The 54,259-nt window shown below is 41.7% G+C and overlaps 3 protein-coding genes across 8 annotated transcripts; 2 read left to right on the top strand and 1 right to left on the bottom strand.

Annotated features, from left to right (window-relative positions):
* Window positions 1-695: 695 nt before the first annotated feature.
* On the top strand, window positions 696-11,131 carry cpt1b (carnitine palmitoyltransferase 1B (muscle)). The gene is given in 19 exon segments (NM_001171855.1): window positions 696-837; window positions 1,710-1,869; window positions 2,113-2,252; window positions 2,408-2,579; window positions 2,746-2,847; window positions 3,007-3,144; window positions 3,275-3,352; window positions 3,453-3,560; window positions 5,936-6,020; window positions 6,214-6,409; window positions 6,503-6,688; window positions 7,732-7,837; window positions 8,520-8,636; window positions 8,791-8,955; window positions 9,044-9,178; window positions 9,779-9,931; window positions 10,093-10,206; window positions 10,374-10,466; window positions 10,585-11,131. Coding segments are annotated over 18 exon segments (2,316 nt in total). The 5' UTR covers window positions 696-837; window positions 1,710-1,728; the 3' UTR covers window positions 10,672-11,131.
* Window positions 11,132-13,723: 2,592 nt separating this feature from the next.
* LOC110496527 (selenide, water dikinase 1) lies at window positions 13,724-21,995 on the bottom strand. 3 transcript variants are annotated; one of them, XM_021572486.3, is made up of 10 exons: window positions 21,677-21,995; window positions 17,269-17,397; window positions 16,860-16,956; window positions 16,678-16,781; window positions 16,357-16,464; window positions 15,806-15,960; window positions 15,535-15,625; window positions 15,237-15,336; window positions 14,889-15,101; window positions 13,724-14,769 (listed from the first exon to the last, which is right to left on the bottom strand). In XM_021572486.3, exons 2-10 carry the CDS (start codon window positions 17,362-17,364, stop codon window positions 14,555-14,557), a joined length of 1,179 nt encoding a protein of 392 aa, XP_021428161.1. In that variant the 5' UTR covers window positions 17,365-17,397; window positions 21,677-21,995; the 3' UTR covers window positions 13,724-14,554. The 3 variants fall into 3 exon arrangements, with proteins under 3 accessions (XP_021428161.1, XP_021428167.1, XP_090064375.1); XM_021572492.3 differs by having other exon boundaries at window positions 21,663-21,726; XM_090208249.1 differs by lacking the exon at window positions 21,677-21,995 and adding an exon at window positions 18,143-18,259.
* Window positions 21,996-32,620: 10,625 nt separating this feature from the next.
* Window positions 32,621-46,219, top strand: prpf18 (PRP18 pre-mRNA processing factor 18 homolog (yeast)). Of its 4 annotated transcripts, XM_021572465.3 has the most exons (11): window positions 32,621-32,810; window positions 33,179-33,256; window positions 36,688-36,714; window positions 42,772-42,876; window positions 42,977-43,090; window positions 43,322-43,471; window positions 43,675-43,743; window positions 44,825-44,965; window positions 45,049-45,120; window positions 45,256-45,411; window positions 45,561-46,219. In XM_021572465.3, exons 1-11 carry the CDS (start codon window positions 32,745-32,747, stop codon window positions 45,639-45,641), a joined length of 1,059 nt encoding a protein of 352 aa, XP_021428140.1. In that variant the 5' UTR covers window positions 32,621-32,744; the 3' UTR covers window positions 45,642-46,219. The 4 variants fall into 4 exon arrangements, with proteins under 4 accessions (XP_021428140.1, XP_021428149.1, XP_090064362.1 ...); XM_021572474.3 differs by lacking the exon at window positions 36,688-36,714; XM_090208233.1 differs by lacking the exon at window positions 44,825-44,965 and having other exon boundaries at window positions 32,635-32,810.
* Window positions 46,220-54,259: the final 8,040 nt, after the last annotated feature.

Below are 54,259 nucleotides of genomic sequence, written 5' to 3'. Positions count from 1 at the left end.
TTAAATCTCTATCCAGAGGAGGATGGGCTCCCAATCTCGTTTCCGTCCTTTTAAAGAATTCCTATGGAGTTTGCCTTTCCCACCGTTGCCTTTGTTTACTCTTTTTGGGGGGTTTACTTACTAATAAGCACTTTGTGACAAATTTATTTGTGAAATAGAGGTTGAAGAGCAATTAAACATATTTGAAACACAAAGCCATTGATCTTAACTAATCCCAGGACTCTTGGGTGTCAGACTAAAGCTTAAAGCCTGTCAGACCATGAGAAAAACAGTGAGTGAGATATCCACAAGTGTAGTGACATTAAAAGGGAACATGGTGGGTTATTACATGACATAGCCACTATAGACACACTGCTTACCGAGAGACAGCGAGATGAAACTTGCCTCAAAACATGCCTTATTCATTATTAATTAACCATTTGTCACTGGTTGCCCTGAATAACACTTAATATATATGTAAATAGATTGATGAATCAACATAATGTATTTATAGGTGTACTCTGTAGGGGTTTGAACACTATGTGGTCAGCAGACACGTGAGGTTACAGTCTAGCTCTAGATAGTGTCCAGTTACAAATAGAAAAGTCTGAGGGGGGGGGGGGGGGGGGGGGCATAGGGGAAGTACAGAGAGAGAGAGAGATGGAGGGAGGGAGGGAGAAAGCATAGGGGATAGCATTGCTCTCAGTACCTGAGGAAAGCCACTTCAAGGGCATAGGAATCACACACAGAACACAGAGGTTTAGCCCCGGTCTAGAGGAATTCCACTGAGAGAAACCACAGTCAAGGTCTTCTTCTGTTTCACTTCAGCAAGCTTGAATTGAATCCCTAAGCAAAAAGGTATGGAATTACTGAATGTTTGGTTTTTAGATTGCTATAATGTGTAATTTCTTAGGCTATTGTAGCTGTCCATGACACACTCATGTATGTAATACTGTAGCCTAGTATAGTTAGATACCATATGGATTTGTTGTTGGTGCTGGCTATTGTGCATTTCAGATGTTTGACAAACAAAGCAAGCCAAAAGTTAGTAATTGTGTAGGCTCCTTGTGCCACACAATATTTGTGTGGCACAAAGCCTATTTATTGGAATATTTTTTGATGAATTCACCTTGCAAAATGTTTCATTATGTGGTTTGTGGTGTAGTAGACCTCACATGCTCTTCCTAGTCTGCAGTGTTTATATTTTTAAACCAGTCCTACATCTGAGCGCATGCCAGTAGCCTAGGCTATATCTGGCATTTCAACTTTGCCCCACTTAGCTGCTGGCCCGTCATATGACATGGAAAAAGAAATTCAAGCCCACTTTTCAGTCAACCGGGCCACAACATAAACAGACTTATGACCTCCACATACAGTTAAATCCCTGAAATTACAAGAGGGCCAGATTACCGAACGCGCACGCAGGGCATGTGCCACGGGGCCCCTGAGAAGGCATATGAACACCTCATAAGCAATGGCAAAATGTGTAGAATTCCAGGAAATGAGCTTTAAAACTGCAACAACAACAAAAAAGGAGGTAGCAAATGTGGTAATGCAGCCCTGTTTCTCTCACCAGAAATTGATTAAGGGTTGACTTTGATTCCCACATCCATCCATTAGCCTAAAGTTGTTTTGGTTTGATAATTGTGCAAGAGCAAACATTTTAAAATAAATTCACGTGTGTAAACAATTGAAGTTCAACGTCTCTGTCTATCTATCTCTCTTAACAGGGTCTTCAACGTTACCGGAATGGCGGAGGCACATCAGGCGGTTGGCTTCCAGTTCACCGTCACCCCAGATGGCATCGACCTCCACCTGAGCCGCGAGGTACTCAAACACATCTACCTGTCGGGAGTGACATCATGGATAAAGCGCGCCATAAGATTTAAGGTTTGTTTTCGAATGATTAAGTAGCCCTACAGTCATTACCAAACCTGAACCTGATAGCTAGTTTGGTTTTTGTTGCAGTCCAGCACTAAAAAAACTGATTCAAGTTATTATTATGGCCTTGATTGAATCAGGTGTGTGTAGCCTAGTGCTTGGCTGGGACATAGGCTAGTACATCCAGGAATAGCCTTGTTGGTCTGTTTGTAGGCTAACTATCTAAATTAACATTAAATTATTTGATTTCAGAATGGGATATTGACAGGGGTCTACCCTGCCAGCCCATCCAGTTGGCTGATCGCTGTGATAGCCATCATGAGCACCATGTATGCCAGGATAGACCCATCACTGGGAATGATAGATACCATCAAGAGGACCCTGCCTGTCAGGTCAGTGAGCAAATAACATAATGATGAAGAGGCATTGGGGAAGAGCGATGCATATTTTTTCAGATTAAGTATGTAACTGTGGGTATCTGTTGATAGAATTTTCTGTTAAAGGACAATAAACATCATTTAGATGTGAGGTTCTCTCCTCTCTCCAGTGACTACATGACAGTGCAGACCCAGACAGTGCTGAGTGCCATCCTGTTTGCCACAGGCCTGTGGCTCTCTCTCATCCTCATGCTGAGGTACATTCTCAAGGCCCTTCTCTCCTACCACGCCTGGATCTTTGAGTCCCACGGCAAAATGAGCTTCTGCACCAAACTCTGGCTGGTACGTCTGTCAAATGTCTCTATTTCAATAGAAACATGACCAAAAGAGCAGCTCACTTATAGTTCAGAATCAAGACAATATATTTTCTGAGCTCTTATTGTCATCTATGAGTATTTGATTATTTTAACAATTAACCCAGTCATTGTGTTGTGTTGTTTCTCTTCAGAGTCTGGTCAAGATGTTCTCTGGGCGCAGACCTCTCCTCTACAGCTTCCAGGCCTCCCTACCCAGACTACCTGTGCCTAGCGTGGATGACACCATAACCAGGGTGAGAGAGAGGTGGTTATGTGTCTCATATGCTTAGATTAAATACAATATGAAACTGATCAAATTTTTTCAGGAAAGTGATGGACCAGGACCAGTGTAGAACCATATATGTACACTACATATCAGTATTATATCATATAATCGCTTTGTGACCTTGCAGTACCTGGAGTCAGTGCGCCCCCTACTGGATGATGAGCAGTACAACCAGATGGAGGTGGTGGCCAATGACTTCAAGAGAGATGAGGCACCCAAACTCCAGAAATACCTCATCCTCAAATCCTGGTGGGCTACTAACTACGTACGTATTCTGAAGTGTGATGTCAGGTTACATGAAACGATAATGTGGTAACTTTATTTATTAAGTTGTTTTGGTGAGTGCTCAAAGTGCTCTTTAGAACAAATTATTGTAATAGATTATGTTTTTACAGGTGAGTGATTGGTGGGAGGAGTACATCTACCTGAGAGGCAGGAGTCCCATCATGGTCAACAGTAACTTCTACGCCATGGTAAGACATGTCTATATGGGTACTCATACAGGGAACATGGCATTGCTTGAGATGTATCCAGTAACCTTTACCTAATGATGTATTTGATGATCTGTTTTAGGATCTGCTGTACGTGATTCCCACACACAGACAGGCAGCTCGGGCAGGGAATGTGGTTCACGCTATGCTGCAGTACCGACGCAAACTAGAGAGAGGAGAACATGCACCGGTAACGAGTACCCCTCTCTCTGTCTCTCTCACCCCCTCTTTGTACCCTTGAGAGTATTCAGGTCCCTCCCCCATTTCCCCTTTGGCCCTCAGCCCTCTCTCTACCACTTAAATAACCCAGGTCATCTCCCTCCTTCTCTGTTAACCTAAATCCTCCTCCCACTGCCTTCGACTTGTTTCTGGTCTAGGGCATTTCCATTTCAAATGCCCCATGAGCACTAACATATGAAGTCCATAGGAGCACATCAAATTTGGTGTCAAATGAAAGCTAAGAGTCTATTTTTTGAAAAATTAAGACATATATACATTTTCCCTGCTAAAAATTAGGAATAAGCAAAGGCTTAGATCTTTCGTCAAACTCATGGAAAAGAGGTCCTAGAAAACATCTAGCAGAAAAAGTATTTAAGGTAACAGAAATACATAAAAACACAATAACAAATATCAACACTTATATTTTGTTTTGCGGAAATGATTTGCCTTCTGTAAGTTTAACTCTTAGAACTACCCTTCCCGGATCCGGGAAAATTGTCATCAACTACACTAATTAGCATATGCAACGGTCAAAAAATATTACCAGAACATATTCATATTCATGAAATCACAAGTGAAATATAGTGAAACACAGCTTAGCCTTTTGTTAATCACCCTGTCATCTCAGATTTTGAAATGATGCTTTACAGCCAAAGCAAGACAAGCGTTTGTGTAAGTTTATCGATAGCCTAGCATAGCATTATGTCCAGCTAGCAGCAGGAAGCTTGGTCACGAAAATCAGAAAAGCAATCAAATTAACCGTTTACCTTTGATGATCTTCAGATGTTTTCACTGACGAGACTCCCAGTTAGACAGCAAATGTTCCTTTTGTTCCATAAAGATTATTTTTATACCCAAAATTCCTTTGTTTGTTTGTCACTTTATGTTGAGAAATCCACCGGAAATAGCGTATAATATCGACAGAAACATGGCAAACGTTGGCAAATCCATCCTCAAGGTGTTTTTCAAACATCTATTCGATAATATATCAACCGGGACAATTGGCTTTTCAGTAGGAGTGAGAAGAAGAATGACTACCTCTGTCTTTTACGCAATAATCACTCTGAGAGCCCTCAGCTGGCCACTTAAGCAATGTAGTCGTTTACGCTCATTCTTCAACATAAAGGCCTGAAACTACGTCACAATGCTGTAGACACTTTAGGGAATACGTAGAAAAAGGAATCTGGTTGATATCCCTTTCAGTGGCCAATGGGGGTGCATAGGAAGACAACGGTTTCAAAACATGAGTCACTTCCTGATTGGATTTTTCTTAGGCTTTCACCTGCAATATCAGTTATTTTATACTCACAGACAATATTTTGACAGTTTTGGAAACTTTAGAGTGTTTTCTATCCTAAGCTGTCAATTATATGCATATTCTAGCATCTGGTCCTGAGAAAAAGGCGATTTACTTTGGGAACTTTATTTTTCCAAAAATGAAAATAGTGCCCCCTAGTTTCAAGAGGTTAATTCATATATATTCTATTTCTGTGACCAAATACCCACATATCTTTGAGATAAAAATAAATATATCTCTTATGAGGAGGGAGGATAATGAAAGTTCACAGAGGTAAAAAGTAAAGGTAGACCTACCAAATAGTTATAGTGTTTTTACTGATAACAATTTTGTTGATGATATATTACGTGATTAAAAATTGTCATGAAATGGACCCATTATGTTATGTTACCACCGGCTGTTATTCCACTTCACTAACCAAAATACATGTTTTTCAAAATCAAGTGGTCATATCATAGCTATCACCCAATTCTTTCTGCAAAGATCTTTGAATCATAATTCGGAGTAGATATTTAAGAGTTTTTGTCAGCATATTTTGGTGGGATTCCATTAACAGCTAGTTTTCAGTTTTCCCCTCCCCACTCAGACCACTCCCAGACAGTCCTAGTGAAATTCCTGCTTGAGAAATTGCTCTTTGCTAAAAAGCTTTTTCTGTGCATTTTTGACCTTGCATAGTAGTAAGGTTTGTACATTTTTTTATTTTTTATTTAACTAGTCAAGTCAGTTAAGAACAAATTCTTGTTTACAATGACAGCCTACCGGGGAACAGTGGGTTAACTGCCTTGTTCACAGGCAGAACAACAGATTTTTACCTTGTCAGCTCGGGGATTCGATCCAGCAACCTTTCAATTACTGGCCCAATGCTCTAACCACTAGACTACCCCCCACCTAGTGGTTAGATTAAGGTACTTAATTGTTACCCAGAAATGATTTGTTGTGGTGATAAAAATGGCTGCTTTGGACTTTTAAATGTAGTCCTTGTGCATAGAGTTGTATGGTTTGTTTATCTTTGCAGTCAATGTTTTTTGTTTGGCATACTCTCTCTCTAGTTGAGGGCTCTGGGGGTAGTGCCCATGTGTTCCTATCAGATGGAGAGGATGTTCAACACCACACGTATCCCTGGCATAGAGACAGGTGAGCACACTGCTGCCTTCTGGGGGCATAACACTATCAAACTATCGCTGGGTAGAATCAATATGAACATGAGTTTGTGTCAGACACATCTTCTGACCATCTTAAACAAAAACTTTCATCCAAGAGAAGTGTGCATTCCCCAACCCCTTATAATGTTCTATCTCCTCACCCCCTCTCCTACTCCTTGGTCCAGACTTTGTTCAGCACCTGAGTGACCGGAAGCACCTGGTGGTGTACCATAGGGGACGCTTCTTTAAGGTGTGGCTGTACTACGGGGGGCGTCACCTCTGGCCCTCTGAGCTGGAGACTCAGTTCCAGAGGATCCTTGACGACACCACGGAGCCACAGCCTGGGGAACTCAAACTGGCTGCCCTCACAGCCGGCAACAGGTATACACACATATAGGCACGAAAGCGCAACCACCCCTCCTTCCTCACACACACACATCAGAAATAAAATGTCCACCTCTTATCCTCTCCCAGAGTTCCTTGGGCGCGGTCTCGTCTGAAGTACTTCAGCCAGGGTGTTAACAAAGCCTCTCTGGAGGCCATCGAGACGTCAGCCTTCTTCCTCACCCTTGACGACGAGGCACACGGTTACGACCCTGACAAGCTGAGATCATTGGACCTGTACGCCAAGTCCCTGCTGCACGGGAAGTGTTATGACAGGTGAGACAAATGGGAAGTTCTATGACAAGTGAGACAAATGGGAAGTGTTATGACAGGTGAGACAAATGGGAAGTGTTATGACAGGTGAGACAAATGGGAAGTGTTATGACAGGTGAGACAAATGGGAAGTGTTATGACAGGTGAGACAAATGGGAAGTGTTATGACAGGTGAGACAAATGGGAAGTGTTATGACAGGTGAGACAAATGGGAAGTTCTATGACAGGTGAGACAAATGGGAAGTTCTATGACAGGTGAGACAAATGGGAAGTGTTATGACAGGTGAGACAAATGGGAAGTTCTATGACAGGTGAGACAAATGGGAAGTGTTATGACAGGTGAGACAAATGGGAAGTTCTATGACAGGTGAGACAAATGGGAAGTGTTATGACAGGTGAGACAAATGGGAAGTTCTATGACAGGTGAGACAAATGGGAAGTGTTATGACAGGTGAGACAAATGGGAAGTTCTATGACAGGTGAGACAAATGGGAAGTTCTATGACAGGTGAGACAAATGGGAAGTTCTATGACAGGTGAGACAAATGGGAAGTTCTATGACAGGTGAGACAAATGGGAAGTTCTATGACAGGTGAGACAAATGGGAAGTTCTATGACAGGTGAGACAAATGGGAAGTTCTATGACAGGTGAGACAAATGGGAAGTTCTATGACAGGTGAGACAAATGGGAAGTTCTATGACAGGTGAGACAAATGGGAAGTTCTATGACAGGTGAGACAAATGGGAAGTGTTATGACAGGTGAGACAAATGGGAAGTTCTATGACAGGTGAGACAAATGGGAAGTGTTATGACAGGTGAGACAAATGGGAAGTTCTATGACAGGTGAGACAAATGGGAAGTGTTATGACAGGTGAGACAAATGGGAAGTTCTATGACAGGTGAGACGGGACAGAAAATAAAAAAAGATGCGTTGTAAAGTAGGCCTATTTCAGTGAGGATAGTTTAGTGCTATATTGCTTTTCTGTGCACTGCCTTTATGATGTGTGTTTCAGTGTTTAACCTGATATGCCTTCTCTCTCTCTCAGGTGGTTTGACAAATCCTTTACCCTGATCGCTTATAAGAATGGTAAACTAGGAGTCAATGCAGAACACTCGTGGGCAGACGCTCCCATTGTAGGACACATGTGGGAGGTAATGTTATTGTGGTAAAAGTGGAGAAAAAGGTGAAAAATGTACAATTTATATCTAATTTCCTGCAATTCTACCCATTTTGCATGTGGTGGAGAGACATTTCTGCAGTTTTAAAGCTAATTTCCACAAATTCTACATAATTTGCCATGACTTATTGTAACAGTATAACTTTAGACCGTCCCCTCGCCCATACCCGGCGCGAACCAGGGACCCTCTGCACACATCAACAACAGTCACCCACGAAGCATCATTACCCATCGCTCCACAAAAGCCGCGGCCCCATATTAATATGACATCTGAGTGAGAATGACTAACATAATCTATGTGGGCCCCCAGGAGGTCAGGGCCCCTGGGCACATGCCCGGTCGGTATTCGGCCATGATTACTACAAGATGGCTAGACTAACTACAAATAAAAAAATGCGCATGGCTGTGTCAGCTAATTGCACCTGGTGTTTTCTACTATTCTTACTCTGAACAGTTAGTTGAGACCCTGACTGAGTTCCTTTTTTGGGGGTCGGGGGTCCCCTAGCGACCGCTTATGTCTGGGGGCCCCCTGTTGATGGTGTATTAATGATGTATTACAAACATGTTATTCTAAAACACAATATATGACATGGTGTGATTCATTGGGAAGTGTGTTGTGTGAATCTAATGGTTGCTGTGCTGCTGTCTCTGTGTAGTACGTCCTAGCAACAGACTGCTTCCATCTGGGTTACACAGAGGAGGGACACTGCAAAGGAGACATCAACAAGGGCCTGCCTCCCACCGCCAAACTACAATGGGACATTCCATTGGAGGTATGGCTTCTAATGTGTTTGGGATCAAAAGTTGTAGCTTTAGTAAAGAGGAAAAGCTAGTTTAGTGTTTTCAGTAGACCAGTCAGTAGTTTCTACAGGCTGTCTTGTGTCTTGTCTGAGCCTTTCTGTTCTCTGGTCTCTCCTCATCCCTCAGTGCCAGGAGGTCATTGAGGATTCCTACATGGTTGCCAAGGAGATAGCTGATGACGTGGACTTCCATGGCTGTCTGTTTGATGAGTTTGGGAAAGGCCTGATAAAGAAGAGTAGGACCAGTCCTGATGCCTTCATACAGCTAGCACTGCAGCTGGCTCAATTCAGGGTGTGTGTGTGTGTGTGATGAATAGACAACAGACAAACAATATCATGTCTCGAATAAACTGAATGTATTTGTTGTCTATGTATTGTAGGATAAGGGGGAGTTCTGTCTGACGTATGAGGCCTCGATGACCCGGATGTTCCGTGAGGGTAGGACAGAGACGGTTCGCTCCTGCACCATAGAGTCCACAGCCTTCGTCAGAGCCATGCAAGACAAGAACACTAAGGTGAGGACACACACCTTAAACACACACCTCTCTTACTGTATACCTGAGGCAATATAGAATGCACTAATGACAGCACAGGAGCAGTAACAGTCCCCTTCCACATACATACTATGCATGCTAGATATAGATCATCAGATGTTTGACTATATCTGTGGTTTAACACAGTGTGGGTGCAGCACTGCAGGTGAGTAGCCTTGTCTGTGGGAGTTACTGATAGACAGTGACATGATGTAACTCTGCCAGTGAGGCTCAGGTCATTCTGACTGAGAACTAGGTGACCAGGACCCAAATGTCTGTATCTTGTACCTATCTAGCCAGAGATGGGTGTCCTCTAGAGCAAGCATGACCAACCCTCCTTCTGGAGAGCTACTGGCTATGCACGTTTTGCTTTTGTTCCAGCCCTGCACTAACATACCTGATTTAGCTATTCAAAGTGCTGATAAACAGTTGATTAGTACAATCATGTGTGTCTGAGTAGGGCTGGAGCAAAACCCTGCAAACCCAGTAGCTCTGCAGGTGGAGGACTGGCCACCACTGCACCACTGCTCTGTTGTGTTTTTTAGGTTTTGATTGAATATCATCTGTTGTCTCTATGAGCAGAGTGCCCAGAGGTTGGACCTCTTCCGGAAGGCTGCAGACAAACACCAGAATATGTATCGTCTGGCCATGACAGGCTCTGGTATCGACAGACACCTCTTCTGTCTTTACATCATGTCCAAGTACCTCAACATCGACTCACCATTCCTCAAACAGGTCAGCTCGCTTCTGAGTGTTTGTGTAGTCAACACCATTATATGTCTTAAATTATACTTTGGCAGCCAAGTGATATGATATCAGAGATATACACTTACCCATCTTCTCAATTGACCCCCCCCCCCCCCCATTCCCTTCCCCTTCTCCCCCCCCCTGTGTAGGTGTTGTCAGAGCCCTGGAGGTTGTCCACTAGTCAGACTCCTCAACAGCAGCTCAACATGGTCGACATCAACAAGTTTCCAAGATACGTGGGTGCAGGAGGGGGGTTTGGCCCTGTGAGTCTACCGCACGCACACAACACACACATTAAGAAATTAGCTGGGACCAGATTCTCAAGTCCTACTGCCGTTGTGTCCTCTGTTACTTCTTCTATGTCTGCTTCTTACTTCTATGAAGTAGTCAGTGTTAGGGGTGATTGGTACTGTCTCTCCTGCGCCCCCAGGTGGCTGATGACGGCTATGGCGTCTCTTACATCATTGTAGGAGAGAACCTCATCACATTCCACATCTCCAGCAAGTTCTCCAGCCCTGAGACGGTGAGACCATTGTGTCACACTACATGATGAACCATAGAGTATATAGCACTTACATACTACCTTAATGACAATCTAGCTGGATCTTTATCAGGTCAAACAACTGTCTCTTTCTCTGTAGGACTCGTATCGCTTTGGACAGAACATTCGACAGGCCATGCTGGACATTCGTGCGCTATTCGACCAAAACGACAAGAAAGAGATGTGATGAGTAGACAGACTGAAAGGTCTTTATAGACTTCATACCACATTTTCATGCTCTGTGACATTACATTATTTCCAAAACGGCTAGTCTCTTCTGGGTAACGCCTTTAGAATGGGTCAAGTTATAGATCTTTTGGATATTTACTAAGTTAGCAGGAGGGAATTGTTTTGTAGAAATAAATATTTAATAAAGCATTATGACTATCCCTTCTATAAAATGGCAGTGAATTTTTAGCATAGTATTGAACCAATTTTGGCAAGAGCAATGAAGCACAAAATGCCTTGGTGTAGTGTAGCCTTAAAGAACATTGATTCATATGATATAGTAATGTAGGTTAAGGATAGGCAAGGCATCTGTTTAGTTCAAAGGCAGTTGAATTTGCATCTGATTGTAATATGTGTACACTTGTAAATAGCACTGTTTTGAGTATTTAAGTGTTGTAATATATAAGGTAGTATATCTGAATCTGTTATCTGAATCGTATGTACAGTTGAAGTCGAAAGTTTACATACACTTCTGTTGGAGTCATTAAAACTTGTTTTTTACCCACTCCACAAATTTCTTGTTAACAAACTATAGTTTTGGCAAGTAATTTTTCCAACAATTGTTTACAGATTATTTCACTTATAACTCACTGTATCACAATTCCAGTGGGTCAGAAGTTTACATACACTATGTTGAATGGGCCTTTAAACAGCTTGGAAAATTCCAGAAAATTATGTCATGGCTTTAGAAGCTTGTGATAGGATAATTGACATCATTTGAGTCAATTGGAGGTGTACTTGTGGATGTATTTCAAGGCCTACCTTCAAACTCAGTGCCTCTTTGCTTGACATCATGGGAAAATCAAATGAAATCAGCCAAGACAAAAAATGTCCAAACGCCTGAAGGTACCACGTTCATCTGTACAAACAATAGTAAGCAAGTATAAACACCATGGGACCACCCAGCCATCATACCCGCTCAGGAAGGAGACGCATTCTGTCTCCTAGAGATGAACATTTGTTGGTGCGAAAAGTGCAAATCAATCCCAAAACAACAGCAAAGGACCTTGTGAAAATTCTGGAGGAAACAGGTACAAAATTATCTATATCCACAGTAAAACTAGTCCTATATCGACATAACCTGAAAGGCCGCTCAGCAAGGAAGAAGCTACTGCTCCAAAACCGCCATAAAGAGCCAGACTATGGTTTGCAACTGCACATGGGGACAAAGATTGTATTTTTTGCAGAAATGTCCTCTGGTCTGATGAAACAAAAATAGAACTGTTAGGCCATAATGACCATCGTTATGCTTGGAGGAAAAAGGGGGAGGCTTGCAAGCCGAAGAACACCATCTCAACCGTGAAGCACAGGGGTGGCAGCATCATGTTGTGGGGGTGCTTTGCTGCAGGAGGGACTGGTGCACTTCACAAAATAGATGGCATCATGAGGTAGAAAATTATGTGTATATATTGATGCAACATCTCAAGACATCAGTCAGGAAGTTAAAGCTTAGTCACAAATGGGTCTTCCAAATGGACAATGACCCCAAGCATACTTCCAAAGTTGTGGTAAAATGGTTTAAGGACAACAAAGTCCTTAAGCCACCCAACTTATTGTGGGAAGCTTGTGGAAGGCTACCTGAAACTTTTGACCCAAGTTAAACAATTTAAAGGCAATGCTACCAAATACTAATTGAGTGTAAACTTTTGACCCACTGGGAATGTGATGAAAGAAATAAAAGCTGAAATAATAATTCTCTACTATTATTCTGACATTTCACATTCTTAAAATAAAGTGGTGATCCTAACTGACCTAAGACAGGGAATTTTTATTAGGATTAAATGTCAGGAATTGTGAAAAACTGAGTTTAAATGTATTTGGCTAAGGTGTATGTAAACTTAAGAATTCAACTGTATGTGTTTAGAGTATTATAATAAAGGATATGTTGATTGTTTGTTTTACCTCTTCTTTGGACTTGGACACATAAAAATGTATACTCTCAAACCTGAACTGTTTGGCCAACTACACCACATACATTTCCAGTTGCCATGTATAGCAGAGGAATTACATTCTGGTGTGCAAAGTGCTTAGCTACTACATGGCATAATGACAACATCCTGCTTTAAGAAACAATAGGAGAGAACAAACACAGTCCTTCAGTGTAAGAGAGGATCCAGTGTTATTTCAGTTTGTAAGCAGACAACCCTTTATGGTACCAGACATGAGAAAAGGCCTTACATCAGATAACTGGAGAGTACTGAGGGCTAGATGTTGGAACTGCATAGAGCTGTCAAATCCACAAGCGTCTCATTGTGTTACCTTATTGTGGACACTGCCGTTGGATACACTGAAACCACACCCGACTATAATGCAACATCCCATGCAGCCACGTTAGAAGTTCAAACACTTGAATTAGACTGATACGCTATAAATTCCCCATTCAAATTAACATGAAAACATGCTTTAGCCTAACATCAATGGTTTGACATTTGATTAATTATTTCTTAACACCGATAGCCTACATTTTCTAGAGCCGTTTTGAACTTCTAACCCGGTAGGATTAAGGGAGTGGTTTGTGGCATACAGAAGCAGCCACTCACCGATAGAATATCTCATACCGCAGTTACAACTCTAAAACATCTGCTGTGCGGATGTCGGTCAATGCTGGTTAATGCTCCATCTGATTTGAATCTAAGACTACACTTATCCCAACCAGGATGATTAGACGCAGATTGTACATTTATTGGGATAGTGTGGCAAATCTAGTGTTGGCAAATCTGAGCAAAGTACTTTACCAGTATACAAATTGTATGGAACCTCTAGGTACTGGAAGATTCTATAGAAAACCAGCTAGTGTAAGCTCTGCTGCAGATGGATGCACTGGTACTATTTTCATGGAGCAAAGTGTCAACCAAGACTTGAACACTCACCATTTCATCTGCCTCTTACGATACCGGCTTCCTTAAAAAGGTAGGTGTGTGCAATGCAACAGAGTTGAGACACCATGCTCAGACTTCTTCCCAAATCCTACTCAGTATGATCACATCTCCATAGGCAAGTATACCAAACTATACCAGGACGTTCTGTTTATTGCCTGTAAGATGACAGAATGGATTTAATGTCCTTGTAACTGATTATATCACTGATTAGAAGTACAAAACAGCAATATGAACAGAGGGAGTCCTATTTGATAATGCATTCCTTTAGATCCATCAATTTGATAGTGCTCTTGTAAAACTGTCAAGAAAATAAAAATCTATTTGATTTATTTGTTTTTGGGGGGGATACAAAAAGTGAAAGTAAAAAAGCAACCCTTATGTTCACTCTTTTCTCTTTTCTCTTGAAAGTCATGTTTCAATCTTTCCAGGCATCTGTTACAGCTTTAAACTACAACTAAGTTTTTCAACTGTACACAAAGTGAACGGACAAACAAAAACGCTATATCACTACCCATCGCTTTAAAAAAAAAACTCTTACACATACTTGTCGAGAACAAGCACCCTTTAAAAAGAGCCCTGGAGGCAACGGACACCCGAGTCTCCTAAAGATTCTAAATGAATCAACAGAATCGGATAATCATAATCTATTCTTAAACCCAGAAGCTGCCTGCCTCTTCAGTCAAACATAACAGATTACAACAGACAAAAGGCAAATGGATTTTTACTTGTTTTCTTTTTAGAGATTTTTTTGTTTTTTGTTGATAGTGCGTCCATTGTGTGATGACCTGCCCCTAAGGCTTCTGTCGGTCTGAGGCAGGTGTACATACACCTCAACCCAGTTAATTGTATATATATATATACGTGTATACATTTGACACACTCTAGGATGGTTTTCTATGAGTCTAAAAAAAACTCGGCCAAGCTCTGTGGTTCCGGTCTGCATTGCAGGGGAGAGGAAAGGTATTATGAGGTTGCGCCGGGTGTGGGGTTGACATTCTGTGTGGAGAGCTGAGGAGCGACCTCGATGATTCGTGGTTTGTCGATGATGCGGGCGGTGCGGTTGCCCTTCTCCACAATGCCGATGATCCAGGCCTGGTGGCCCTCGCCGTATTTAGGAGATTTGATCTCAGCACAGAAACGAGCTGCCTGCTCCCTGGGAAGACAGATCAACAGACCCCCTATAGATAGAGACAGAGATGGCTGATGAGTATGTGTGTGAAAGAGGTGAGAGAACCTAGACAGACAACAGGCCGACAAAAACACATGCACGGCCAGAGACACAAACATTCACACATACCTGATGTCTCGGGGCAGGTGCCGTGCATGAGTCCGAACATGTTCCCGCAGGCCTTGGACACAGCGGCCATCTTGGCGAGCACAGGGAGGTTGTGAATGACGAATGAGACCTCGCTACGCTGTTGCCGTGCCAATGTCTGGGCGTGGCCCAGAATCCCGAAGCCAGTGATGTCAGTGGCGGCGTGAGCGTTGAAGGTGTGCATCAGACCTGCAGCTGGAGAGATAAAAACAACAACTACATCAATATTCACATTACATTCATCCAAACAATGGTAGAAGTTAGACAGGAGAGAAGGGGGAGAACAACTTGAGGACAGGAACTTGTTCTGTTGAGTCGGGCGGTGTGTACCTGTCCTGTTGAGCCGGGCCATGTTCATCATAGCTTCCTGATAGGCCAGCTCTACATCCTCCTGAGTCACCACCAGCTTGATCTTATTCCACTTGTCAGGCTGAGGGACAGACATATACACACGATTTTAGACCACTTTTGAGGCACGGCAATGACTGATAAATCGCTGATTGGGTCCAGCTGTCCCTCCCATTGATATTTTTTGAGGGATACAGACGTCTCGTTCATTACATTGACATTTTAGTGTTTAAGTTACAATACAGTAAATCAAAGGAGAGGTTCGTGTGTTGAGACTTACAATGTCCAGCCACTGGTGTACCGCCACAGCCACCTGAGTCCCAAGAGGTTTGGTGAGAATCAACACATCTCCTGGCACTGCGTTGTCTGGCCTGGAAGACAGAAGACATCACATCATCACCATAGCTATCATTACTATCACAACACAGAACACAGCTCAAATGATCAAAGCAATTAGAGTTTAGAGGCTCAGAGAGAGATCTGAATGATAGTGAAATCCCCAAAAGAGTGAAAGACAGGAGGGCATCTGTCTGTGAGGAGAGGGTTCTTACATGATGAACTCATTGGGTTGACAGACCGTGGTGGCCACCCCACCCAGGACCACCCAGGGGTTAAGAACCGTCTGTCCCCCCGTAACAGACGTGCCTGCTTCCTCCGACGCATCTTTGAACCCCTGGATGATCAGAGGCATCACCTTGTCCCGCTCCTGACAGGGACTCAGAGACAGGGGAGGGACTATTTAGTGGCTGGGTGCTACACATTGGTGTGTATATATATATATATATATATATATATATATATATATATATATATATATATATATATATATATATACAGTGCCTTGAAAGTAAAGAGGCTGAATAATTTTGCACGCCCAATTTTTCAGTTTTTGATTTGTTAAAAAAGTTTGAAATATCCAATAAATGTCATTCCACTTCATGATTGTGTCCCACTTGTTGTTGATTCTTCACAAAAAAATACAGTTTTATATCTTTATGTTTGAAGCCTGAAATGTGGCAAAAGGTCGCAAAGTTCAAGGGGGCCGAATACTTTCGCAAGGCACTGTATATACACACGTGTGTATGTGTGTGTGGCCATGCACCTTTTCTGACAGTTTGTTACTGATCCCCAGCAGCATCAACATGTTGTCACATTCCGTCACTCCCATTGCGTACAGGTCACTTAGAACATTGGCACACGCAATTCGCCCCTATAGACACAGACAGGAATAAAGAAGGCATTATTGACATGATTTACTGTAGATATGAATGAAGATAACACATACTCTGCTCAAGGTGAAAGAAACGACTCCAGTCCAAAGCTCTCAGTAACTACTCAATCTATACGATACTCACAGGACCTAAAGCATGTAAGGTATGTCTGAAAACATTAACACAAAGAGGGGTAGAGAATGAGAACCTACCATCATATAGGGGTCGTCCACTATGGGGTAGATGTAGTCTGTCGTCTGGACTAGAGAAAGGCCCCCGTGCCTGAGGGGGATTACACAGGTGTCCATACCAATGCCTGCAAAGAACAGTTATTATTAAAACTGTAAAAGTTATCTGAAGAATGGATGTGAATAAAGTGTGTGTGTGTTCATACCAAGTCTGGGCATGACAGCTCCAAGGAATTGTTCATCCTCCTGATAGTGGTTCTCCTGCAGGGCTTCTAGAAGCTTCTGTAGCACATCCTGGGGTACCTAAGGAATAACAAGCAGATTACCTCAGAACTACAAGTCAAGCTTAATCATCATCCTAATGTGTTGCATTTGTAGTGCTTTTCTCAAACTCACCAAACTTTACATTGTATAGTTATGAAAATAAAGTACATGTCTGCTCATTGCTCCCAAACATGACTTACTGTTAACGCTAGAGACACAGCAAGGAAACTTTTGAAAGCAGCAAAGACTAAGTGGCCAATAACATTCTATTCACTGCCATTATACCAGTAGCCGGTCTTCGATGTACCCTAATAACTCTGTTCACAGTGCCAGGGGTGTAGAAAAACCCACCTTGCAGCCCGTTCCTTTGAGCTCAGTGAAGCGTGTGAGTCTGAAGCTCTTGTCTAGCTCATAGCTCTCTGGGTTAAACGACTCTCTGACAGACATGGCTGGAGACACTTTGGGACCTCAGTCAATATCCTGAGGACAGAAGATAGGGAGAAGGGGAGACAGGGATGAGAAACATGGCTGGAGTAACACTGGACAGTCACCCCTGACTACATCTCTTCTCTGTTCAACCAATTAGCATCCAGGATCAGGATACAGCAAATAAGGAGAGAAGGACCGAGGGATGAGTAAAGGAAAGAGGTTGTGAAACTTGAAATATTCTGTTTTGGTGTAACTACTAGTAAACTGAAAAGGTAAAGGCATAGTGGATGCTTATGCAGACATTTGATGAGAACAATTTACCCTCGGGTATCAATAGTGTTGAAGAATAATTTTGTACCTCAAAGTGCTATTAATGAAGATTAGGTTATATCTCAAAAATGTCCAAAGTAAGTAAACTTACAAAAAACGAATCTAACTAAAAATACCTGTGCATGTATGTACAGTGCCTTGCAAAAATATTCACCCCCCTTGGCATTTTTTCCTATTTTGTTGCATTACAACCTGTCATTTTAATGGATTTTTATTTGGATTTCATGTAATGGACATACACAAAATAGTCCAAATTGGTGAAGTGAAATGAAACAAATAACTTGTTTCAAAAAACATTTAAAAAATAAAAAAGAAAAGTCGTACGTGTATATTTATTCACCCCCTTTGTTATGAAGCCCCTAAATAAGACCTGGTGCAACCAATTACCTTCAGAAGTCACATCGTTAGTTAAACAAAGTCCACCTGTGTGCAATCTAAGTCTCACATGATCTCAGTATATATACACCTGTTCTGAAAGGCCCCAGAGTCTGCAACACCAAGCAAGCACCACTATGAAGACCAAGGAGCTCTCCAAACAGGTCAGGGACAAAGTTGTGGAGAAGTACAGATCAGGGTTGAGTTCTAAAAAATATATAAGCAGCATTAAATCCATTGTTCAAAAATGGAAGGAAAATGGCACCACAACAAACCTGCCAAGAGAGGGCCACCCACCAAAACTCACAGACCAGGCAAGGAGGGCATTAATCAGAGAGGCAACAAAGAGACCAAAGATAACCCTGACGGAGCTGCAAAGCTCCACAGCGGAGACTCCCCAAACATATGGAAGAAGGTCCTCTGGTCAGATGAGACTAAAATGTAGCTTTTTGGCCATCAAGGAAAACACTATGTCTGGCGCAAACCCAACACCTCTCATCACCCCGAGAAAATCATCCCCACAGTGAAGCATGGTGGTGGCAGCATCATTTTTTTCGTCTGCAGGGACTGGGAATCTGGCCAGAATGATGGATGGCACTAAATACAAGAAAATTCTTGAAGGAAACCTGTTTGTCTTCCAGAGATTTTAGACTGGGACGGAGGTTCACCTTCCAGAAGGACAATGACCCTAAGCATACTGCTAAAGCAACACTCAAGTGGTTTAAAGGGAAACATTTAAATGTCTTGGAATGGCCTAGTCAAAGCCCAGACTTCAATCCAATTGAGAATCTGTGGTGTGACTTAAAGATTGCTGTACACCAGCAGAACCCATCCAACTTGAAGAATGGGCAAAAATCCCAGTTGCTAGATGTGCCAAGCTTATAGAGACATACCCCAAGATACTTGCAGATGTAGTTTGCTGCTAAAGGTGGCTCTACAAAGTATTGACTTTGGAGGTGTGAATAGTTATGCATGCTCAAGTTTTCCATTTTTTTTTGTCTTATTCCTTGTTTGTTTAACAAAAAAATATTTTGCATCTTCAAAGTGTTAGACATGTTGTGTAAATCAAATGATACAACCCCCCCAAAAATCAATTTTAATTCCAGGTTGTATGGCAACAAAATAGGAAAAATGCCATGGGGGATGAATACTTTCGCAAGCCACTATCTTTAAAGCTGAATCAGTTGATCAATGGCTTGAACTTGTTGCAAAATCCAATAAATCATAAATGAATCACTCAAAAAAAGGGAAAAGTTCATTTCTTAGATCAAATTAAATTGTATTTGTCAAATGCGCCAAATAGAAGTTGTAGACATTACAGTGAAATGCTTACTTACAAGCTCTTTACCAACGATGCAGTTAAATAAGAAAAAAGAACAAGAAATAAAACAAGAATGAAGTCATATACAAGGATTACCAATACCATATCAATGTGCAGGGATACATGGCAATTAAGGTAGATATGTACATGTAGACAGGGGTAAAGTGAATAGGCATCGGATAGATTGAAATTAGAAGCAGCGTATGCGTATACATATGTGATAATGTGTGCGTTAGATTTTTTTATATGCGGGATAAATCCATCCACACAGATTGTTCCAAAGATCATCTAAGAAACGAGAGCTAGTATTTGATTGTTCTAGTGAGCACAGGTGTGGTTTTCTGAGATAATCAATTAATATCCCATCATGCTTTGGGCCATGTGTAAAAATGCCCAGTTGCCCATTATTTTGGCTACCACAGCAAGAAAAGGTCTCAGTCACTTTGAAAGAGAGGTCTCAAAGTAGCATAGGGGGTTTAAAGGTTGTGTGTCTCAGTCACCAGATCTATCTAAACACAATTGAACACTTATGGGAGATTCTAGAGTGGTACCAGAGACAGCGTTTTACGCCACCATCAACAAGACACAAAATTATGGAATTTTTCTAAACAGAAAGATGTCGCATCCCAACAGAGTTTCAGACACTTGTAGAATCTATGCCAAGGCACATTGAAGCCGTTCTAGTGGCTCGAGGTGGCCCAACACCCTTTAAGACACTATGTTGGTGTTTTCTTTATTTTGGCAGTTACCTGTAGTTTTGGTCAAATTCACAAGTCTTCCATTTATACCCTTTAACATAAACACCTGTTTACAGTGACAAGTACAGCCGAGAAAAAACCTAGACTAAACATGGTTTCACATTGAGTTATGTTTTCCTCTAGTTCTGCAGAGTATAAAAACTGCTTTTGTTGACCACTCACTGACATAACAACCAGAGACCAGTTTCCATTTATTTATTCACATATCTGTTTCACTTTGCTGTGACATATTAAAAGCAATGATTTATATATAAACCTTGATTTGCTGATTCTATGTATTAGCCAATAAGAGGCTTTGAAGCCACAAGTTAGCCATAATGGCACTCACCAGAATAAGCAGTCCCTCCATAGGAATGAATGGAATTCTACAGTATTTCAATTAAATGTTTCAGGGACAAAATTACATGTATTTAAGTATTTTGTTGTTGTAGTGCAGACAGTAACATTGAAACTTTCAAAAAAGGTAGCTGTAAATGACAAATGTTTTTGTATATATTTGTTTATTTTATGTTTAGCACACATTAAACTATGCATGAAGGTGTCTAAATAGAATAAACTAATCTAGACATTCATAAATGCATTTCTATAGCTTCCAAAATATATATTTATTTTTTAACTTTGGGGGAGTGCCAAGATGGTGGATTCAAAACAACGCCTCCTGTCAGTCATCTAGAATATACCATTGATGAGAAGCGTGGACGTTGGACATAGAATCAGACCTAACTAGTCGATCTGGTCTCGGGCAATTTGATGGCTAAATAAAACAAAAATAGAATACATTAAATATTAAACACAATCCCAGGCTTCACTGTGTGATCCTGTATTTTATCATGGCTCCGGATCAATTGTTGCGCTTGGGGTCCTAGTCAGTTTGGCTTCTGAAACAGTGCGAGGAGGATATGAAGTTGGGCTGGTGTGCGCCGGCTCAAATTAAATCATGCACCAGACATTTTCAGCCAAATCAATTTCGGCAGTCAAAAGTTACCAATATTAATCAATTAGCTAACTACAGACATTAAAATAATCTGTTATCAATAATTGTGAGAGTTTTTACTGTCTTGCAGCTGCATGCTTGTAGCCAGCCAGGGAGCTAACATTGGCTAAGTAATAGCCTGTTTGCTAATCAATGAGTTTAGCTAGCTGATGTGCTAACTATTAATCAAGTGGGACATCGTTTGTGTGACTAATCGAGCTTTATACAATAGTTAAAATGCGGATAAAACAAAAAACTCTATTATTAATCATTTAAATTAGCGAAAACAGAACGAAAAATAGCAGTTTATGTTTCGAAGTAACCGGGAAAGCAGTGCATAAAAATGTCGGCGGTGGAAAAAATTAACCCCTTCCTGTACAGCGCCATGCGAGACGTGCTACAACAGACTTTGTAACAATAAAATAACGCCATACATGCAATTTGCACACAGTTTGTAATCATATGCTGCATTACATATATGTAAAATACCCCCCCTTTGCATTTATTGGGCTGAACCAGAGTTATATTCGTATAACATTTCCCCTTTAATTGCTCTCACCAGTTTATCCTTACCGGTTTTGCTTTAGCGGCGGGTCTCCAGAAACAAGGGAAGGGACAGTACCAGAATGCATTTGGAGTAAATCGGGTGTCCTTGAAGATAGCCTGACGAAAAATCTATTAACTTTTATTTTTTGTTTTACAACAGAATGTATTTCATTTTATCGCGTTGGGAAATGCATAAAATAAATAGATGTACATGCATCAGATAATATCACAAGGCGAGGACCGTCATCACAACGGGGGAAATCTTGAGGTAAAAGCACGAGATCACAAAGGGTCCTTCGCATGGAGACTGGCGCCTTTAACTCCCCTTTAAAGAACCGCAGAGTCTGGCAATAAAAAGTCAACAATGGATTGTACCTTTAATTTAGTCTTCCCTCCAATATGATAGAGATCAGTATGCAATCACAAATGTTCTAATCAAGTTTATAGCGTTTACAATAGAAACAGTGCATGCATAATATTATATGATTGTACATTCATTGTGAAATTAACTCTGAATTCCAGGTTATATGTACAGTATCTGTTTTTATAAAATGTGTGGTTTTAACCATGTGGAAAGAGACTGATCATTTTCCTTTTAAATGAATGCCTGAATTAAAGGTTTGCATTAGCCGACTTGCTAAATGTAATTCTAATCAGCTCATACAATTATACACCTTATATGTCAGGACTAAGACACTGATAAAATGAGGGGGTACCATAGCATTGATGCATCTGATAATAACTGGATAGACCTGATATGACAGACTGGTCTCATAGACTAGACGTAACATAGTAAACGTAAATCTGGGACGTTCAAATTGGTATATGTTACGTTTGGTGTGGTTACATAAGGAAGCATGTTACTTAATGAGGTACAAACAAAAGGACAGTGGTTGGCAGGGTTGGATGGGTAGGCATATAATGTGAACGTCTAGCCAACCCAAAGGTTGTGTTCGAATCTCATCACAGAAAACTTTAGTATTTGAGCTAATTAGCAACTTTGCAACTACTTACCATGTTAGCTAACCCTAACCCTTTAACTGAACTCCTAAGCCTAGCTAACATTAGCCAGCTAGCTAACTTTAGTGTTAGCCACCTCTAGCTAACGTTAGCCATAACAAATTGGAATTCGTAACATATTGTACGTTTAGCAAATTTGTAACTTCCTACATTTGCAAATTCGTAACATGTCGTTCGAATTGCAAATTTGTTACATATCGTACAAATGTAATTCATAACATTTTGTAATGAAACAGGCAGGGAGCAGGTCTCGAACCCTCAACCTTCTGGCAGAAAATCCAGTGCGCCATCGTCTGTGCCCCAAAAGCATGCTCGAGTGGCAGAGTCGATATCCGCGCTTATAAACCCAGGGTCGTTACACAACTCCCTCCTTTCAAAGTGCGCGTCTTCGTGCTAGCTTATGTCGTGGAGGATCATTACAAAATATAACACTTACAAGAACTTGTGAATTCAATATAGGCTTTTAATACAAACATATCAGAAGCCTAGATGGTCCGCGGAACACACACTTTTCCAGAGTACTGGCTCTGTTTTTATACACATACAACATATGAGTCCACCCCACATGCAAATGAAGTTACTTCCCTCAGTCCATCTGCCACCATTATATCCCAATCTGTGCATCCTGCTTGTTCACGCCCAATAGCGCCCACATCTGCTTTCAGTCAAGTTATAATGGTGACAGGACCTCTTCATGTCCCAAAAATAATACATGCCCATCTTATCCTATGGGCCCCTTTAGTTTAGCTTGGTTCTTTCTTTGGTTTGTCTGTCCTTATTAGGACTAGTAGACTATGTTTCTCTTCTCTTCATGTCCTAAAAATATATGCCCTATTTCTATAGTCCATCCGTTGGTCATTTGGCTGACCCTCTCCTTTGTGTATCCCTCTGACCTTGGTATGTCCAGCTGTCCTATGCTCTCATGGCCTTACTTTGGTTTCCTGTCCTATACAATAGACAATGCATTTTACCAGAATGGCAAATGCACTCTAAGTGTATCCTTCTCTTGTGGTACAGTATTATGTTTCTCCCTATATGTACATCTTGCTCCCACACTTACAACTCAACGTCTCATAGGAACATGCTCAATGGCCAAGCACAAGCACGTTCGTGGATGCAAGGTCACTTCTGACACCACTATAATGAAACCCAGGGTCGTTACAATATTGTTCGACTTACATTCGTAACATATCATGTGAAATGGATGATGGGCATCCACAAATTAATACATACCATACGAAATGTAACATATATTGTAGCAAATTTGGGTGGGTAGCTCCAACCGGAACTCGAACCCGGGTCCAGTGATTGTCAAACCAACGCCTTATCCGTTATGCCAAGAGTCCCAAACCTCTTGATGAAGTCGCTAGGTGTTGTGTAAGGTCACTACATAATCCCCTTCCTCTGGGAGAGTGTGTCCCCATGCTTCTATATACTAAGTCCCTCACATGGACACGCCTTTCCAATGGCCCCACGGCCGCCATCCCACTTTTGACGCCACTGTAGCAAATGTTTGGGGTAGCTCCAACCGGGATTCGAACCCGGTCCAGCGACTGTCAAGACAACACCGTAACTGTTACGCCAAGAGGTATGAACTGCTTGACGCAGTCACTAGGTGTCGTGTTAAGGTCGCTACAATATTATACTAAATGGAGTGTCTTGGATTTACGTACAGAATAATACGACATGCTCTGAGACCACATTGAATATGAGGGTTAAACCACGAGAACATAAACCATAATTTACAGTAGACAATTCCTCATTTCAAAATGTTTTCCCCTGTGAATAGTAAAGGGGAGAAGGCTTTTGACATGTTCCAACATAACCAAAAAGGTGTTGGACCCCTGGCAAAGATCTCAGCTCTGCAGATTTTGCTGTGAAGAAACAGAATCATTAGATAATTTATTCAGGTATTGTCCGCATGTAGCTTGTTTCTGGTCACAGGTTCAGGAATGGCAAAAAAATCAAAACATTAATTTAAATGAACCCTACAAATAGCAGTGTTGGGTGATTTGGAAAGCCATAGTCAATCAATCAACAATATAATAATGCTCTTAGGAAAAATGTTAATCTTTAACGTACAATCTGTGGTACTATGCGATTAGAGAAGTTCATGATTCATGTGAGACATCACAGCACAGTAAAGAAATATATGGCGTTTGGAAATCAAAAGGGGGTGATCTATGGAGGTAGGTGAGATGGGCTGAGAGTGGCAAAGGGCTGGGTTTAAAAATCTCATGATGGTAATATTTATTACCGGTCGTGACACTGCTGTCAAGGGTGGGGAGATGGCGGAAAAGGAAATAAGGAAGAAAGAGGAGGATATTCTGAATAAACACGGAGTGGGGGATTACAGAGGCCTTCTGAAAGATCTGGTGAAGAATATGATGGACAAGAAAAAAGGAGAGACATGGATTATGCTTTGAGTGAATATGGAACGCTGGATCGCTCAGAACTTTTGGAAGAGCTTGAGGAGGAAATGGAACCTGATGAGAGTGAAGATGAATTAAATGTGGTGGCAGGTGCAGTGGTGACTGCTGAGAAGAAGTTGAGTGTAGAGTGAAGTAGTCATGTGAGGAAGGTGGGTGTCAAGTGTAAAAACAGCAATACCTGCTCCAGTAGTTCGGAGATGGAACTTGTTGAGAGTGAGGGTGAAGCACCTGCGGCGAGGACCACCAAATTCGGGACTTTTCCCAAGAATGATAATGATGATTTTACCACAGTGGGAGTGAGATTTGCAGAGAGAATGGATCCTTGCTTTTTGGTTGATCCATATGTGGTGTCAGTTTGGGTAAAGGAAAGGTTGGGGACTGTTGAGTTGGTGAAGGTAAATTGGACTCGTGATTATTTGTTGCGTTTCCTCCACCCAGAGGGTGCGGGCGCTCCAGATTACAAGAGTGTGGTATCGGTGGAGAAAGTTGTGTGTGTTAGTTGTGGGGGTGATCATTGGGCTGGAGATCGGAGGTGTCCGGTGAAAGAAAGGCAGGTTGAGGTTGCCAGGGTTAGAGTACAGTAGTACAGAAAGTGTTGTATGCCGAAGCAGTGAAGAGAGTGGTAGAGGAAGATGGGTACGGGGTGAGGGATCCTGAGAGGATTCCTGTGAGTAGGCAGAGATCAAGAGAGTGATGGGAAGAATATGTGCTGCTTTTTCGACTCTCTCTGTCTCTCTCTCTACCGCACCTGCTATCTCGACCTCAGAATCCTCAGTTATGAAAAGCCAACTGACATTTACTCCTGAGGTGCTGACCTGTTGCACCCTCTACAACCACCATTATTATTTAAAAAAAAGGGAGTTAGCAATCAGTTGACAACAAATACTCAAAACAGACATATTTTTGCTTCTAAAAATAAAAGTTCAATACAAACATTTGTAAAATACAGAAAATTATTAATTTGATAATCCCCAATAAAACCATAACCATGGTATCAGATAGAACACTCTGACGGAGCTGATGTTAGACAAAAATCTGACAGAGTTGATGTTTTACAGAGTTGACAAAAAATAGCATTTGTTGCTTTATGACTCTAAAACCGAATTAAAATGTAAGTGCATTCAAGACCCCTTGACTTTTTCCACATTTTGTCACGTTGCAGCCTTATTCTAAAATGGATTAAATAGTTTTGTCCCCCTCATCAATCTACACACAATACCCCATAATGACGAATCCAAAACAGGTTTTACATTTTTTAGCTAATTTATAAAAAAATATAAAAAACAGAAATATCACAGTATTCAGACTCTTTACTCAGTACTTTGTTGAAGCACCTTTTGCAGTGATTACAGCCTTAAGTATTCTTGGGTATGACACTACAACCTTGGCACACCAGTTTTTGTGGAGTTTCTCCCATTCTTCTCTGCAGATCCTCTCAAGCTCTGACAGATTGTATGGGGAGTGTCACTGCACAGCTATTTCGAGGTCTCTCCTGCATTGTCTTCAAATCAAATCAAATCAAATTTTATTTGTCACATACACATGGTTAGCAGATGTTAATGCGAGTGTAGCGAAATGCTTGTGCTTCTAGTTCCGACAATGCAGTAATAACAAGTAATCTAACTAACAATTCCAAAACTACTCTCTTGTACACAGTGTAAGGGGATAAAGAATATGTACATAAGGATATATGAATGAGTGATGGTACAGAGCAGCATAGGCAAGATACAGTAGATGGTATCGAGTACAGTATATACATATGAGATGAGTATGTAAACAAAGTGGCATAGTTAAAGTGGCTAGTGATACATGTATTACATAAGGATACAGTCGATGATATAGAGTACAGTATATACGTATGCATATGAGATTAATAATGTAGGGTAAGTAACATTATATAAGGTAGCATTGTTTAAAGTGGCTAGTGATATATTTACTAGCCACTAGTCTTGGCTGTGGGCTTAAGGTCGTTGTCCTGTTTGAAGGTGAACCTTTGCCCCAGTTTGAGGTCCTGAGCGCTCGGCAGCAGGTTTTCATCAAGGATCTTTCTGTACTTTGCTCCGTTCATCTTTCCCTTGATACTGACTAGTCTCCCAGTCCCTGCCGCTGAAAAATATCCCCACAGCATGATGCTGCCACCACCATGCTTCACCGTAAGGATGGTGCCAGGTTTCCTCCAGACGTGAAGCGTCTGAGAGTTCTTTAGGTGCCTTTTGGCAAACTCTAAGTGTTATGTGACTTTTACTGAGGAGTGGCTTCCGTCTAGCTACTCTGATTGGTGGAGTGGTGCAGAGATGGTTGTCCTTCTGGAAGGTTCTCCCATCTCCACAGAGGAACTCTTGAGCTCTGTCAGAGTGACCATTGGGTTCTAGGTCACCTTCCTGACCAAGGCCCTTCTCCCCCGATTGCTCAGTTTGGCCGGGTGGGCAGCTCTCGGAAGAGTCTTGGTGGTTACAAACTTCTTCCATTTAAGAATGATGGAGGCCACTGTGTTCTTAGGGAACTTCAATGCTGCAGAAATGTTTTGGTACCCTTCCCCAGATCTGTGCCTCGATACAATCCTGTCTTGGAGCTCTACGGATAATGGACCAATGACTCCTTGCTGTCCCCAGTCCACCTGGGCATGCTGCTGCTCCAGTTTCAAATGTTCTGATAGCGGCTATGGAACCCTGACCTGTTTACTGGACGTACTACCTTGTCCCGGACCTGCTGTTTTGGACTCTCTCTCTACCGCACCTGCTGTCTCTAACTCTGAATAATTGGCTATGAAAAGCCACCTGACATTTTCTCCTGAGGTGCTGACCTGTTGCACCCTCTACAACCACTGTGATTATTATTATCTGATCCTGCTGGTCATCTATAAATGTTTGAACATCTTGGCCATGTTCTGTTATAATCTCCACCCGGAAAAGCCAGAAGAGGACTGGCTTGGTTCCTCTTTAGATTTATTCCTAGGTTCTGGCCTTTCTACTGAGTTTTTTCCTAGCCACTGTGCTTCCACATCTGCATTGTTTGGGGTTTTAGGCTGGGTTTCTGTACAGCACTTTGTGACATCGGCTGATGTATATAAAAAAAAAATACATTTGATTAAATTCCTTCGGCCCCATGGCTTGATTTTGTTCTCTGACATGCACTGTCAACTGTGGGACCTTATATAGACAGGTGTGTGTCTTTACAAATCATGTACAATCAATTGAATTTACCACAGGTGGACTCCAATTAAGTTTTAGAAACATCTCAAGGATGATCAATGGAAACAGGATGCACCTGAGCTCAATTTCAAGTCTCATAGCAAAGAGTCTGAATGCTTTTGTAAATAGTTTTTATTATTTTTTACAATGTAGCTACTTCATCGTTCACATATAAGAATAACAATCTAGTGTAGCCTATGTCTTCCAAAGACAGCCATTACTTCTAATTTCCCACCCGTAGTCCTTTTTTAAAATGTATTTATTTTTCTATTTTATTTTTATTAACAACAAATCAATGCAGGAAGTACATGTGGGAACACAAGTATATATGAATAATATACAATGGACAATTGGGCTAGGGGGTACAATATCACATTACACAAGGACCTTAAGGGACATAAATACACTTATTACAATGCCCAAAATTAATACAATGCCAAAAAAGATGCAACACTGTTTCTGGGTGGTCATTACAAAAGGAGCCATTTGAGTTGATGTTTTCCTTAAACTTCTTCATATAGTGGTTGGCAGGATAATATTTATGAATAATTTTAAAGGAAACTTCCTTAATTAATTTTTTAACAAGTAGGTATGTGTGTGGCAACATCCAAACTTTTTTCCAACAGATATTATCAATAAATCCATTCCAATAAGGCATGACATGAGGTAGATAGATACAACATCCTGCTGAAACGAGGTTTGTATCTGTCAGAGTCTAGGTGATGTGGGTAAGGCGGAGTCAGGCGCAGGACACAGAGATGAGTAATAATAGTAACTTTACTCAAAAATAATCTTCCAACAAGGAGAACGAAAATCCAGAATCACATAAACGAGACAACTGACAACAATAAACACGCACAAAACCATAATGGCTCCAGAGGGTTAAATAGGGAAATAATTAAACGTAATGGGAACCAGGTGTGTACAATACAGACAAAACTAATGGGAAAAGAAATGTAGATCGGTGGAGGCTAGAAAGCCAGTGACGTCGAAGGAAGTCGTGACAGTACACCCCCCCCCCCCCCCCCCCCCCCTTGACGCAGGGGACGACCCGGAGGACAAGGCGCAGGACGATCCGGGTGGAGGCGGTGAAAGTCCTGCAGTAAGGAAGGGTCAAGGATGTCCTCCACCGGCACCAAGCATCTCTCCTCCGGACCGTACCCCTCCCACTCCACGAGGTACTGAAGGCCCCTCGCCCGACACCTTGAGTCCATAATGGCTCGCACAGTATACGCCGGGGCCCCCTCGATGTCCAGAGGGGGTGGAGGAACCTCCCGCACCTCAGACTGCTGGAGCGGACCAGCCACCATCAGCCTGAGGAGAGACACATGGAATGAGGGGTTAATACGGTAATCAGGAGGGAGCTGTAACCTATAACAAACCTTGTTCAGTCTCCTCAGGACTTAAACCGCTTCCGGCAGGGCAGGCAAGCGGTAGGTTTCGGGTCGAGAGCCTCACTGCGGTGGCGGTCGGCGCTCTCCTTCTGCCGCCTGATGGCCCGTTGCAGACGCACATGGGCAGCGTCCCATGTTTCATCCCAGCACCGAAACCATTCGTCCACTGCAGGTGCTTCAATCTGGCTCTGATGGAACGGTGCCAGGACCGGCTGATAACCTAGTACACATTGAAAAGGAGATGTGGCAGAGTGAGTTTTGGGCCATCTCTGCCAGGGGATGAAAGCCGCCCACTCCCCCGGCCGGTCCTGGCAATAGGACCGCAGAAACCTACCCACATCCTGGTTAACTCTCTCCACCTGCCCGTTACTCTCGGGGTGAAAACCTGAGGTGAGGCTGACCGAGGCCCCCAGGCGTTCCATAAACGCCCTCCAGACCCTAGACATGAACTGGGGACCCCGATCAGAAACTATATCCTCAGGCACCCCATAGTGCCGTAAGACGTGGGTGAACAGGGCCTCCGCCGTCTGTAGAGCCGTAGGGAGACTGAGCAAAGGAAGGAGACGGCAGGACTTAGAAAACTGATCCACAACAACCAGGATAGTGGTGTTTCCCTGGGTAAGGCGGAGTCAGGCGCAGGACACAGAGATGAGTAATAATAGTAACTTTACTCAAAAATAATCTTCCAACAAGGAGAACGAAAATCCAGAATCACATAAACGAGACAACTGACAACAATAAACACGCACAAAACGATGATGGCTCCAGAGGGTTATATAGGGAAATAATTAAACAAAAAAATAATTAAACAAAATATAATTAATATAATATAATTGATTAATATAATATATTAATTAATATAATATAATTAATTAAATAATTAAACAAAATAAATAATAACGTAATGGGAACCAGGTGTGTACAATACAGACAAAACAAATGGAAAAAGAAATGTAGATCGGTGGAGGCTAGAAAGCTGGTAACGTCGATTGCCGAATGCCGCCCGAACAAGGAGAGGCACCAACTTCGACGGAAGTCGTGACAGTATTGCTCTGTTGTTGAATGGACCAAAAGAGAAACAAATCTTTCCTACTGATGAGTCAACAGGGTCAACAGAAGGTAGGCTCTGAGGGTCAGGTCTTGACACGTTCCTGAATAATAAAGCAACACCTGAGGGAATGGCATCTAAAACAATTGCAAAATATTTAGGTGTTACAGGGACCTTGTAATGTGATAAGAATTCCTTATAACTGAGTAAAATACCCTCTGCATTTGCCAGTTGGCTAACCAATAGGATATTATTTCGGAACCAATATTCTAAAAACAAAGAAGTATTTTTATACAATATATCCCGATTATTCCATATATAATATCTGTGTGGAGAAAAATTATGCTTATAAATGAAGGACCATGACCAGAAAACCTGCCGATGAAAAGTAAAAAGTTTCACTGGAACTTCAATAGTATAATTGCAAACCAATATGAAGTTAAGGCCACCAAAAGTAGAGAAGACATGATGATGAATAAAATTCCACATAGAAGTGGGTCTTCTTAGGAATTGTTTTATCCAATTGATCTTAAAAGTATTATTTGAGGTAGTAAAGTCCAGAAAATTCAGCCCACCTTTCTCATAAGTGTTCATTACAACAGTTGTCCTAATGTAATGGGTATGGTTTCTCCACAGAAAGTTGAAAAGCATCTGGTCTATCTCCTTGCTTATTTTACTGTCAAATGTGTCATATGTTAGTCTAGAGATACCTTCAGCCTTGGTTATTAGGACGCTTCCTTTAAAAGATAAGTCCCTCTGTAGCCATTGATTTAGCTTCTTCTGTTTTTTTTTAATAAGAGGGTTAAAATTTAGTAAGCCTCTATACTTCTGATCCTTTGTAATGGTTATGCATAAATATGTAAGTACTTATTTTACTGGAATACCATAATATGAAGGTGTCACAATCTTTGACAGCCATGAGTTTACATTTACTAATGTTAAGATATAGACCAGACCCTTTGGAAAAGGATTGTATCACATTGATCGATATGGGAATTTGGTTAGCATCTTTCAGAAAAAGTGTAGTATTGTCAGGCTTATAATAATTTCTTTACCAGCTATGGAAATACCTTGTACAGGACTATTATTTAAAGAATTTGTAAGAAGTTGGGTGATTAATAAAAACAGGTATGGAGAGATAGGACAACCTTGCCTAATTCCTCTCTTTAACTCAAATCTAGGTGAGTATTTCCATTTGATAGAGCTGTTACCATTTGTATAGAGGGTCTTAACAGCCTTACAGAAAAAATCCCCAAAGCCAAGTCTCTCAAGTGAGTGGAAGAGGAACTGATGCTCTACTGTGTCAAATGCTTTATAAAACTCAAAAAAATAATATGAGGCTATCCTCGGTTATTAGGTCTGAGTAGTCAAGTATGTCTAATACTAATCTGACATTGTTAAAAATATGTCTGTTCCTCATGAAGCCAGACTGTGTTTCATCAATGATTGCATCCAGGACTTCTTTAATACTTGTTGCAAGTAGTAAGGCCCATATCTTATAGTCATTAAGAAGACAAATTGGACGCCAGTTATCGATGAGCAGCACTTATTTATTGGGCTTAGGTATCAGTGTTATTAACCCCTGACTCATTGTAGGAGGGAGAACATTGTTTTTAATACTCTCTAAAAAAGAGCTACTTTTTCAGAAAAGAATTTGTAAAATGATGATGTAATTCCATCAACACCTGATGATTTATTGTTCTTTAGATGTTTGATAGACTCTATAATCTCTTCAAGTTTGATGGGTTCATCACACTGTTTAGATGCTATATCACTGATAGAGTGAACATTATTCAGTGAGTAAAAAATCGTATCTGTGGATTCCTAACAGTACGTAGAGCTATACAATTTTCTGTAAACATTGCTACGCCATGACGTGTGAATTCACGTTGGAGGAAATCTTATTCACGTCCGGGTCAGATTGTTTCCAGCATTTTCCCAAACAGCTGATCCGGTCTACATATTTGAACTGTAAAGACTAATGAAATAACGACATATTTGATAATTAATATGGATTTCTTAAGAGCTGAAATCGTGAGGAAGAGAAAACTCATTGAAGACAAAGATCTTATTGATGTGAGTAGCTGCTAGCTAGTATGTTTACTAGTCAGCTAGCTAAATTGAGTTGCTTTAAGTTAGCTAGGCTAGGATAACTAGCTAGGTTGCTTGGTGTGGGCAGGTACATGAACGTTTAATTGCATTTTTACTCAAAATAGTAGCTAGCTAGCCAACGTTAGCTTGAAAGTACAAGTTGGGTGAGCCTGCGTCATGATAAAATTAAGAGCTATAGGGCTCTGAGGTTAGCGGCATGCTTGCGCCAGCTAACTAGTTATCTTCGCTTATTTTCAAGAGCTCATCTACGTTAGTTAGCTAAGTATTATTTTTGACATTTTAAAATGTTGCATCTTATTGTTGGCATGCGGTGTCAATGAATCTATTCACAGGATTCAAAGAAATACTTCAAACGAGCCGATCTTGCCCGAAAAGAAGAAGATGAGTATTTCGAAAGATGTGGCTACAAGGTAATATCACAGCGTTTCTATTTTTTTAAATTTAATTTTGTTTAACAGCGTTTCTAAACCTAGAGGCGAGACTTCCGGGAAAACTTGCGAAGGAGACTAAAGAAAGGCGTATGCATGCTTCCCAGCCGAAACAGTTCGTACAGACAGTGAGGCAAAAAAGTATTTAGTCAGTCACCAATTGTGCAAGTTCTCCAACTTAAAAATATGAGAGAGGCCTGTAATTATCATCATAGGTACACTTCAACTATGACAGACAAAATGAGAAGAAAAAAAATCCAGAAAATCACATTGTAGGATTTTTAATGAATTTATTTGCAAATTTTGGTGGAAAATAAGTATTTGGTCAATAACAAAAGTTTCTCAATACTTTATATACCCTTTGTTGGCAATGACAGATGTCAAACGTTTTCTGTAAGTCTTCACAAGGTTTTCACACACTGTTGCTGGCATTTTGGCCATTCCTCCATGCAGATCTCCTCTAGAGCAGTGATGTTTTGGGGCTGTTGCTGGGCAACACGGACTTTCAACTCCCTCCAAAGATTTTCTATGGGGTTGAGATCTGGAGACTGGCTAGGCCACTCCAGGACCTTGAAATGCTTCTTACAAAGCCACTCCTTCGTTGCCCGGGCGGTGTGTTTGGGATCATTGTCATGCTGAAAGAACCAGCCACGTTTCATCTTCAATGCCCTTGCTGATGGAAGGAGGTTTTCACTCAAAATCTCACGATACATGGCCCCATTCATTCTTTCCTTTACACGGATCAGTCGTCCTGGTCCCTTTGCAGAAAAACAGCCCCATAGCATGATGTTTCCACCCCCATGCTTCACAGTAGGTATGGTGTTCTTTGGATGCAACTTAGCATTCTTTGCCCTCCAAACATGACGAGTTGAGTTTTTACCAAAAAGTTATATTTTGGTTTCATCTGACCATATGACATTCTCCCAATCTTCTTCTGGATCATCCATTGCTCTCTAGCGAAATTCAGACGGGCCTGGACATGTACTGGCTTAAGCAGGGGGACACGTCTGGCACTGCAGGATTTGAGTCCCTGGCGGCGTAGTGTGTTACTGATGGTAGGCTTTGTTACTTTGGTCCCAGCTCTCTGCAGGTCATTCACTAGGTCCCCCCGTGTGGTTTTGGGATTTTTGCTCACCGTTCTTGTGATCATTTTGACCCCACAGGGTGAGATCTTGCCCCAGATCGAGGGAGATTATCAGTGGTCTTGTGTGGTCTTGTATGTCTTCCATTTCCTAATAATTGCTCCCACAGTTGATTTCTTCAAACCAAGCAGCTTACCTATTGCAGATTCAGTCTTCCCAGCCTGGTGCAGGTCTACAATTTTGTTTCTGGTGTCCTTTGACAGCTCTTTGGTCTTGGCCATAGTGGAGTTTGGAGTGTGACTGTTTGAGGTTGTGGACATGTGTCTTTTAAACTGATAACAAGTTCAAACAGGTGCCATTAATACAGGTAACGAATGGAGGACAGAGGAGCCTCTTAAAGAATTAGTTACAGGTCTGTGAGAGCCAGAAATCTTGTTTGTTTGTAGGTGGCCAAATACTTATTTTCCACCATAATTTGCAAATAAATTCATTAAAAATCCTACAATATGATTTTCTGGATTTTCTTTTCTCATTTTGTCTGTCATAGTTGAAGTGTACCTATGATGAAAATTACAGGCCTCTCATCTTTTTAAGTGGGAGAACATGCACAATTGGTGGCTGACTAAATACATTTTTGCCCCACTGTATATTATGACGACAGTTTGGGACGTTTTAGACTTTGGACACTTTTTTTTGTTTTTTTTGTTGACTCAACCCGAAGTCTACGCTACTTCGTCGGTGATTGGTCAACAGTAGGGATTCTTCAGGGATGTCTTTGTCATTCAATGAGGGACAAATTTTCATGCCAATTGTTTTCATTGAGAAATCGTGCACCAAATGTCTTAGAAGTACAATTGTGTGACTAAGGTTTTCTTTGGCAAAAACTCGATTAGTCATTAATTCACTTTTTAAAAATTAATTCTGATTAACTGGCTACGGTGTCTCAAAATGGACAAACAGTAGTATTTGAAAAATGAGGGGGTAAAGCACAAGGTCTTAAAGGAGTATGCAAGCACACTTGTTTGGTTCACCTAGTTTACATCATCTATCCGCCAGCCGAACTGAAGCATGCCTTTAGTAGATCATTCCGGGGTTTGGGATTTGAAGTAAAATAAATAAATACTTTACCAGGTAAGTTGACTGAGAACACATTCTCATTTACATCAATGAATGAGCCGATTGGAAGCTGAGGATGATTAGGTGGCCATGATGGTATGAGGGCCAGATTGGGAATTTAGCCAGGACACCGGGGTTAACACCCCTACTCTGATAAATGCTATGGGAACTTTAGTGACCACAGAGAGTCAGGACACCTGTTAAATGTCCCATCCGAAAGACTGCACCCTACACAGGGCAATGTCCCCGATCACTGCCCTAGGGCGTTGGGACATTATAATTTTTTTAGACCAGAGGAAATAGTGCCTCCTACTGGCCCCCCAACACCACTTCCAGCAGCATCTGGTCTCCCATCCAGGATCAACCCTGCTTAGCTTCAGAGGAAAGCCAGCATTGGGATGCAGGGTGATATCCTGCTGGATTAAGTCGATGAGAGAAGTGAAATTCTTCCTTAGTTATTCATTTTCTCAATCTAAACGTGAATTTGTACAGTTCTAGGAACACAAATCCCTCTACTTTCATATCACATCAAAATGCACTTACTGTGCTGTTTTGAGACGGTTTTAACAGTTGCAACCGACAGTATTTTTTAGTGACAACGCATTTGTGGCCGCCTGCTGTTTACACACAGGTGTTCGGAGACGCCGATGTAGTCCCTCTGTCTTGTCTGTTTTCCGTAAACAAGTGCTGTAACATGGAAATATGACCGTGTGGGAACCCTAACCCTATAAAAGTATCAGTTTTGTTTTTTGAATATGTCTCACTGATATGAAAGATAAGGTCCTTATTATTCTAAAACCATACTGCAAGCGATGCGTGGTAATGTTCAGACCGAGCGCAGAGGCTCTTAACAAAACTCCCCTGTACAGAAGACGCCTTCATCCAATGACTCTTATGTGTAATGTAATAGAACTGCGATTTATGATCAAAGGCTCATTGTCTGTTCTCTCTTATTCTCTCTCCCTTGTGCCCTTCATCTTACTCCTTGTTTCGAGATTCTCTTTTCCCCTCTGTCCGCCACCTTCCATTCCCTTCCTATCTCTGCACTGTCTGTTCAATCTCCACTTTTTTTTCTCCCCTCAGTGACTTGTTTTCAGAGTTACAGTGCAGCCTACGACTAGACCCCCTTACAGGGTTGTGTGGTAGTGTTTTTCTGATGTTGCATAGCCTGTGTTGACTGTGCTCTCTTCCCACCTTGTGAACGCTGCCCTGCAGGTTCAGAAAGAGGCACCTGAGAGACAGGTAGGGGATGATGGCACAGCAAAGGCAGGGAGCATGTCTCGAGGATGATTGACAGTGGTGTGTCCCAAAAATCTTGCAAAGCTCCCCTTTCCACTGCTTCTTCCCTTCAATTGTACCTGTCTGCAAGGACTTGATAGGAGTTCAAAATATGGAGGAAATGTATCTAGCAGCAAGCTAGCTATATACAGTCCAAAAATAACCCATTACCTAGTTCTTTCCTCCAGGCTGCTTCAATGTTACCTGAATGTAAGCACAGTGTAAAAATATATTATGATTGCTCCACCCATCCTTCCAATAAGCTTAGAGCTTCTGTCATGTTGCTTAAACCTGTCCAATTTAAGTGGTGGATGTGTGGGTTGTAATTCAGTCCCTTCACTGATCAGTTGTCTGGAAGGAGAGGGGGCAAGGAATGGAGAGTTGGGACATAGCCATGTTGAGCATGAGTTTAGGCTCTGTTGTCAGTTTATCCTTTTGCTTTTTTAAGTTTTGGGTTAATCAGGCTTTGCCTATTATATTTCAAATGAGTTTGATATGGGCCTTTGTAGCAGAAACAACTTTGTTTTTCCCCCGTTTGTGTTTGCAGGTTTTTACCTTACTTTTGAGAATTGCTCATGTGTGGGGAGAACTGCATTTCAATTCAGCTGACTAATACAGCTCTAAATGTGCCTATAAAGTGGGGTTTAGCTTACAAATGCAGCACCTGCACCTGACTTGAATTCTTTGTGCATTTTGGGGGCTTTTGTGTTGTACTTTTTAAAATTATTTTGATTGTGCTCTTCCTAGAAACACAATCTTAAGGTGAAGAGATGCATGTGCTTCTAAAAGCATGACCCATCAGTAGGGTTGCACATTTTGGGGAATATTCAGAGGTGGAAACTTTCCGTGGGAATTAACAGGAATATATGGGAATTAACATTAATGCATTGAATATATTTACCATATCATATGGAGACGAACATAAACCTTCTATCTTATCATGTAGACATGATTAAATCCTAACAATAGAAATAAAAAACAATTAGTTACGCATTAACTTTAATTGAGTTGACTCTTCACATGGGGTAATTTCACTGAACAACAAAAGGGAATGTTGAATGATCCCCAATGATCCATCGCACCTACCCAAAAAAACATTTTCAACATACAACTGTAAATAATCTTCCTCTCAGGCTTCGGTCTTCTCCCTGGACCTCTTCATGTCCACCTCTTGAACATCAGACCCTGAGGCCTTATCTTCACGGTCACTTTCCAACCTTGGGAATGGCTTGTTGTCAGGCTCAAAAAAAAAAAAAAGCCTAAAATTTGCCCAGGTTGCCACCAATTTTTCAACCCTCGTATTGGTCAGCCTGGTGTGTGTGTTCCCAAACAAGGACCAGTTGCGGCTGTAGTTGGTGGGATTTGGAGGATCATGGAGGCAACAGGGGAAAGAGCCTCAGTCCCTCCGCCAGGTGGCTGACAGGATACAGTTGAAGTCGGAAGTTTACATACACTTAGTTAACAAACTATAGTTTTGGCAAGTCGGTTAGGACATCTACTTTGTGCATGACACAAGTACATTTTCCAATAATTGTTAACAGACCGACTATTTCACTGTATCACAATTCCAGTGGGTCAGAAGTTTACAAACTGAGTTGACTGTGCCTTTTAAACAACTTGGAAAATGACATAAAATGATGTCATGCTTTAGAAGCTTCTGATAGGCTAATTGACATCATTTGAGTTAATTGGAGGTGTACCTGTGGATGTATTTCAAGGCCTACCTTCAAACACAGTGCCTCTTTGCTTGACATCATGGGGAAATCAAAAGAAACCAGCCAAGACCTCAGATAAAACATTTTAGCCCTCCACAACTCTGGTTCATCCTTGCGAGCAATTTCCAAACGCCTGAAGGTACCACATTCATCTGTACAAACAATAGTACGTAAGTATAAACACCATGGGACCACGCAGCCGTCATACCGCTCAGGAAGGAGACGCGTTCTGTCTCCTAGAGATGAACGTACGTTGGTTCGAAAAGGGCCAATCAATCCCAGAAAAACAGCAAAGGACCTAGTGAAGATGCTGGAGGAAACCGGTACAAAAGTATCTATATCCACAGTAAAACGAGTCATATATCGACATAACCTGAAAGGCCGCTCAACAAGGAAGAAGACACTGTTCCAAAACTGCCATAAGAAAGCCAGACTACGGTTTGCAACTGCACATGGGGACAAAGATCATACTTTTTTGAGAAATGTCCTCTGGTCTGATGAAACAAAAATAGAACCGTTTGGCCATAATGACCATCGTTATGTTTGGAGGAAAAAGGTGGAAGCTTGCAAGCCGAAGAACACCATCCCAACCGTGAAGCACGGGGGTGGCAGCATCATGTTGTGGGGGTGCTTTGCTGCAGGAGGGACAGGTGCACTTCACAAAATAGATGCCATCATGAGAAGAAGAATTATGTAGATATATTGAAGCAACATTTCAAGACATCAGTCAGGAAGTTAAAGCTTGGTCGCAAATGGGTCTTCCAAATGGACAATGACCCCAAGCATACTTCCAAAATGGTTGCAAAATTACTTAAGGACAACAAAGTCACGGTATTGGAGTGGCCATCACAAAGCCCTGAACTCCATCCTATATAAATTTGTGGGCAGAACTGAAAAAGCGTGTGCGAGCAAGGAGGCCTACAAACCTGACTATTACACCAGCTCTGTCAGGAGGAATGGGCCAAAATTCACCCAACTTATTGTGGGAAGCTTGTGGAAGGCTACCCAAAACGTTTGACCCAAGTTAAGCAATTTATAGGCAATGTTACCAAATACTAATTGAGTATGTGAACTTCTGACCCACTGGGAATGTGATGATAGAAATAAAAGCTGAAATAAATAATTCTCTACTATTCTGACATTTCACATTCTTAATAAAGTGGTGATCCTAACTGACCTAAGACAGGGAATTGTTACTAGGATTAAATGTCAGGAATTGTGAAACACTGAGTTTAAATGTATTTGGCTAAGGTGTATGCAAACTTCTGACTTTCAACTGCATGTTGGCACGGCTGCCATATTGCATCTCCATCCCAAAGCCCTTGCTTGGAAGTGCCCTTGGCCAGACTGCCAAGAAACTTGCTCTCATCCAGGCCAAGGTGGCGAGACGACACTGTAGTGATGGCAACATAGGTCTTGTTGATCTCTACACCAGACAGGATACTCTTGCCAGCATTCTTGGGGTTCAACATGTACACTGTGGCGTGTATGGGCTTCGGGCAGAAGTCTTCACATTTTTCAGAACTGCAGTTTCCTCTGCTTGGAGCAACAGTGAAGTGGGCAGGGCAGTATGGATTTCTTAAAAATGTAAGCGGAGTCTAAATATCAGACATGATGGCATTGTCTCCCTCAATCCGTGCAATGGCTACTGCTATAGGTTTCGGGCTGCTTACCACTCTCTCCCAAAATACATCATCCAGAAGGATTCTCTTGATGGGGCTCTCCATATCGGCAGACTGTGATATGGCCATTTCTTGGAGAGCCTCCTTCCCCTCCAGGAGACTGTCAAACATGATGACAACACCACCCCAACGGGTGTTGCTGGGCAACTTCAATGTGGTGTTCTTATTCTCTCTCTTTGCTTGATGAGGTAGATTGCTGCTATAACTTGATGACCCTTCACATACCTAACCATTTCCTTGGCTCTCTTGTAGTGTATCCATTGTTTTCAGTATCATGATGTCCTTGAGGAGCAGATTCAGTGCATGAGCAGCACAGCCAATGGGTGTGATGTGGGGGTAGGACTCCTCCACGTCAGACCAAGTGATCCTGGGTGAAGAACATTCAGAAATCTCTTCCAATACACATTGCCTGTGAGCATCAGAGGTGAACTAGTTGCATGTAAGGCATTCATCAGCATTTCTGACTACGCTCCTCCAATGAGTCAAAAACACTTCAAATTCCAGGAGAACCATGAGCTGTTGCTACCGATAAGGTGCCTGATTCATAATTTTCACCTCGAATAGAAGTAGAGAGACTTTTGTCAGGTTGCTTGTTGTGAACGCTGAGGGAACTTTATGCACTTGGTCAGATTCTGCATCTTTGTTGCATTCTTCACATATTTGCCACAGTATTTTCAAATGTACACAGCTTTTCATTCTACATTAGCTGTAGTGAAATGTCTCCACATCAGATAGTGCCCGTGGCATTTTCCTGTAAGGATTAGAAAAGAGTTTAAAAAAAATCCAAATACAATTCCATGTACAGATAAATAGTTAAGCAGTTAGATTAAACAACTCCTTTTGTAAGGTGTTTTAAAGATGTCTTAAAATGAAACATGTATGGAAACAGGTGAATTAACACTCCTCAGTTAGCAGGCTCAAGCAAGCTAAAACCCACATGGTAACAAAAACTAATCAGCAGAAATTAACTAGTTAGAAATGATTTAAACACACTTTGCTGTAGGCTACTATTTACTAGTTAACAAAAATCATGTCAGAAAATATATTCACTCCTCCCTGTATTGTAATCAAAACCTACCAAAAAGCATGTAGTCCTTGGCTCGGACAATAGTAGTGTGGGCTCAATAGCATCTCATTAGGGTGCAAGATATTGAGAATCACCTGAACATGTGATGGAAGAGTGCACTGTGCATGCAGAGGGTTGCAATTCCATTGAATTGGGGATAGTTTAACCAAAATATGCCACAAGACCTAGAATTGCCTTGTGTATCCCACAAAGGTTCACTGTTATAGGCTAACTTTTTTTTATGAATCTAAGCAAAATTCCCGGGCTTAATTTCCCATGGAAAATTTCCGGACAGTTTCCGACCCTTTGCAACCCAACGTATATTTGAAAGATGAAATTGCTATGCAGTGGTTTAATAATTTAAAACATGATTTTTAACAGCCATGAAGATGGTCTACATGCAACAGTGTTTTTCCTTTGTTCATGCTGCTTTGAAATTGTATGATGGATTTGTATACCAGCAGTCTTTCTGTTTACAGTATTGGTTTGCTTTGGAAGAGACTGCTGGTCCCAGGTGAGTCAGCAGCAATAGATAATGTCTCTGCATGACAGTACGGAGTGAGCACGCTCTACTGCTTCTGCTGGCATTTTCGCCGTTTGAGGATGATTATGATAAAACTTCACCAGCTGAGAGAGGGGAGGTTTCACTCTCGCCAAAATATGTCCCAAATAAGCCCAATGCGTTTCTATGGGCTTATTTTGGACCTAAGCTTGTCGAATGCCTTCCTGCTAACTCCTATTGTTAGGACGGCGACATGAGCGCCATGTCATTATATATACAGATCTCTGGTGAGAGCCAATTGTAATGGAGACATCTGAGTTTAGCCTCTAGAGCCCCACAGGGGAGGTGTCATAATACTTATAAAACCTAGCGGTCAAACAGGGAAATGGTTCCAATCGTTTTTCCACTATTCATTTTTCTCATAGCGTTTATTTTAAGTTATTCTAAAATACCCTGTGTTTTGTGTATCCATTTTGAGAACCATGTAATTATTTATCAATATATTAGTCTTTACTCATTTAAAAATGCTAATTAGCATCAAAGTAGACATGCAAAACAACATCCTTGCAAGCTTCTGCATGTCATCTCTAGCTGACACCTTTTGCTAACAGGTATTGTGTCAATTTAAAACTTGCACAAGACAGTTCATAAAATTGTAAATGTAAGAAATTTTGCCAATTTATTCAGTACTACATTTAGCTAATATTAGAATCTTTGGATTAATTTACCTTTGCCTTGATTTGGCAGTCTCATCCAGATCATGGCATTTGTAGCTCTTTTTGCTAGCCTAATTAGCATTTTTGGAGGTAAATACAGGCGAATAGATAAGTTACGTTGTCAAAAAAAGATTTACACGGTTATCAAAACTCCATGCCAGGTTAAGCCTATATGAACAGCCCTTATTTTAAGTGTTCCTAAAATCCCCTTTGGGAAAAATTATTGGAACCTGTTTGAACGCTGGTTATTATGACTCATACTGTGGTACACTATAGCAGTGAAAGCAGGAAACTAACCCATGCCCCTCTCTCTCCCTTTTACCTCTGTGTTATCTCAAAGATGGAGAAGAAAGAGGAGAAAGCAGATCCCTCCACCTCGTCCAATAGCACTTTAGAGCTGGAGCTGACTGAGGAGAAGCTGCCAATGTCGCTCTCTCGGCAGGAGGTGAGTCGGCCAATCAGAGATGGTTTTTATTGTGTCAAGCCTCCTGGGTTCTGTTCAGTTGGTATGAACAGGGAGGAGACGTGCTTGTTTGTTTGTCCAGGTGATCCGGCGGCTGAGGGAGCGAGGGGAACCGGTGCGTCTGTTTGCAGAGTCAGACTACGAGGCCTTCCAGAGGCTCAGGAAGATTGAGATTCTCGCTCCGGAAGTCAACAAGGTAACATCCTGTCACTGTTATGAGGCCAACTTGCTCTTTGTTTTTGTGGTGGGTTTTATGTTGTTTTTGTAAGGTTAAAGAAGAGTTGGACACACTTTTAAACACTCACCTCTCATTGTCCCTGGTAGTGTTGTGTACATGCTAGCCCAGAACATTATACGTGACTTTTCAGGCACTGACAACCTGTGATGTAAAGATGATCACCTGTGTTACTGTGTATTCTCTGGGCAGGGTTTGAGGAACGACCTGAAGGCAGCCATGGATAAGATTGATGCACAGTACCTGAATGAGATCGTAGGGGGCACTGGGGAGCCGGGTGAGGTGGACACACAATTCGACCTAAGAGTACACGAGGCAGACACAACCATCGAGGAGCTGGAGGTACACAGTGACTGGAGAGTCACTAAAGCCACTATATTTGTTCTTAACTCAGGGTTTAAGGGCCACATTTAAATCCACAATTGTAAATAAAAAGTGCTGAATGTCCCTCTTCTACCACAGTTCAAACAAAGTCCTATGTGTCAATGCATCATAAGAACAATGTATTCCCTTTGTCCTCTTGTTTGGTATTTGTTGTCCTACAGGCCCTGGGTAAATCTCTGGGAACGGGAGATGACAATGGGGACCAGGATGTCATCGACAAAGTCCTTAGGGTGAGACTGAGAGCGTTATGCTCAGCTTTTTGCTTCAATCAATCAATCAAATTTTATTTGTCACATACACATGGTTAGCAGATGTTAATGCGAGTGTAGCGAAATGCTTGTGCTTCTAGTTCCGACAATGCAGTAATAACCAACAAGTAATCTAGCTAACAATTCAAAACTACTACCTTATAGACACAAGTGTAAGGGGATAAAGAATATGTACATAAAGATATATGAATGAGTGAGGGTACAGAGCGGCACAGGCAAGATACAGTAGATGGTATTGAGTGCAGTATATACATATGAGATGAGTATGTAAACAAAGTGGCATAGTTAAAGTGGCTAGTGATACATGTATTACATAAAGATGCAGTAGATGATATAGAGTACAGTATATACGTATACATATGAGATAATGTAGGGTATGTAAACATATTAGGTAGCATTGTTTAAAGTGGCTAGTGATATATTTTACATCATTTCCCATCAATTCACATTATTAAAGTGGCTGGAGTTGAGTCAATGTGTTGGCAGCAGCCACTCAATGTTAGTGGTGGCTGTTTAACAGTCTGATGGCCTTGAGATAGAAGCTGTTTTTCAGTCTCTCGGTCCCAGCTTTGATGCACCTGTACTGACCTCGCCTTCTGGATGATAGCGGGGTGAACAGGCAGTGGCTCGGGTGGTTGTTGTCCTTGATGATCTTTATGGCCTTCCTGTGACATTGGGTGGTGTAGGTGTCCTGGAGGGCAGGTAGTTTGCCCCCGGTGATGCGTTGTGCAGACCTCACTACCCTCTGGAGAGCCTTACGGTTGTGGGCGGAGCAGTTGCCGTACCAGGGGGTGATACAGCCCGACAGGATGCTCTCGATTGTGCATCTGTAGAAGTTTGTGAGTGCTTTTGGTGACAAGCCAAGAGTTGTTTGCTAATTCAACAGTTGCTGATGTGATCTCTATCCAGTGTTGTAATTATTTATTGTAATGCTGCGATGGAGATATAAAAAATATATATATAATGTTTGTGTGCTTAACATGGTTGTGTTATGGTCAGTAGTTTCTTGGCAGTTGTGGATATAGTTTGTTGTGGTCTGTAGTTCCTGCTGGGAGTCTGGGCGAAGGACCTGAACGGTCGAGAGGACCACGTGAAGCGCAGTGTCCAGGGCAAGCTGGCCAGCGCCACCCAGAAACAGACTGAGTCCTACCTCAAACCTCTATTCCGGAAACTACGCAAGAAGGTGTGTTCACCTCAGAACTGCCCTCTGTGAAATGAGTATGGTGGATAGGGTCTTGTTTTATTGTCATTCTTTATGTTTTTTAGAGTTTGCCAGCAGACATCAAAGAATCAATCACAGACATCATTAAATTCATGCTGCAGAGAGAATATGTAAAGGTATTGAACTTGTTTTCTACCTGTTGTCACTTATCACTTATATTGGGTGTTTTGTGTTTAGTATGATTGGTAATAGTGTGTGTCATGTAACTAAACTAAGATTGGGCGGTTGTCCTTAAACTGTGCTTGTCCCAGGCAAACGATGCATACCTGCAGATGGCCATTGGTAATGCCCCCTGGCCCATCGGGGTGACCATGGTGGGCATCCACGCCCGTACGGGGCGAGAGAAGATCTTCTCCAAACACGTGGCCCACGTCCTCAACGACGAGACCCAGAGAAAATACATCCAGGTTAGTTCTCCGGGTTAACCTTTGAATATAACTTGGATCAAAGATGACCCCTAACCTCTGGGTTAACCCAAATAGAGTATCATAAGTAAGATAGCTGACTGCTCAGCCTTCTTGTGAAAATATCTTAACGTCTGCTCTCTCTTCAACAGGGACTAAAAAGGTTGATGACTATCTGCCAGAAACACTTCTCCACAGACCCCTCAAAGTGCGTGGAGTACAATGCCCTGTAGTACACTGACTGTCTACACCTGTGGTTACCAAGCCTTGTCTTAGAGTCCTGGGGTGCGCAGGCTTTTGTTCCAACCTAGTGCTACAGCACCTAATTCAATTGACTATGGTCTTAATGATCATAAAATACGTTGAATCAGGTGCGCTAGTGTTGGGTTGGAAGGAAAGCATACCTGTATACTTTGTAGTCTTACAGGATCAGGATTGGTATCCACTGGTTGGTTACACGTCTGTGGAAGTCGCTACATACCTGTCAATGGAGATCCAGCTGTTCATGTATATTTGGAGGCTAAATTTTTGCCACTGTTTACTGTTTTGGCTTTTTTTTTTTAGGGTGTACAGGTTACTCAAATGAACGAACATGCCGTGTAAATAGCCCTTCTAAGATTAGTCTTTCTCCAGTGTGCTAGTTCTATATCTTTGTAAGAATAGCCATGATGTGTAAGTTTTATTATGCAAAGCTTTGAAAAAAGAAGCTTTAAATTCAAGAATGAGAAAACAGCAGTTGAAACCTGTCAAAGTATACATCTCTGTGAATGGTAAACTGTTCTTATTAATGCAATACATATTTCTAAATTCAGGGGGTGTTTGGTGTCAGTTCATTTTCATTCCTTTATTGAGAAGTAATATTATTTAGAGAATACATTTTGATGGAACTTTTAGATGACTGCCAATGTTCCCTAGCTTTATAATTTCCCAATGCACAAGAAGATCATTAAATGAGAAGCGTTCGCTATACAGCTGTACAATTATTAATCTATAAACTCCAGAGGCCAACAGCAGAGCCAATGTTTATTATACACTTGTCTGTCTACAGACCAACGCATTGCTGCATATCTTTACGTGCTGACCAGACACTGCTGTGAATGTTGCCAGATAAATTTACACATGTTAACAAATGTTGTTCGTGCACGTCTGCGTGGCCAGGCGCTAAAATGGAATTTGGTTCTATTTGTGAAGTTTAATGCACTGCAAATCCTGCCTCTCCCATCTCATTTGTTTTTAGGAGCATATACCCATGTGATTGAAAGATTAATTGAGGTTCATACTCCAGTCAGTTGTGGTAATGCACCTTCAAAATTGGTTGCCAACTGCTATATAAAATGTCAAAATAAGAAAAAACCTGAAAGAGAGATTACGAGAAACAAATTTAGTTGACTGTTAATCTGTGGATTAATTGTAGCAGTAGAGATCCTTGGGCATTTCAGGTAAAATAACAACCCCAATTTATATCCCAGGGCAAATTAGCTAACAGCTAGCTAAATTGCCGTACATGTTTAACGCTTTTCGACCAGTCCTCAAATTAATATAGTTGGTTCAGAGTTAGTTTTCATATTTCAACCTGCATGTCCTGATCGCATCTGGTGTGGGGGGACAAAATTAATATGTTAGACCTTTGCGCCACTCGGCAGCAAATGTTAAAATAAAAAAGACATTCGCACCTTCAAACTTCAATAACTCGCAAACGACCTCAGGTAAGAGACTATGAAGGGAAAAAAAGATGTGCAACATTGCATAGGTCTTATTTGACATATTCCGACCCGAGTTTCATACATCGCAATGGTGTAGGCAGCCTAGCGCACCGACAATGCAACTAGTTAGGGTCCGTCAAAAAAGTGCATGATCACAATATTCAAAATGTCAATACCTCTTCAACTGCTTGATTTAGCAACCTCATTTAAATTTTCCATTATTCCTAACACGGAGAGAAATGTTGCACACCCTTGGGTTTTATCATAAAATTATTAATTTTATACATACAGTGGGGCAAAAAAGTATTTAGTCAGCCAACAATTGTGCAAGTTCTCCCACTTAAAAAGATGAGAGGCCTGTAATTTTCATCATAGGTACACTTCAACTATGACAGACAAAATGAGAAGAAAAAAATTCAGAAAAATCACGTATGATTTGTAATGAATTTATTTGCAAATTATGGTGGAAAATAAGTATTTGGTCACCTACAAACAAGCAAGATTTCTGGCTCTCACAGACCTGTAACTTCTTTAAGAGGCTCCTCTGTCCTCCACTCGTTACCTGTATTAATGGCACCTGTGTTTGAACTTGTTATCAGTATAAAAGGCACCTGTCCACAACCTCAAACAGTCACACTCCAAACTCTACTATGGCCAAGACCAAAGAGCTGTCAAAGGACACCAGAAACAAAATTGTAGACCTGCACCAGGCTGGGAAGACTGAATCTGCAATAGGTAAGAAGCTTGGTTTGAAGAAATCAACTGTGGGAGCAATTATTAGGAAATGGAAGACATACAAGACCACTGATAATCTCCCTCGATCTGGGGCTCCACGCAAGATCTCACCCTGTGGGGTCAAAATGATCACAAGAACAGTGAGCAAAAATCCCAGAGCCACACGGGGGGACCTAGTGAATGACCTGCAGAGAGCTGGGACCAAAGTAACAAAGCCTACCATCAGTAACCCACTACGCCGCCAGGGACTCAAATCCTGCAGTGCCAGACGTGTCCCCCTGCTTAAGCCAGTATATGTCCAGGCCCGTCTGAAGTTTGCTAGAGAACATTTGGATGATCCAGAAGAAGATTGGGAGAATGCCATGTGATGAAACCAAAATATAAGTTTTTGGTAAAAACTCAACTCGTCGTGTTTGGAGGACAAAGAATGCTGAGTTGCATCCAAAGAACACCATACCTACTGTGAAGCATGGGGGTGGAAACATCATGCTTTGGGGCTGTTTTTCTGCAAAGGGACCAGGACGACTGATCCGTGTAAAGGAAAGAATGAATGGGGCCATGTATCGTGAGATTTTGAGTGAAAACCTCCTTCCATCAGCAAGGGCATTGAAGATGAAATGTGGCTGGGTCTTTCAGCATGACAATGATCCCTAACACACCGCCCGGGCAACGAAGGAGTGGCTTCGTAAGAAGTATTTCAAGGTCCTGGAGTGGCCTAGCCAGTCTCCAGATCTCAACCCCATAGAAAATCTTTGGAGGGAGTTGAAAGTCAGTGTTGCCCGGCAACAGCCCCAAAACATCACTGCTCTAGAGGAGATCTGCATGGAGGAATGGGCCAAAATAACAGCAACAGTGTGTGAAAACCTTGTGAAGATTTACAGAAACACTTTGATCTCTGTCATTGCCAACAAAGGGTATATACAGTGCCTTGCGAAAGTATTCGGCCCCCTTGAACTTTGCGACCTTTTGCCACATTTCAGGCTTCAAACATAAAGATATAAAACTGTATTTTTTTGTGAAGAATCAACAACAAGTGGGACACAATCATGAAGTGGAACGACATTTATTGGATATTTCAAACTTTTTTAACAAACCAAAAACTGAAAAATTGGGCGTTAATTGTATCAGTATATCGATTGTGCAACCAGGGCTGGTAAAACTCTGGATCATTTGTTATTCTAACTTCCGCGAAGCATATAAGGCCCTCCCCCGCCCTCCTTTCGGAAAAGCTGACCACGACTCCATTTTGTTGCTCCCTGCCTACAGACAGAAACTAAAACAAGAAGCTCCCGCGCTCAGGTCTGTTCAACGCTGGTCCGACCAATCTGATTCCATGCTTCAAGACTGCTTCGATCACGTGGATTGGGATATGTTCCGCATTGCTTCCAACAACAACATTGACGAATACGCTGATTCGGTGAGCGAGTTCATTAGAAAGTGCATTGACAATGTCGTTCCCATAGCAACGATTAAAACATTCCCAAACCAGAAACCGTGGATTAGCATGAAACTGAAAGCGGGAACCACTGCTTTTAACCAGGGCAAGGTGACCGGAAACCTGACCGAATACAAACAGTGTAGCTATTCCCTCCGCAAGGCAATCAAACAAGCTAAGCGTCAGTATAGAGACAAAGTAGAATCACAATTCAACGGCTCAGACACAAGTATGTGGCAGGGTCTACAGTCAATCACGGATTAAAAAAAGAAAACCAGCCCTGTCACGGACCAGGATGTCTTGCTCCCAGACAGACTAAATAACTTTTTTGCCTGCTTTGAGGACAATGCAGTGCCACTGACATGGCCCGCAACCAAAACCTGCTGACTCTCTTTCACTGCAGCCGACTTGAGTAAAACATTTAAACGTGTTAACCCTTGCAAGGCTGCAGGCCCAGACGGCATCCCCAGCCGTGTCCTCAGAGCATGCGCAGACCAGCTGGCTGGTGTGTTTACGGACATATTCAATCAATCCTTATCCCAGTCTGCTGTTCCCACAAAATTATACTTTTTTCAAAGTATCTATCTTTTTCAAACAAGCATTGCAGAGCTGGCTACAATTTCACACCCCTGAAAAGATGGAATAAATATTATGGCTGAACTCAAATGTGCTGGTTGTTAAAATACCTGTATTTATGGTTAAGATGTTTGGGTATTTTGCTGCAGGTGGCAGCGGGAGGAGGTACTGTAGGGAACTGCTCTGTCTGCCCAATATAAAGGATCAAAACTGGAGGAATAAAAATAGCATAAATAGGAAAGTATACCAGTTTCATTTGAGGACCTGGATGTTGACAGCTGTGCCATACAGATTGCAAAATAGTTGGGAAGAGATTTTTGATGTACCGATTCCATGGTATAGTGTGTGTGAGTTGATATATAAAACGACACAAGATTCAAGACTTCGTACTTTTCAGCTAAAATTATTATATAGAGCTGTCATGTGCCTTTTACAGAGGAATGGCTTCCGTCTGGCCACTCTACCATAAAGGCCTGATTTGTAGAGTGCTGCAGAGATGGTTGTCCTTCTGGAAGGTTCTCCCATCTCCACAGAGGAACTCTGGAGCTCTGTCAGAGTGACCATCGGGTTCTTGGTCACCTCCCTGACCAAGGCCCTTCTCCCCCGATTGCTCTGTTTGGCCGGGCTGCCAGCTCTAGGAAGAGCATTGGTTGTTACAAACTTTCTCCATTTAAGAATGATGGAGGCCACTGTGTTCTTGGGGACCGTCAATGCTGCAGAAATGTTTTGGTACCTTTCCCCAGATCTGTGCCTCGACACAATCCTTTCTCGAAGCTCTACGGACAATTCCTTCTACCTCATTGCTTGGTTTTTGCTCTGACATGCACTGTCAACTGTGGAACCTTACATAGACAGGTGTGTGCCTTTCCAAATCATGTCCAGTCAATTGAATTTACCACAGGTGGACTCCAATCAATTTTTAGAAACATCTCAAGGATGATCAATTGGAACAGGATTTATCTGAACTCAATTTAGAGTCTCACAGCAAAGGGTCTGAATACATATGTAAATATGGTATTTCTGTTTTCGATTATTAATACATTTGCAAAAAAGTCTAAAAACCTGTTTTCGCTTTGTCATTATGAGGTATTGTGTGTAGATATGATGAGGATAAAAATGTATTTGATCCATTTTAGAATAAGGCTGTAACGTAACAAACTGTGGAAAAAGGAAAATGGTCGGAATACTTTCCGAAGGCACTGTAGCTCCATTCTTGTGTATTATTTTATTCCTCTAGTGATTCTATTTTATTTGAAACTCTGCATTGTTGGGAATGGCTCGTAAGCAAAACATGAAGTTAGTTAGCTTGCTGTTACATTAGATTTGTGTCTATGGCAACAATAGTGTTTTCTTTTCTTTTTGCAGACTATCATACTGTAGTGTCACAGAGATTGGTTGTGGTGCTCTCGCTTCAGCTCTGAGGTTAAATCCCTCACATCTGAGAGAGCTGGACCTAAGAAACAATCACACAGGAAGTTCAGGACTGAAACTTTTCTCTGACTTCTTAACTACAGTTGTCAGGTTTTAGTTCAGGTAATGACTTTATATAGTGAGAATTGTTTTGGATTTTCATTGTACAAATACACTCAAAAGGACTTTTGATTTAAAACATTATCCAAATACAGTATGTATTGTAATTAACTGATTTCTATAGTGTATACCATTTCTGAATGTACATATTGATTATTAAGGATGTATTTGTTTTCATAATTGACTAGATAACATGATTGTTTTGAAATTATTGCCACCTCACAAACCCTTCTACTGTACATTCTCAAGCTTCATTTTGGGTCATCAATGTTCATGCAGTTTGGGCTTAATTTCAATCATTGGAAAAACATGTATCTACAAACAGGTGTGTGGTTTTGACCTATTAGGAGCTGTATGCTCACTCCAGCAGTCCCATGTAACCATAAATTCCAAATACAGATTTTCTGTAAAATATATATATATATATATATATATATATATATATATATATATATATATATATATATATATATATATATATATTCTAAACATTCTCTTAAATACTTTAAAAGCCCAATGCAAACATTTTTATATCAATATCTAATCCCTTCGTGGTTACAATGAAGTACCTTACTGTATTAGATTCCATTAAAATGGGCAACAATAGCATACATTCAGATATTACATACATTTCTAAGACAGGACACTACTAGGTGTGTGATGGCAGTTGAGATGTTTGAATAGACCAGAAGAGGGCAGCAGTTACAACACAAGTCTGTTTGTGCTTTCATTCCAGTCTATGGTATTCAAGGTTTATAACATTTAAAAACTGTTCCAAAGATTTGCAATTGAGTTTACTGTGAACTGTTTCACTTGATTGTCAACATTGTTTCATGGTTGAATTGCCCCATCAGTACAGTATGCCAGCACAAAACCATCCTGTGGTGTTCTGCATTAGCATCCAATAGCCCCCGTGATATGCAACTTTTCAGGGAAGTAAGGAACAAATATACTCAGGCAGTTAGGAAAGCTAAGGCTAGCTTTTTCAAGCAGAAATTTGCATCCTGTAGCACAAACTCAAAAACGTTATGGGACACTGTTAAGTCCATGGAGAATAAGAGCACCTCCTCCCAAATGCCCATTGCACTGAGGCTAGGAAACACTGTCACCACCGATAAATCTGCGATAATTGAGAATTTCAATAAGCATTTTTCTATGGCTGGCCATGCTTTCCACCTGGCTACCCCTACCCCGATCAACAGCCCTCCACCCCCCACAGCAACTCGCCCAAGCCTCCCCACTTCTCCTTCACCAAAATCCAGATAGCTGATGTTCTGAAAGAGCTGCAAAATCTGGACTCCTACAAATCAGCAGGGCTAGACAATCTGGAACCTGGAACCTGAATCTGGAATCTTTCTAAAATGATCTGCCAAAATCGTTGCAACCCCTATTACTAGCCTGTTCAACCTCTCTTTCATATCGTCTGAGATTCCAATAGTTTGGAAAGCTGCCGCAGTCACCCCCCTCTTCAAAGGGGGAGACACCCTGGACCCAAACTGCTACAGAGCTATATCTATTATACCCTGCCTTTCTAAGGTCTTCGAAAACCAAGTTAACAAACAGATCACTGACCATTTCGAATCCCACCGTATCTTCTCCACTATGCAATATGGTTTCAGAGCTGGTCATGCGTGCAACTCAGCCACGCTCAAGGTCCTAAATGATATCATAACCGCCATCGATAAGAGACATTACTTTGCAGCCATATTCATCGACCTGGCCAAGGCTTTCGACTCTGTCAATCACAACATTCTTATCGGCAGACTCAACAGCCTTGGTTTCTCAAATGATTGCCTCGCCTGGTTCAGCAACTACTTCTCTGATAGAGTTTAGTGTGTAAAATTGGAGGGCCTGTTGGCCGGACCTCTGGCAGTCTCTATGGGGGTGCCACAGGGTTCAATTCTCGGGCCGATTCTCTTCTCTGTATACATCAATGATGTTGCTCTTGCTGCTGGTGATTCTCTGATCCACCTCTACGCAGACGACACCATTCTGTATACCTCTGGCCCTTCTTGGACACTGTTAACTAACCTTCAGACGAGCTTCAATGCCATACAACTCTCCTTCCGTGGCCTCCAACTGCTCTTAAATGCAAGTAAAACTAAATGCATGCTCTTCAACCGATCGCTTCCCGCACCTGCCCGCCCATCCAGCATCACTACTCTGGACGGTTCTGACTTAGAATATGTGGATAACTACAAATACCTAGGTGTCTGGTTAGACTGTAAACTCTCCTTCCAGACTCACATTAAGCATCTCCAATCCAAAATTAAATCTAGAATCGGCTTCCTATTTCACAACAAAGCATCCTTCACTCATGCTGCCAAACATACCCTCGTAAAACTGACCATCCTACCGATCCTCGACTTCGGCGATGTCATTTACAAAATAGCCTTCAACACTCTACTCAACAAATTGGATGCAGTCTATCACAGTGCCATCAGTTTTGTCACCAAAGCCCCATATACTACCCACCACTGCGACCTGTACGCTCTCGTTCGCTGGCCCTCGCTTCATACTTGTCGCCAAACCCACTGGCTCCAGGTCATCTACAAGTCTCTGCTAGGTAAAGCCTCGCCTCGTCTCAGCTCACTGGTCACCATAGCAGCACCCACCTATAGCATGTGCTTCAGCAGGTATATCTCACTCGTCACCCCCAAAGCCAATTCCACCTCTACTTCCAGTTCTCTGCTGCCAATGACTGGAACAAACTGCAAAAATCACTAAAGCTGGAGACTCTTACCTCCCTCACTAGTTTAAGCACCAGCTGTCAGAGCAGCTCACAGATCACTGCACCTGTACACAGCCCATCTGTAAATAGCCCATCCAATCTACCTCATCCCCATACTGTATTTATTTATTTATCCTGCTC

This window comes from Oncorhynchus mykiss, chromosome 2 (assembly GCF_057628025.1).
Source record: "Oncorhynchus mykiss isolate SJ-2025 chromosome 2, ASM5762802v1, whole genome shotgun sequence".
In the NCBI taxonomy this organism is placed as follows: Eukaryota; Metazoa; Chordata; class Actinopteri; order Salmoniformes; family Salmonidae; genus Oncorhynchus; species Oncorhynchus mykiss.
Note: the sequence above shows the minus strand (reverse complement) of the source record. Positions and strands in the feature narration are given on the sequence as shown.

What these genes read in the sequence shown, in the direction of transcription:
- LOC110496527 (XM_021572486.3), bottom strand. Translation starts at nt 17,364, where the DNA reads ATGTCTGTCAGAGAGTCGTTTAACCCAGAGAGCTATGAGCTAGACAAG. An exon ending in TCAAAGGAACGGGCTGCAAG is followed by an intron (nt 16,957 to 17,268) that starts GTGGGTTTTTCT and finishes GTTATTCCTTAG; the next exon opens with GTACCCCAGGATGTGCTACA. An exon ending in GTAACAAACTGTCAGAAAAG is followed by an intron (nt 15,961 to 16,356) that starts GTGCATGGCCAC and finishes AGTCCCTGTCAG; the next exon opens with GAGCGGGACAAGGTGATGCC.
- prpf18 (XM_021572465.3), top strand. Translation starts at nt 32,745, where the DNA reads ATGGATTTCTTAAGAGCTGAAATCGTGAGGAAGAGAAAACTCATTGAA. An exon ending in TCGCTCCGGAAGTCAACAAG is followed by an intron (nt 43,091 to 43,321) that starts GTAACATCCTGT and finishes TTCTCTGGGCAG; the next exon opens with GGTTTGAGGAACGACCTGAA. An exon ending in CAACCATCGAGGAGCTGGAG is followed by an intron (nt 43,472 to 43,674) that starts GTACACAGTGAC and finishes GTTGTCCTACAG; the next exon opens with GCCCTGGGTAAATCTCTGGG.